Source organism: Dromaius novaehollandiae, chromosome 1 (assembly GCF_036370855.1).
Source record: "Dromaius novaehollandiae isolate bDroNov1 chromosome 1, bDroNov1.hap1, whole genome shotgun sequence".
Classification (NCBI taxonomy): domain Eukaryota; kingdom Metazoa; phylum Chordata; class Aves; order Casuariiformes; family Dromaiidae; genus Dromaius; species Dromaius novaehollandiae.
Genome location: NC_088098.1, coordinates 167,754,970 through 167,827,058, shown reverse-complemented (window position 1 = coordinate 167,827,058; position 72,089 = coordinate 167,754,970). Strand labels below are relative to the sequence as shown.

The window sequence follows — 72,089 nt, the reverse complement described above, 5'->3', positions numbered from 1 at the left end:
TGTCCTTTAATTGCCAGGGCTTTGTCCCACTGTAAACGTTCCTCAAGCCTGCACAGCAGCTTGTAGTCTGCACAGTCCTGTAAGAGAGAAATATAGCAATAGTATTTTCATCTGTGGGTGTAATTGTACAATGTCTGATAAAGCTCAAGAAAGTTTCTCTCCCCAAATATCATTCTGACAGCCTTAACAACATAATCACATTCATCATGGAAAAAGACAATGCAGGTCTTAGCATATCCAAGGCTGTTTGGCTTAAACATCCACCAGTCTTTTTTACCCTCAGACAGGATGATGACTTGTATATTAATATATAACAGATCCTCAAACAATGGAACCACACTTAGCGTGATCTTTCAGTGCACAGATCAGTCTAGTTTGTCCTGTAGCTATTGCACAGTTCTGCATCTGTCAGATCTCTCACCTCTATAAGCATGATAAGACTTCCAGCAAAGCAGAGATTGTTGGCACTGTAATTTAGATCAACTAAATAGCCCCATTTTCTTCTAAAAATTTTAGAATGAGGAATAGACTGCAGTATTCTGTGTATCCCACTCCCAACTGCTTTTACATTCATAATAGCCAGGAGGAAAGTCTGATCAAAAAAAAAAAAAAAACAAAAACCCTTTTACTTTGTACTAAGATTACTGATCCAGTTTAAAAATCTCACAGTGTTCACATTGCTTGAATTCGTACTGAGAGAATATAGAGTCATGCATGCTGATAGGTTTCAGATAGAGCTGAACATAATCACCAGCTTCAAACAGCTGGTGTGAATTATCAAAAATTTGATCTACAGTATGTACAAATATTTCATAAGCTTCATGTAGCAATACCCAGACTAAACTAATGAAATTGTATCCTTCTACATATTGCCTAGCCTTGAACCTCTGGTTCAGCTGGTCCCACTGCTTCACATGCTCTATCTAAGCCATGTATTGGGCTTCCTCCCCCACTTCCCTCCCCTCCCCTGTGGCATTTGAAGGTGAGGGTAAAGCTGAGCTTTCAAATGCCCCCTTGGGGTTTGGGTGTGCTGCCAGTGTCCCCTCCTGGGAGACGTTCACTTTCTGAGCCTATGGGGGAAGTTTTCTGCTTTTCGGAGATGTTGCATATCTGCTAAGTCCCCCCCAGGAAATGATTTTCTGCCCCATCAGGTTCAGAAAAGCAGTTTCTATTTGAGGGACCTTGAGTTAAGCATAATCCCTTGCCAACAAGACCCTTGTGCCACAAAATTTCTTTAATTTTACTAATTAAGAGCCTTTGTTGTAACAGTATTTTCTGTTTGGCAAGCATATGAACAACATCCCTGGAATTATCAGGCCAATCAACTCTTTGCTGAGCCCTGCTCTCTTCTTCAGAGTTTAGCTCTGCCCCTGCACATAGAAATAACTATGGACTTTCAGCTGTGAAAACATACTATGTCTCTTTCTGCTCCCCTTGCTCTTTCTGCAACAGATATGGTTTCTAAGAGCACATCTGAAGGCTGTACGCAAAAGACTAGGTCTTGCGGCTTCCACAGTAACCCTGGTGTAACATAAGTTTTGTTCACATCCCCAGTCTTCTGCTTCATACAGCATGTCTGCATCGCATAATGATATTTCAAGCAGTAAGCTCACTCACAGCCATGGGCAAAGGCAGACCCGGCCACCACCCACCATCTTCCATATCACAGTTGCCTTAATCTCCTGCTCCCAAATCCCCAACCCATCCATCATTTCTTCCAAAACACATGGTCTTTTGGGGGGAAACTCTTGGAGCTTTCCTCCTTGTCCCCACAGTGACATTGCTCCTATGCCTTTTTGGTTTTCTACTTTAGGAGGCAATGATGGCTGTGTCCTGCAGCACAGCACAAAGCCCAAAGGCTGCCCCAGTAATGCTGCATGGTCATCCTGGTGGTTTGGGCCGGGGTGACAGAGGCCTCTTGATCAGACTCCCAGAACTGGTCTCTTCTTTGTGTGGTGCAGGGATTCAGAGGCGGTTTCTTGTTTGGCCTCAAGGAGGGGTCCCTTGCCCCACAGACATGTTCAACCTTGTTCATGCTCCCCCACACCCTGCAGCACATGCCATCCCCTCTAAACTCAGCCCCACTCCCACCCCCACCCCCAGCATGTTAGGATTTGTTCAGGAGACTTGTGAAGTGGCGGTCCCGAGCTGTCTTTTCATTTAATTTCCTTTCCCTTCACACTGAAACAATCTTTTTATACCTACTACACATGCATTTTAACAAATATAATTTCCATTACTAATTTATATTATTATTTATATAAAGATATAGTTAATCTATATCTATATGTTTATAAATATATATATTTATACATACATATTGACAGGTTTGTATTTGTATATATACCAAATATATACAATTATATACATCACCTCTCTCTGTCTCTCTGTGTCTGTCTCTCTCTGTCTATACATATGAATACTTATGAGGGCTTCCTGGGCCTATGGAGGCAGCCAAGGAAGCACGGGGCATCCTGAGCTCACGTGAGCTATACCTGTGCGAAAATGGCAGCTGAGACCAAATGGCGGCCCCTGCTGGAGCAGGGGAGGTACTTCTGGGGCAAGGAGGAAGGCGTGGCCTCAGCTGCCACACAATCAGGTGGCATCGTGACATCACAAGGGGTGTGACAGTGCCAACCAAGGCAGCCCGGGGTGGGGTGGGGGGGAGCAGAAGGAGGCAGGGTCATGTGACCGCAGAAGGGGCAGGGCCTCTGACCCCAGGGGGCACGGGACTGGAAAAGTGAGGCGTATGGCAGGCACCTCTAACTTCTCAGGCTGCATGAAAGCTGTCCTTTAACTATGAGCAGACTACTTTTGATATTCTGTAGCTCCCCACTATCTAGAGTGTGCAGATGCTATACACAGTCTTTATCTGCTGTTAGATTAGATGCTTTTCATTTTGAAGATTGCTAACGTAAGGAATATAGGGATAAATAGGGAAAAAAAACCCTGCAGTTTTGTATAGTTTTTAGTTGAGCAAGAAATTAATTCTTTGCATCAAGAAAAATATAGCCTGAGATAAGGGTTTTTACCTACAAGAGGTTCAGCTTTGGAACCAGCTCAAAGCAAATGATTATTAATTAATTTTATTGAGAGTAAATATACAATTAGATGTACTATCTATGTCTTTCTGATTTGAAAAGTTCTCTTTACCTAAGATTTCACAGTATTTTGTTTTGTTGCATAGTACAAAGGTTTTATGTGAATAAAAAGGGGAATGATGATTTCCACCCTATTCAATAAAGTTCCCTACACTGAATGCATAGCGACTGCAGAGCCCAACTCTCAGATATTACAATGATGAGAGATACAAAGCCTCATTCCATTTCTAGAACTCTGTCCTGCTGTTCTGCTCCCCTGCCCTAATGAGAAATTGTGATTATATATTAATTCTAAAGAAAATTTATTGCATCTAAAAATTACCCTGCTTATTCTGCATCTTTGGGGGTAGATGGAACTATTTTACTCACGCAGCTGCCATGGTATTTTGCTTCCTTTCAGATATTAAGTGAAGAAAAAGAGCAACAACAGAGCCTTGAAGTTGACCTTGAAGCCGCTGAGTTCTAGACAGTCCAAATATTCAGTCCTTTTTACCCATCCCAAATATTCTCATCAACACCTTTTAAGAAAGACTTATTAAATACCTAACAAAAAGTAATTACAATATAGTTATATGGAAAGGCAGTTGCATTCTCATGTTTTGCCTTTTGTTAGGTAGCTGGCATTGCAATGACCTCAGCCAGCTCCCTCAGTACTCATGGGTGTATCCCATCATGGCCCGTGGGCTTGTGTATGTCCAGTTTGCTTAAGTGATACCTAACCCGATCTTCCTCCACCAAGGTTAAGTCTTCCTTTCTCCAGACTTTCTCCCTGGTCTCCTCTGTCACTAGGGCTCCTGCCCATACAACAGTGGTTCACATTTGTCCTAGTCTTCCTTCTGTTACTGATAGATTTATAGAAGACTTTCTTGTTTTCCTTGACATCCATCGCCAGATGGGCCTTGACCTTCCTAGGCCCATCCCTGCATATACAGACCACATTCCTATGTTCCTTCCAGGTTACCTGTCCCTTCTTCCACCCTCTGTATACTTCCTTCTTCTGTTTGAGTTTTGTCAGGAGCTCCTTGTTCATCCAGGCAGGTCTCCAGCCCCCTTTGCTTCACATCTTGCTCAATGGGATGGACTGCTCTTGAGCTTGGAGGACATGATCCTTGACTATCAACCAGCTTCCTTGGATCCCTCTTCCTTCTAGGACCCTATCCCATGGGATTCTTCCAAGCAGGTCCCTGAAGAGGCCAAAATCTGCCCTCCTCAAGTCCAGGATTTTGATCCAGGACCCTCTCAGGGTCCTTAACTCCACTGTATCATGGTCACTGCAGCCAAGGCTGCCCCCAACCTTCACGTGTCCAACCAGCCCTTTCTTGTTTTTAAGTACGAGCTCCAGCAGAGCACCTCTCCAAGCAGAAACAATATCCTTTACAGGCTATCTTGGGTGCAGCACAGCCAGCATTATAATTTTGTTATGCTGCTGCTTTTATTGACAGACATAAACATTTTCAACTACATAAACATTAAATAATCAAGATGTTATTTTCTTACAGCTAGGAGTAACTTCAGGAGACAGCAAAAACATATTGTTGATTATGTTAAATTTTTTAATTCCACAGAAAATGACACTCAAAATGCTGTTATGGACCAAAAGGGAACACACTGTGTACATATATATGGAATTAAGAAATTATTGTTAGTCTAATTCATATTTTAACAGTCTAATCAAAATTCATCAAGCAGTTATTGTCAGTCAAATTGTAATAATACTATCACTTGTAGTCTATAACAATGCATAAAAGCCTCACACAGTTAAAATTGTTATAGTTACACACACACACACAAAAAAAAACCACTACAAACCTTACTAATTTGTACCACTTTCTCTGGTGTTATGCAGTTCTTCCAGTAACCCTCTGCATCCTCAGGTGATGGCTTCAGGATACTGCAGGAAGGACAGAGGATAATTAAGACAAGTCATCAACATCCTGGATTCTTTGCAGGGAGAAGTTTGATGTTGATGGTGAGGATCCCCCATTCTTCCACACTCCTGTGGCTCACTGAATGTAAAAAATCTTTTTAAGTTTTCTCCATGTAGTCTACTTACATACTGTGTCTTGGTTCACACTGGAACCAATTGGAACATTTTGCTTTACAATTACTGAGTTTTTCTGTTCTTTGTGAACTCTAAAACTTGCTCTGTCTGATTCATCCGGTTGCACTCCCATAGTGGCCATTGACTGACTTTTGTGACTGGTATTTATAGTCTGAGTTCCTTGATATCACCTAGTTCTGCCATACTAAATTTTATCCTAGAGACAGTTCAATCTATGCAGAATAACTACTTGCTGTTCCTATAAACTAAACCTGAAATAAAATAGATTGAGGCAACAGTCACCAGATTGCTAGACAACCCTAATAAAACATGCAAAATTTAGCTAAGGCTAAGGGAATCCCTGATAAGTCGTGAGACCCTGCACTGTCAGGTCCATGAAAAGTCTGAGATCTTTTATTAGTTATGTGAAAAATCTTACTTGCTGGGCTGCACTCTGAGTATTTCAAAATAATTTTGGTAGGAAGAACAGATGAATAAGGATTATCCCAGGATTAATGTGGTAAAATGGTAGATAGGCTATGTTTGAGTTCTTTCAAAAAATTTTTAATTTGCCTAGATTGGTTCCTAACTGTCAGCATGTAGCTGAGGTACTTTGAGCAGTGCAATTTTCCTAGGTCACATGTTCAATAGACTAGTATAGGTGTGACTACGGCTAACATCGCTGCACAATTTTTAGACTAAATTATGCCTGACTGGCACAGAGTCTGAGCAGCGCTTGTCTGGACATAATGACACAGATATGAACACAGTCATCTACCTGACATGTTAGGGTGGGCTTCATCTGACAAAAAGTGAAAGTCTAAATCTGAGCTAATCACTTTAGCTTCATTTATAATCAGAGCGAGGTATGGGTGTTTTTAAGGCTATTCATCTCACCGAATATGGAGATCTACCTTTAGATAAGCCGAAATGTGCTTTTTAAATACCCATTTCTTTCTATCGGATATAAAAAGAGTTTAAGAAGACTACCTCATGAAGATGCTTACATTGCAGATACTGCAGATAAGTTATACCCTAAAATTGCTTGACAGCTCAAAGGTTAGATTTTTTCATCCCCAACACATGATAGCTATGCTAAATTCTCTGCTTAAATATATCTATCTCATCTCTGTGTATGCAAGTGTGCTCACCTCCAGAATACTGGCACCACTCATAGTGCACTGAGTCCTTTCTGTTGTGTTCTACTTGACACAATTATACACCTGTGGGTGGGAGGCCCATTTCACTATTAGTATTGTTAATATTTAAGTATGTTATTTTAAGCATTTAGTAGATGAAGGACGAGAACCCAAATTTTCTATTTTCCATACCACTAGGCTCAAGGGGCTAGTTTCCTTAGCTTTCTCTCCTCTTTCTGGCTCAGTGATAATTTAATTACTTCAAGCAAGTTGTAAAGGTATCCATTTATCCTCTTTTCATTGATATATTGTTGGCTCCCAAATCAATAAATATCCTTTGACCATAGCCCATATATTAGATGGAGAAATATTGATTTGTCCCTTATAAGACATGGGTTGAACTAGGCTTCTGCCTTTCCTTAACTGTCAAGAGTGAGGGTCTTTTGGATATGTTAAAAAACAGATATTTAAGTTCCAGACTGAAAACCTCACCTAGCTTCAGATGCCCAAAAGTCAGGAAGACTAGCAACAGCATAAGCTAAATGCCTGGGCTTCCTACAGAGTAACAGAGATATTTGAGAAAAGTACTTGCATGATAGTACCACCATAAAATGCTAGGAATTTAAGTTGTCTGAATTGCTCTCTGCATTTCTATTTTTATATAATAAATAGGCATTTTATAATTCTAATTTAGAACAGCCACTTCATAACTGTTAGGCATCTAAAGTTGGATAGGAAGAGTCAGTGGGAAAGATCACAGTGAATAACAGTTGGCCGTTCTGCCTGTTGTTACAGCTACTAGATGATTGCCTCCTACACACCACTAGAATCATAATCAGGATAAGCAGCAAATAACCTAATGCTGTTTGGATCTTATAATTCATTTTATTTAATTTTTTAAACTAAATTGCTCCATCATATCACAAATCTTGTATTTCTTTTTTCAGGATTTCCAGCCAAAATATGAACATTGTCCCTATCCAAAAAAAGGATTTTTTTATTTATTTTTTTTTTTAATAACATCAACCATCTATGTAACTATGTATAGTATCAATTTCTTTCCCCATTTCCTTTTCTCGGAGCACACAGGTCAGACACTGCTAGTGAAATCTTTGTTCACCGTTCGCCCTGTTCTTAAACTTCTCTATACCTTGTTGTGTTATTGTCTTTTTCATCTAAAGATACTGTCAACATAAACTGTACTACATAAAATATAATGTAGAACACTTTAAGATAAATGGAGTATGATAACAGTCCTGGAACTTTAAAGCATGCCACAGCTTTTAATAGCAGTGATTAGGCTTCTGTTTTGTGAAAAGGTCATATTTGCATCTTTGTGGTAATATATATTTGGATACATGCAGTATAAATTGTCTACAGTCAGATATTGAATCCCATCCTAGGGCTCAATTCTGTTTTCTAAACCTGGATAATTAGTGCCACTTCAGATGCCCTAAGGCATCTCGCTTAGCCTTTTAGATACCGTGGAATGGCAAAGCTCTCAAGTAGATACCACATATCTGTCATATAAACCAGTTCCACGTAGCTGTCTCATATAACCTGCAGCATCTAAGATGGCTTTTGGGAGCAATGTTTAAGTAGCTGAATTGAGCCCCCAGTATGTCACATAACATGCATGCTAAAATACTTACGTACTGAGATTCATGCTATAGTATCATTTATGTATTTTTCATGATGTATCATTTCTTGACAATTCCTTTGATTATAATGCAACAAAACACAAACATTGTTCTGACTAATCTTACCACTATTAAAAAAAAAAAAAAAAAAAAAAAACTTGCAAGACATTAGAGATTATCTGAAAGACGTGAATACCTCTCTTTTCTGGATTCTACAAATGTTATCTATCTATTCTTTGCTGTACAGTGGGTTTTAGCTTTCTTATTCATTTGCCCTCAGGGACAGGGCCTAGTAGATGACTTCACTGCAAACATAAAAGTAAAAGTAAGCCAGTTAAAAAGTACTCCCAGTTTTTCAAAAAATGGATTGCTTTGCAATTTTACTGACAACTATGCAAAACTCAGTGATCTTGGCTGAGTTAAAATTTAGATTTAGGGTTCTTAAAATATAAAGCTAGCAAACCTAGGGGAATGCAAATAAAAAAAAAAAAGACAGCATGCACGAAACCCCTATAAACTGAATTTCAGGCAGTGCTATTTGTAATATTCTGCTGAACACAAGATTTGCAACAGAATAATATGAAAGCAGCAAAGTATAACACAGCCACACACTCTGAGGAGATGACATAAATTAGTTTGAGAATGAAAAATAGAATTTAATCTTTGAAATGGGACAAGGACAAGACTTAAGTGAGGCAAAGTGTGTTACAGAAAGTAGGAGGAACATAATTGGTAAGAAGGAAATAAAAGGATCCAAATGTAAAACAGTTGAATATACTGAGATATCTGAGACCCTATGAGAAAAGATCAGAGAACAGGTAAAAAAAAAATATACATGTAATAATAACGAAAAATACTTTGAGAAATCCAAGAGTAAGTATTGCTAAAACTGAGAAAATTAACTGCTAAAGGGAAATAAGAAGGTTTTCCTCGCAAGAATTGAAAAATAAAGAAAAGTATTTCTACCTGGAACATTCTGCAGAAAAGAGAAAAGCTGCATTTTAGTTTACTTTTTATTTTTGAAATCCTATACTATTCCATGGAATCTGTCTGAAGGCAGTACTCAAGAGACTAACAAAACTCAGTTGCCTTGAGAAAAAGTACTTAATTAAAGGTCACATGTGTTTCTAGAAACTTGCACAAGAGGGAACTTTAGAGTGATTGGGACATAAGCTACAGAAGCTTGATGGATCAAGCATATGTTGCAACATGGGTCCGCTTACTTGGATCTGGTCTGCACTTGAAAAGGAAATCAGAGTCTGATTCCACAGTAGTCAACAGGCAGGTGAAATCAAGTATTACAGAGATCAATTATAACAGTTTTACATCAACACTTTAGGCACAGGTAGACGGACCATCAAATCAACCTTTCACTGTGGTGTTCTACATGCTACATCACATCTTTTTTTCCAGATATGTTCTTCTTACTCCTTTGTATTAGTTTCTTTCAATCTAACCTATCGTTTTCTATCAGTTTTTTGGGGGATTTTTGTTTGTTTGTTTGTTTATTTTTACCATCTGTTCCTTTTTTCCCCATTTCTCTTATATTCTTTCCTAAGAACAGGAAAGAAGAGTAAGATATATTCTATCCTAAGATTTTCCTCTGAAGCGTACCTGCCTCTTTCCATCACCTATAGAAATCTAGGTGATTAGCATATACAAAACAGCATGCACTGAATTTATCTTATCCAACTTTAGACTTTCATATAGACTTCTATATCAGAAACAGTCATTTAAAATCCATGTGTAATGAATGACTAGAAAGAAACAAGGACTTTGGAAACAGTCCATCTCTTCCCAATAGAGATACCAAAAGTAGGACAGAAAAATGACTAACTGAAGTATCTATTTCTTTCTGTTGACTGCGAAGTTAAGAAACATGAATCCCGCCCATCACTTCTGGACAGCCGAAGTCAGGCGAGATGAATTTGCCTGTGGAGCTATGGCCTCTCTGTATGGTCACCTGACACTGCAGGTGAGGCGGCACTGGGAGATCGCAGCAGCGAGCAGCAATACTGTTAAAACTGTACACAAACTTTCTAGCATCGACCCACTTTCTTGGTTGTGGTCACCCTGCCCATTTCTCTCTGGGCCCCAAGGCTAACGGCTGCCGTTGCCTTCCGAAGCCCCAGCCTGGGCCCTGCGAGCGTGGGAGAACCGGCTCCAACCAGCTCTGACTGGCTGCAACTGGCCCCAGCTTGGCTCGCAGCTCCAGCTGGCGTTGGGGGTGCCAAACAGCTGTTTGTCTTCTCAGTGTGGTCTCCTGTGCTGGACTTCGCATTCAGTGCCACAATAAATGGTCAATAAGTGCAAAGAAGAAATGTAATCTTCATTGGGTATGTCATGTTTTTCTGAGGCATATGTGTAAATCCATGCACATGTGTATCTGTGCATGTATGCCATGTAATGGCATTAAAATAATGATACAGATACTTGACTCTGAAGCAAACTGTACTGTGTTTTTGGGGGGAGGGCTTGGGAATTGAAGCTGGCATTAGTGAGTTCTTTTTTTACACACCTTCACTGCTGTACTATAATGTAATGTGACTGCTCCAGATTTGTATAGCACATGTCAAATAATAAATTAAATGTTTCTGCATCTATTAAAATGAGGGGATTGCTAATCCAGGGATAATAAGGTCTTGATCTTATTATTCCTTCCCAGCTAAAACTCCCATTGCATTCAACAGAAAAGTTACCAAAGTAAATGAAGGGTCAGGCCTTCATTTTTTACAGATATTCATAATTTTACCTGCTAATGAAATAGCTACAGGGGAGGGGAGCAAAAACCAAAAACGAAGCAAAAAAAAAGAGGTTTTAGAGGCATCAGAATCAGGAAAACTCAAGGTAATTATTCATCCTTATGAACTGCATATTAATTAGTCTACTAATATTTTTGTATTACTGCACAATTTATTCATTTTAAGTAATCCTGTCATTAAGTAGAAGAAAAAAAATCATTTATTTTACTTCATTACATTTTGGTTGTCAGGTGAAATGTATTAGTCATCTGGTCAGTAAGCCAAGTTCCATTTCATAAAAATAGCCATCTACTCTAACTTTACAGTAATCTTTGAGAAATATGTCACAAGGGACCATGTGCCCTATTTTTAGTAGGACAACTTTTTGTATTTGCTATCCTGAAGTCCCAGGAAACTTCTCTTCAACTGCTGCAAAGTCCTGTTTTTTATCCACCAAAATACATAGAGGTGTTAGCTCTTTTTCCTGTTTTTCCTGTTTTTCCTCTTTTTCCTCTTTTTCCTTTTTCTTTTTTTTTTTTTCCTTAAAGAGATTTATTTCAGTATCATCATGTAGAAAGTGTGAGTTTCTCATAGCAGGAACATGTCATAACATGGCAAATGACAACTCTGCGATTTGAATATAATTCTTTTATGAGGCAGTCTGGCCGTTGCAAAATCCTTAATCTGAACCCTTCACAATAAAGTATGGAGGAATAAAAGATTATGGCATGAATATTCTCTCACCTTCCTTTTCTCTGCCTGACACTCACTTGTGCAACAATGAGAAACAGCAGGTAAAGGACACTTAAGAGTGCTCTGTGCTCTATGCTTTTCATAGCTACACTTCAGAATATGGTTCCTGGGCTTTTTGTTTCGTTTTGTGGTTATTTTTCATTTGGGCAGAATGGATCAAAGCAAAATGTAGAAAATTTAATTTTTTTAACATTAAATTATTTTCAGAATGTGTTATTTTTTATTGCTATGAAAAAATGGGCACTTAATAATAAGCATAATTTATATTTGATAGCAAAAGCTCCATGTCCTGGACGATGGAAGAGTGAAGACGAGCTTCCATATGTTAGCGGTCCAGGGGAAACCCATTCACAGAGCTCTTCTGTTAATGTAGGCTGCTGAGTTTTGGCAGAGATGAGACCTGCTAACTTAGAGTAAGTCAGGCTAAAAAGATATAAACAAATCAAAGCATATGTGCACAACAGTAGGGAATTCTTGAGGTATTGCAATAACCATGTAAATAGAAGTAATGAAACTTTGGGGTGATAAGGAAAAGATACATGAAAAATGAAAGCTGCAGTTGAAATGTTGGAACAAAGTGATTATAACAGAAGAGTTACAGCTGTAAGGTTGGAGGAAAAAAGTAGTAAACATAAGAATGAGAAAGCTTATGGTAATGAGATGCGTCTAAATGTGTCTAAAATGGGATGCTAACTTAAGCTAAAATAAAATAATACTGATAATATGGAGTTGCAGTTATGACTATGGTGGCAAATTATGGGGTCCAGTCCATGAATGATTACCTGGTCCTTTCTGATACGATGTCACACAAGAGATCTGTTGATGTATTTAATAAGGTATCTAATATGTTAACTGGTCTTGTGTTGCTTGTTGAGTATCAAACTGATTAACATTTTCGCAGAATTCTAGTTGAATGAAAGTTTCAATGAGAAAAACGGCTTTTTAGCCTATATATGGCAATGAAGAAGAAAGACTTTTTTAAATTGTTTTTTAAGTTTCACAGAAACAGCTTACTTATATCTAGACATCTGTGATGAAAATGTCTGTATCTGAGCTAACTGGGTCTTTATAGTCAGTGGACAGATGGACATTTTATGACACAATTCATGATGTTTTCAGATGTCTTCTTCAGATGAGACGGGTCATGTTTTAAAACTGCTTATTTCTGTACATTTCTCTGTAAAATATACTTGGGATGATTAACTTACAGCAAGATGTCTAGTCTCTAGTTATTTACTTTCATATTGCTCCCCCCTCCTGAGTCATCATAAATGTATACAAACTCAGAGCCTGCTGGATAGCAAACTACAGTGAGAGATTTATTTATTTATTTATTTATCTAATGGTGGACAAGGACTCTTAGAATATTATAATACTGTTTCTTAACAGTAAAGATCTCACGCTGTCGAGAGAACTCTTAGATAAGAGGAATCTTTGCTAAAGCTGTAGACAAGAACAGCACAATTGAGATAATTCAAAAGAAACCTTACCAAATAGCTATTATGCAATGCTGAAATCAATTTATGTTGGTAAAAAGACAGAGCTTCAGAATAGCTCTAGACTGATTCTCCAGTGTTAAGACAATAGCTTCCATAGGTACACTTGAGGAATTTGGGACACATTTCTTACATGAAATTATGCAAAGTCTTTAAAAGATGTAGAAAATCAAAGTGGTGTTGTTACCAGATGTTTATCAATTGGATGATCACAGGGGTGGATGAGTAATTAATAGACTATTGGAGTAATTAATAGACTATTGTTATATTTAGTGTAATCATGGATGCAAGTGCCTAAAACATGGCATGTAAAGTCTAAAATAAACATGCATTCTTTCTAGTCAAAAGAATGTGTTTTGTATTTGCAGAGTGTAGTTCAAATCATCCTGCAGTAAACATCTAATAGAAGCCAGATGAACTACATTTTGTTCTTTTTATTGGCTCTGAAGGGATGCATTCAGAATTAGATTATACATTTTAGAATGCCATCTAAAGAACCTAGAGGTGTGCTAATATTTAGCTACAGTGTCACCATATTTTCCCAGGAACTGTTAGTAGCTATGTATTTGCCATGATTTTCTGAGTTTTTAAGAAAATCATACAGGTGGTATTATGGTATTGCATACCATTCCATCAGTATGTTCTGCTTAAACATTCCTATAAAGTTGTTAGCATGGCAACACTGGTTGTTTCCCATTGATTATCTTCCTTCTACCTGGTGTCTAAGATGCCTTTAATCTTCAGAGTTTCAATGTCAAGCAACAAGTTCACTTACCTTATACATTTTTAGTCTTCTGGCATTAGCATAGTAGCACTTAAACATTTTCCCTCTCTTCCACACTCAGTATTGCATGTGAATATCAACTTGGATGGTAGGCACTGTAATTTCCCTTCCCTTTCCCTCCTGGCCTTTTCAGAGGAAGATGAAAAATTAATTACATCTACCTCATAGGTCTGAGTGTGGTGATCTTCTTATCTTCAATGTCCCACAGAACGGAGGGAAACAGGTCACTTCTAAGTTACATACACTTCCTTTTATAACAAATTAAGCATTGTAATAAGGTAAGGTGATTCACACCTGAAGTGTCTCTCCTGTCCCCTCCACCCAGCGCAACCGGCTACAGTGAGCATACCAACATTTGATTATTTGAATCCATTCTCAGTATGGGTCCTACAGTTAAATGAAATTAATCCCAGTCCTTGTTTTAAAAATAGTAAATTTGTTTTGAATAGTTGGCCCAGTAGTTGTAATACCTCAAATTACTTAAAATTTGACTTGTTTTCTGAATATTTCCAAAGATGTAATGTAAAATGAGATACATTCCTGTTATGCCTGCAGGCTTCTTTTTAAATATTTATAGCATTTTCTTAAAAAAAAACAAAATTTATGGGATGGAAATAAATATATTTCTACACACACGTGCATATAATGCAGTTGTGTAATATCATATGTGTTTATGGGATCTAATAAAGATTTACTTAGTTTATTAAAATTGAAGTATCATTTACAAAAGATAAATCTTCATTTTAATTATGTTAATTCCTTTTTGCCTTTAGAAACAAAAATAATTTTACATGTGTGAGCTCAATAGCCTAAGAGTCTTCTTCCAATCCTGTGTCCTAATATGTATAATATGTGTCTAATATGTCTTGGGATAAATAAACAAAAAGGCTGCTTCTTTAAAAAAGACATTAGAGATAAAAGTTCTGAATATTTCTGAATGCAGTCCATGTAAAAATAATTTTGTTATAATATGTGCATGAGGAGAATTTTCATGCCATATAATTTTGGCCAAATGTGGATTTTTCAGCCTTCCAAGTAAAGCAGGAAGTAAATGAAAGATGGTGCTTACCCATTTTGTTGCACTTGTTACTCTGCAGAATTATATGCTTGGTGTGCTAGCCTGTGGCGTATTGTAATTGGATGCCAGCAGCATACAGAGGGTTAGGAGACACATCTCAGACTGTCCCAAACCTTTATGTTATGATTCAGCTTACTGTTTTTCTGTCTATCCTCTGTGCATTTGCATGGGTCTAATGTACTACTTTAAGGAGTACAGGAAAGGCAACTAGGAGAAAGATGCTTTTGAGCACCTAACAGTCTGAAGTGCTTATAAAGAGTAAAGAGACCATTTAAATGTACCATATTCCAAAGTAAAATTAAGGATTTTCTAATCAAAAAGCCTTTTAATGGGTGAAAACAATCATTAATTATCCAAAAAAAAAAAAGTTTAAATACTGGAACAAAGAACATGATTAAAAATAAATCAATATTATTAGGTGAACTCTTGAAAGAATACTTACTAAAACTTTATTGGCTAGCCTGATAATATGATGGAAAATTCTAGATGTCCTTAAAGGATAAGAATATATATGGCGTTTCAGTAACCACCTGGTACCTCAGATAGCACTTCTTAATGATACACTGTTGAGTGTTAACCACTGCAAAAACAAGACATTTTGGTGGGTTTTTTGGTTTATTTCTTTTTTCCCAGGGATGAGGTATGTGCACAATTGACAAGAATCTTATGTCTCCAATAAAAGAGCTTTTAATATTACATTTTGATAAACTGTTCTCTATACCCGTTTACTATTGTGCAGAAATTAGTGTCACAATTCTCTGAAAGCAGTTTTAGCATCAATTTTTTTTTTAAAAAAGAAAGTGTCCTACTTTTCACTTCTCTCATGTCTCACACATCTGCCTGGTTCAGAGGGGGGCCTTTGCAAACAGGAGATCGGGTCCTGTCACAGGACGGCAGACTTAGCTCCATTTCTTGGCTTAGACTGGCTCAGACAGAATGTCATATACTCTGTCAGTATAATGTAAGGGTGTTGCAGATTTTGGCTTATTTTGTTTCTATAGTTAACTTATTTTGGATACGAGTGAGCCTTTTTGTCTACCATCGTACCATATGGACTGGCATAGGCATATAATAAGTTATAAGGTGAAAGTATAGTTAACCCTAAGGATCAGAATATACATAATTCCCATGCTACACCAATGTGATGGAGGAAGTAAAAGGATACCTATACAGATACTAATAAATTAAAGACTGCCAAGGAGTTCCCAGGCTTTAGAATGCAACCATTTATCTGATTATATTCCTCAAAAGATCATAGAACATATTTAGCTTATGTCAACACGCATTTTCTCAAGCATCCTTCCAGGAACATTCAGGATTTAGCACAGGCTGGGGACTGCTGGGGCTCTGGGTATGCTGAATGTGTATGAAAGAATTTAGACTTGATAACAAGGACGACGTGTCCTTGGTAAACATAAGAACAAAGAAGTGCTCAGAAGTGAACAAGTGTAAGGAAGTGGTGAGTGCCAGAAGAAGGTTGAGAGAGAAGCACTCCAACGAATCAGAACAAACAGAGAGGCGCGTGGACAGTGCATGAAGATCGCTATCGACCAATAGAAAATGCTGCTTTTGCGCGTGCTGCGTGACTAAAGGCAAAATGTAGGTATAAAAGCTTAGCTAAAAAGGAGAATAAACGGAGCTTGATTCCACATCATATTGGTGTGATGTTTCTCTCCCTTCACTCTTCGGGCCGCGGCATCTGGTGACCCTGACGTGATACCGCCTCTGTGAGGACGAAAAAGCGGACGAGAGACGAAGAGTGAAAGATCCCGGCCGTCCGAGAGAGACGGGCAGCGCGCGGCGCTGGGAGGCCTCAGCTGACCGGTGAGTCAGGCGGATAAGTGATCCGGAGTGCGGGATGGGGAACGCTGTATCAGCGACTGAAAAGGCAGCCATAGATGGGCTGATTAAATTAGCAGAAAAAACGCAACATAAGCTACCTCGACCAGAACTTACTGATTTATTATTCTGGTGTAGACGAAGAGGCTTGATTACAGATACCTCACAGCTCTTTGATGATACTCACTGGAGAGGAGTAGGGGAAGAACTTTGGGAAAGCGTCCAGTCAGGTACAAGCGGGTCAGAACAGCTAGCTCAAACATACCGGACCGTGCGATTAATGTTACAAACTCTCAAGGCTGATGCCGCAGTAGCAGGTGCTATGCGAAATGTCATTTTAGCCGCTCAAGTAATAGAACAAGCGGATTCACCAGCGAAAGGAGACTCGGACAAAAAACCCTATGATCTCGTAGCAGGCGACTCGGAGCCTGAAGAGGAATTAGACATCAAATCTACAAAATCGGGGGGTTCAACTAGCTGGGAGGTGTTGAGTGACGGACCACCCCTTCCCCCTAAATCTTCTCGGCCTCCCGTGGCTGCACCTGTCTGGCATGGGAGAATGTTTAATGATTTAATTCCCCCTTATGTGCCTGACCAGCCCAGTGCTCCACCGGTCGCAGAGGTAATGGACATTGACCCCTCACAGATACCACTGCCCCCGGAAAATGATAGACGAGCGGAGGACCTCAGGAAACATGAACAGTTGATGCTAGAGGTCCTGGAGGAGATGAAACGAATAGGTGGGGGGGCATCTAAGTCCAGGCGGATGGAGCTATATGAACGCGCTTCTAAGACTATCAAGGACAGCCTGCAGGCCCTGGAAGGGTGGATTGATAAAAATCCCGGTGGTGCAGCACCTCCTGAGCTGTCGAGTTTTTCTAGCCCCCCAAAGGACCCGAATTTCGATCATGGTTCCCGATGGAGGGGAATAGTAACTAATGCTAATTTAGAAGGAGAATTTATGCTTACACTGTTGTTATCTGCCCCAGTGGCTGTGACTGAGAACAGATGTGAGTGGCGGGCGTTGGACTGGAATTTGGTGCAGAAGCTGCAAAATGCGGTTATGAGTTATGGCATAGACAATCCTTTAGTTAAGCGTCAAATACAAGCCTTGTTTAAATATCAAGAGTTAGTCCCCACGGATATTCGGGCCCTGATGGAAATGTTGCTCGGTCCAACCTCTTATACTTTTTTTTTGATGAAATGGCAAGAAATTTTAGAAAACTATCAATTAGATAACCTTGGTCTTCCTCAAGGGGATCCTTTACGTCTAGCAACTCTACAGCAATTGATGGGCTCGGGAGAATACCGGGACCCACAGAGACAGGCTGAAAAGTCGCATGCCTTCTTCCACCAGTCAGCCCGTGCATTAAGAAGAGAATTTGACATCTCAAAAGATCAGGCAAGAGCCATAGTAGCATCATGTCCGGACTGTGCTCGGGTAGCCCCCCTGCAGGCAGGAGGAGCAAATCCGCGTGGACTGCAGCCACGGCAAGTCTGGCAAACAGATATAACGGAGTTATCATCCTTTGGTCGCCTGAAGCAAGTGCACGTTACCGTAGATACCTGTAGCAAAGCAGTTTGGGCCACGGCAGCCCCCTCTACATCATTTAAATATGTAAAACAACATTGGCTAGCGACCTTCGCTATGCTAGGTCGACCTCAAGTCATTAAGACAGACAACGGCCCTTCGTATACAAGCAAGGCATGCAAGCAATTCCTGACTGAATGGGGAATTGAACATAAAACAGGCACCCCCTATAATAGTACAGGACAAGCCATAATTGAGCGCCGACATCAAGATGTAAAACGCCTAGCTGCCATTTTGAAAAAAGAGGGGGAATTTTCCCCCCAGAATGTTCTTATGAAAGTATGTCATGTCTTAAATTGGAAAAATGTAGTGGGGGAACATGGGGCCGAAGAGGTGCCCATGAGACATCACTTAGGAGATAACGTAGCTGACTTTTCAAAATTTTTTATCCCAGTAAGTATCTGGGACCCTGTAAAAGGGAATTGGGATGACTCGTATAAGTTGCTTACTTGGGGTCGAGGATATGTTTGTGTCGTTTCAGATGCAGAGCCACGGTGGGTTCCAGCCAAGTGGGTGAAGCCGAAACTGCAGAAAACCAAAGAACGGACGGAGGAAGGGGAGGCAGAACATCAAGCAACGGAAAATAACCAAGACCAAGCAGAATGAACTTTGTATTATTAATCAGCACTGATGTCCTAGGGGTCCAGGGGAACCCAACGCTTTTGCCAAAGCCGAGTAATGATCCTGGTAATATTTGGGTAACCATTGCAAATGTAACCAAACAACCAGCTTTTTGCCTAAGCTTAGGTAGTGTAAGAAGCCCCTTTCGCACCTGTTTGATCGGAGTGCCGGTATGGAATATAAACGAATTTAAAGGATACCTGAAAATAGCATATGACAATTATACCCACGTCAATCGGACATGTGGGCAACAGGGTACTGGAGTAAATACAAACCAAAAGCTGTCTGATGGCAGTGTACAATGTTGCCTTATATCAGCCTTAAACGAAAGTTTAACATCTCCCCCAGAAGAGCTAGACCTGTTTGGAAGTGTGAACGCTAGTAATGCTACTTTTGGCGGTGGTTGGTTGTCCTTCCTCCCGGGCGACAGCAATTTATTAAATACACCCAGTAGTAAGTGGGCCAATTTGAATTCAGTTTTGAACCCCTCAGAAATATTTGAGTATTTATATAGTAGCTGTAATGGGAGTAATATAACGACGCCTAAAGCCCTCCCACCAGGAATCTTTTTGATTTGTAGGGATCGTGCCTGGAATGGCATTCCAGCTTCTCCTCAAGGTGGACCTTGTTATTTAGGTAAATTGTCACTCTTTCATCCTAATATTTCCCTCCTCATGCGTTGGGCAAATAAAACCGAGAAGACTAGGCAAAAAAGATCTGAGCATGAGTTAAAGTGTGAAGAAGTTGGTGACCCGCAATTTTGGTCTAAAACTAAAAATTTTTTGTCATCCCTTTTTATCCCCGGGCTGGCAGCAGCGAAGTCACTAGCGCTTGCCAAACAAATAGCATGCTGGACAAGAAATGAATTAAATATAACTTCAGCTATTTTGGATATGTTATCGCAGGATATACAGAGTGTGAATCACGCGGTGCTACAGAATCGAGCAGCTATAGACTTCCTGTTATTAGCCCAGGGACATGGGTGTGATGAGTTTGAGGGTATGTGTTGTATGAACCTTTCTGATCATTCGGACTCGATTCACTCAAGAATTGAACAGATGCGAAAGGGTTTGCACGCACTAACGGAAGACACAGGAATGGAGGGGTGGCTGAGGGGCCTGGGAATCGGAGGATGGCTTCGCAGTCTGGTAATGATGTTTATGGGACCCTGTGTTTTGATCTTGGTTGTATTATTGACAGGACCCTGTATCTTGCGCTGTATTGTTAGCCGCTTACAAGCAATGAGCCATGCTGTTTTTGAAAAAAGAGGGGGAAATGCTGGGGCTCTGGGTATGCTGAATGTGTATGAAAGAATTTAGACTTGATAACAAGTATGCTGAATGTGTATGAAAGAATTTAGACTTGATAACAAGGACGACGTGTCCTTGGTAAACATAAGAACAAAGAAGTGCTCAGAAGTGAACAAGTGTAAGGAAGTGGTGAGTGCCAGAAGAAGGTTGAGAGAGAAGCACTCCAACGAATCAGAACAAACAGAGAGGCGCGTGGACAGTGCATGAAGATCGCTATCGACCAATAGAAAATGCTGCTTTTGCGCGTGCTGTGTGACTAAAGGCAAAATGTAGGTATAAAAGCTTAGCTAAAAAGGAGAATAAACGGAGCTTGATTCCACATCATATTGGTGTGATGTTTCTCTCCCTTCACTCTTCGGGCCGCGGCAGGGGACCATTCTTCACAGCATTGTTGCCATGTGGCTATCTTGTTTTGCAGAAGAAGAGAGTTTAATAGTTGAGTGTTTGAAATTTGATCTCAGAGTGGTCATAGGATGTGGCAAGAATTCATTATTATGGATGAAAATTAAGTGATTACTTTGAAAAACAACTAGTGGAGGCAATTCTTTTCCCCACATTTAGGATTGTGTTAGGGGCTGCTTAGATGAGTGGTTTGTTCCAGAAGAGTAGGGTTATGAGTGAAGCACTGCCTCCAGCAAGTTTTGCTCATGCTGCTGCTGCCACCCAGAAATTCCTGTCTGCAGTCAGTTGTTGTGATTTTATCACTATTCTCCTGATAAGACTCTCTCCTTTGGTAGCTGAAGGGAGAACAAGTGGGAACACGTAGGCAAAGCAGCGAGCCCTATAGGGACAATGCAGTGCAAATAAAAGGCAAGCTTCCCACTGCTTATGATAGTTTGAACCTCTCTTATGTGCAAGGGCTGTACGTTTCCCCTCATTCAATTTCAGTGGAAAAGAGAAGGTGCAGGAATTCATAAAGCCAGTGTAATTAACAGTAAAAGCAACATTAAATACCTACACTTGCAATGCCAAAGTGGCCCTGGCCATGTGTATTATCTGGTTGTTAGTACATGATTGTTCTCCCGCTTACAATACTGAATCTCCAAGGTGACAGTGTATGTGCATATGCTTGTGGGTGTATTACATTTTCCTTGCATCTAGTGTGATGAAAAGCAAACAATCTGTAAAGACAAACGCTTCTGTATTTTTTCATATGTGGGAAGAGAGTGAGTTGGAACTTCATGTTCTCTTGCTCAAATCTATGTAAATGGCAGTAAAATGCTTTCAGAATAGCTAAGAAAATAAATAAGTAAAGCAGAGGAAGGAACAAGAAGCAGAAACCACTTCTTTGGCCCTGTTTTGAGTCAGGCTTGGCATTCAGAGAAGATGCTGGGACAGCTGCTACAGGAAACCAGGCAGAAACAGTTAAAGTATTGTGTAAAAAGAAGAAAATGACTGCTACTGAAAAAAATGCAAAGTCGTAGCAGTTGCTAATATACATGGAAATGTGCCTGGCAGTAATTGCAGAATCAGGGACAGAATGCAGATGGCTAAATGGCAGTGACAGAGGCATCTTCTAACACTGCTCTCTAGGGCAAAAAATATTTTTGAGATTCTGGCCTTGTACCTATATTGTCCATGATGTTCATGTTCAGAGATTGCCACTGAGGCTTGAGTTAAACAGTAATGCTACTATTTATGATCAAATTTATATGAAATATGTAAATAGCACACCAATTAACTGTATAGCTAATATATAAATTGATATAAAATATTTATACAGTTTATAACTGTAAAATGTATAAAAGTTTATGTGTGTGGTCACACATATATATGCTTACACATACATAATCTTGGAAATAATGAATTTTAAGACACAAGTCTCTTTTCACAAATCTGGCTGTCATATGCATGTATTATGATATTATGCAAACCATAGGATAATCCTCGGCAAAACATGAAATTTCAGTCACTGATTAATCATTGATTCTATGTTTCTTGGGAAGATCAGGCCCTTAAGAATATATTTGAAAACCAGTGAAAGTAACTCACTTCAATAAACAATATTAATAAAATGGAATAAGAATGACCTTATGTTTGACAGTGGGTCTCATGGAAAGTTGTCAAATCAGTGAGTTTCCTCCAACCAAGCAAACACCTGTCTATCTTTAGCATCGTCACCTACACCTGAGCTGGTTACCTCAGGTTCAGTTTAGAGTTTATGGAGAGTAGTCACTGCCACAGTAGCTGAGCCTACAAGTTCCTGCTCCTTCCCTTTAGCTATATGAGAGAGCTGAGGATGACAGGTTCAGACATAGTCATCTACAGATTGCGTAGATGAATCTCAATCAAAAAGTCTTGAAGTCATTAACTAAAGAAACCTGATGTGTCCCGCTTTCAGATGTGTAGCCACACTGGAGGATACATTGCAAAAGAGGTAGCCAATAAGCACTTGTGGTAAAGGAGACCATTACTTAGAATATTCTAGAAGAAGGTTGAAACTGTGCAACTTAGTGCTTTGATGCAAAGTTTAAAATTACAGTGGGGATAAGACCTAAATATCTCCACAAGGTACATGAAATTCTTTCAAACACAAAGTGAATTAATTGTCAGACATATCCCAATTCATATAAATTAACATATCAATTAAAGATTATTTATCAAGAGAGTAAGGAAGTAAGGTCTTCACGACAGTCTGAGATTAAGAAACTCAGGTACAATACAAACTGCTGTACCATGTTGTATAACTGCACAGTGTAACATGGAGCAAAATGTAAAAGAGTAAATACGGTAAGAATCCACATTTCTAACACCACAGAAAAAGAGTAACATACTAACAAGATCCATAAAGGTCTACAGGGTCCAAGGGGGGACTTAGTTTGAAATCAGGCATATAAAATTCATCGAAATCTTTCAACTTTCATCTCTCTTAGAAGACTATCTCAGTAGACACTTCCAAAGGCACCTCATTTTTTCCCATTTTTTGTGGGGCATGGAGGGTAGGATTCAGTCACTTTAGCTATCTGAAAGTTAAACTTACAGATTAGGTGAAAGAGTTTCCTTGCATAGCCAGTAAAACCAGATGAGTACCTTCAGAGCATGATTCATTCCTAAAATGAGATTGAATGTTAGACGGCAAGCACTACGGGGCTGCACATGGAAGTCCTTTTTTATTGCATGTCTGTTGTAGGCCAGAGCACCATTGCCCAACTGGCTATATTCAAAGCCTACCTGTATATCATCTCCTTCATGTGATCAAGTTATTTGTTGTAAAATTTAAAATAACGTGGTGTTTCATAGTGAGACATAAACCGGCACCAAGATTTTCAGAAGATGACCTTTTATTCAGTCTGTCAGTGTACACACACACACACACACACACAAGCATTTACGTAACCATTCACATGTAAGTCATTCATTCCTAGTTACTCAGTTGCAGCAGTAACTGGGAGGCCAATCCCAACCATATGGCTAGAAGTGGAAGTTGTACTAGCATATCAGTTGTTTTTAGGTGTTGGAAAAGCTCCCTCATAATCTTTTGGTTTTGTTCACATTTCGTATAAATCCGAAGCCTTTGTTCACTCAGACCGGTAACTACTGCCCCCTTGAAATGTGATCTGAGTTACAGGCTTCTTGATGCATTACACGTGTTTATTTCTCCTTTCACCCTGTTTTGTCAGCACCCCTTCAGCTTATCAGTCAGAAGTAGGCTTGAAAAATCCCAGCTCTTTGGTTCTTCACCTTATTAGTCAGCCAGTGCCTGGAAAGCCTTCACATACAATTTTTCCAGTTCAGTATTATGGCTCAGCATGCACTTGGCACTTTTCTGTTCTTCAGCTTTTTATTCAGGTAACTATTTCTCATACTTAGGAAATATATTCATTCCCATAAGCTCTTTTCTCTTCTCCTTTCCTTTCCTTTCCTTTCCTTTCCTTTCCTTTCCTTTCCTTTCCTTTCCTTTCCTTTCCTTTCCTTTCCTTTTCTTTCCTTTCCTTTCCTTTCCCTTCCCTTCCCTTCCTTTCCCTTCCCTTTCCTCTTTTCTTTTTTCTTTTTTCTTTTCTTTTCTCTTCTCTTCTCTTCTCTTCTCTTCTCTTCTCTTCTCTTCTCTTCTCTTCTTTTCTTTTCTTTTCTTTTCTTTTCTTTTCTTTTCTTTTCTTTTCTTTTCTTTTCTTTTCTTTTCTTTTCTTTTCTTTTCTTTTCTTTTCTTTTCTTTTCTTTTCTTTTCTTTTCTCTCAGGTTACACCGCATTATATGGTAAAGGTAAGCTTATTTCCTAATTACCTATCACATGTCCAAAAGAAAGGCATCACCTGGCACATGACTGAGTCTGCCCTCATCATGAGACTGTATATAATTGTATCTGCTAGGTGTGTCACTCACTGCGAATTCAGCCACTTACAGTTCAGGCAGGGTGTCTGCCTTTTGATTTAAAAGAGGAGGAGACAGGCACTCAGGGAAAAGGTAGAGCATTTCTGATAATTTCTGTGTGCAATGTAGCTGCTTCATATGGAAGGGAGCATGTTCACAAAAACTGTCCAGCTGTTCTATTCTTAGAATATCCCGCAGTGCAAAGGCATATTGTGTGAATTTTGGGTTTAGATATCCAAGGGGATATAAAGTATTGAACCCTTGTCTTTTATTACTTCTGCTGAGGAAAGGAACAAATGAGAGACATTGTGTTAAGAAGAAATTCAGATTTTCATTCGAGTTTTCATAGGGCAGAGCAGAATGGCTTGAATAGGATAGTCTGCAAACAGAAGTTTATCACAGCAATGAGAACTTTTGTCCAGTCATGTATAGAGGGACTAATGAGGAGACAAAAATGACTTGACCTTAGACAATACCACTGTTTTCTCACTTTTTCTATCATCTTTTCAAATGTTCTTTCTACAGTATTTCCATTATTTTCTTCACTGTCAGAATGATTGTAAGAAAATTCTCTGACATACTGAGCTGCACCTCTGTGCTTTTGAAACTCTATTTTACATTTTTAGTTTTATGCTTTTGTTTTTAACATATACATACTAATATATATACTAATATTGTAACTGTGTATATATTCACATAAATTTGTAAGATTGTCTTATGATTTTGACAAAGTATTGATTTTACATTCCTCTCAATTTGAGAGAAGGATATATTAAGATAGACTTTGTCACTTATTTTGTTAGTCTACTCTAACTTGGCAATGACTGTGAAGCAAGCTAGTACATTTTTGCTCTAATAAATTCATATGTATGCACATATATATGTACACATGCCCAAACACTTATAGTATAAAAGCACATGAATGTACAGTAATACACATAGAGGATACATAAATATCTGGTCATAGATATAGACATATGAATAAAGAGAAACACAGATGTCTGTTTATAACACTGAGCTGTTCTTACTTTCATTTCATGTAGGCATTCATCTGAGCGAGTGCCTGTCTTTAGACATGTGAATAATGTTAAAGAATACGTTTAGAAAACTGTAGCCAAGATCCACAAAAGTACTTGGATTCCCAACTGTTAAGTAGGTACTCAAACTTGCAATGAAAACTATGAGTTAGTTAGGAACCTAAACATGAACAAGGAATGTCAATGTCTTTTTGGATCTTGATATGCAAGTTATCTATTTGCTTAAATACATTGCTCAGTCTGAACCTTAGTTATCTTACATAGGCAATACAATAACAAAATTTTTAAAAATGTGCATACCATTAATTACATGAATTAGTTTGGTTTTGGTTTATTTTTATTTGCTTGTGTGCTTGTTTTTATTATAGTTGTTTTCTTGTTTGTTTTTCTTGGGGTGCTATGGGGAAGTACTGTGTAAATCTTTTGTAGTAGCTAATCTCTAATATATACACATTGCTTTCTAAGGATTATGATTAGGTGACATGAAAAACGCTTTCTAATGTAGCTTTAAGAGATCTGAAGTTGTAATTCAGATAAGAGTTAGTATATGGCTATTTCATCTACCTAGTAGAGCCGTTAGGGTTTCCAGATAAAGTTCACAGTGCATACGTAAATACTCCATATTATGTTAAAATGTCATACATGGAAAACTTTGCTTATATATTGCTTAAACTGTATCATGTAAACCAACAGTGTGCCTCTGTAGATTGTGAGGTTGTGCCCCAAAACTGTATGTAATTCTAGTAATTTAGGGGTGTTAGACCATGCTCACCACAATCATCAACTAACAGAAATTGTGTTCAGCACAATTTCAATGGTTGAATAATCATGTTGTATGAAATGGAATTACAAATATTCTAAATGTTGCGAATAAGCAAAGCAGTAGCTGCAATATTAATTTCTTCATTTTAGTGGGTAACATAATGGTAAATACATATTGCATTTTATAATTAGTTATGAATAAAAAAGATTTTCAGTGTTTATATGACATTTAAGTGAATGAGCTGTGGGGTTTATATTGGTAAATCACTGTACAGGTATCAAGGAAAAGGGACTGAATTCATTGATATGCCTGAACCTATGAATTCTGAGAACTGAAGTATATATACAGTGGTCAAAAAAAAAAAAAAAAAAAGTTCTTTGCATTCTAATAGGTAAATACATGTCTAACTTTGGGGATTTTTTTTTTTTAAGAAGCATATATGTGCACGTAAGTTTTCATGCAATCATAACAAAAACAAAAGAAATTGATATATTCTGTTAAAATAAATGAATCCATTAGCATGTAAAGTTAGATAATGCTAAAATTTAAACATGTAAAATATCTCAGTGTTGACCATATTAATACACTCTAATGAAAATAATTTCCAGATTATTCTTTGGAAAAAAAAGATCATTAGAAGTCTGGCTTAAAAATGAAAAATAAAGGAGTCAAGGTTGACACTCTCAATGGAAATTTGTTCTTCTGCTCTTTTTACTGTGGCTAGCCACACTACTTACTTTTTACATTATTTTAGCATGATTTTCTTGGGAAATTTTCCAGCAGTGGTGCTATTTGCCTCCTCCCTTTCAAACTCATTGTCCAATTTTAACTTAGTTGATACAAAAGTAGTAATTTAAAAGATAAAGTAATTTCTACACGTTCTGTCAAAAGTGGCTGAGGAGAGTCGACAGAGGTAAATAGTGGCCTTACAGAGGAAAAGGATCAGTGTCCTCATAACAGTTGTTCGTATTCTGCTTATGCTAGAGGAGAGCTGGGGATACATGTAAGGGATATTATGGTGTGGATGTATGGGTTATAAATTCACAAGTATGTGAAAAATTATGTTTGATTAGCCTGAACAATAAAAAAGGAGCAAAATGTATGTGTATGGTCTCTGTTATCTCCTGATTATTAAGGCTTGTTTACCTATGTGTTTAACCCTTTCCTTTTTTCTTGTTTTTGTCTTTTATGCTGAATACTCTTTAACCAACTATCCTTACAAAACAGGTACCCTTGCAAATCATACGTCATTATATTTCAGATAACCTTACTTTCCACATATCCCTACCTCTTCCTTAGGATGAAAGCAGTAGCTCTTTAGACTACATGTATGTTGAATGTATGTTGAAAAATAACTTAAAAATTTCACAGAGATACATACACACACAGACATATATTTATACCTATATACCCCCCATACTTATGTGTATATATATGTGCACACAAAGGATATGGAACTCAACAAAAATATCAAATGTGAGCAGTGTCTCTGGACAGCAGCTGAGTATACAGTTTATTATCTGCAAAATGTTAACATTGTCAAAAAAATCATTGCCAGCTTAGGATCTTGACATCTACCTACTCTTTAATATATCCTCTATCATTACGACATAGACTTAAACAGGTGAAGATCTAAATGCTAATCGCTCAAAATTTCCCTGTACCCAAAGTTCAAACACAACTATTAAAAGGCCTGGGAAAATAATATACCGTCCATATAACCTTTTATTTGTGTCCCTTTTGTCAAAATCATTTGTATAAGAACTGTTAACAGATGCAAGTTTGGGAGAGGCGGATTGCATAATTTCTCACAGCTTCGTAAGACCAACACTGAAGCATTTGCAGAACAGCTAAATCAAACAGTGATCTACAACTGAATATTACTTGTTATGTGCAGTTCTCTAAACAAAGTGCACCTACTGAGGATGGTAGATATGTCATGACATATGTAGACGTTACTATGATTCAAACCAGAATGGATGTGGAGACTGATGTACTTCATAGATCAAATCATTCTTTGCTAAGGTTGCTAAGAAATACCCTGTTTAAATGAACAAATTACCCATTTTCTTTAGAAATGCAGAGCTGTCTGGGCTATAAGCTGCTAAGTGTCTGATACAGGAAAATGGTGAAACTGGACCTAAGAAAAAAGGTGAGTTTGAGATACGCGAAGTTACTTGAGAGATTACAGGCCTGGGAAGCATGAAACTCTTTGTGACAGGTAGGAGGAGAGTTGGCTTTCGGACATTTCAAATGGCACCAGAAGCATATGTTTAGTTAACTGAATCAAGCCATGGCAATTATCTTGAGTACCTTTTTATTGACTATAATGTCAGTGAATTAAATGTTAGGCATTAGGCATTTGGCTTACGTGGACACCTTCATATGAGTAAGTAGCAATCGGAAGTCTAGTCAGCTTCTTTAGTAACTCTGTTGTGAATTAGTCACAAATAAAAACTTCTTGGCAAAAGAAGTGAAACTCATGGACGCAGACAGTGCAAAAAGCTAAGTTTTTGTTTTAGTTTTTTGTTTTTGTTTTTTTATGCATGGTCGTGAAGAGCTGTTTCGGATTTTGCTCTTATTGGAACAATCCAGGTAACTTTCAGACAAGATTTACGCTTACCGATTGGCATTAATTCAGCCTCTGTTCTTTACTTCCCTTCCAGCTCAGCAGTAGTCATTAAAAGCCTTTATATCAATAGCCTTATTTAGACATCACCACATAATGCAAGTGTTCACTTCAGTAGAACACAGGGTATATGTCTCAGTTCAATATTAGCAAGGAAGAGATTAAGATGAATCATGTCAGACCCTTATTACCATGGATAGCTGCAACATCACTCTTTGTGTTAGTCTTGAAACATAGTGAAGTGTCTTGGAAAATAATACCCCTAGCTCAAAGACTTGGCTGAGTTTTGATTGCCAGGACATGTCTTAGGAAGGTATTCCAACTTTCATCCACTGAACAGCATATGTGTGCATACTAGCCCCCTCTTATGACCTCTGCCATATGTGGCAGGGCATTCATCACGTGGATGCCTGTGGTTCTGTCTGTTCCAGATGTATGTAATGACTTTTGCTGTGTACAAGTTCACCCTAAGGAATATGCTTTATCTCAGGCTGTTAGGGAATTTTGTTCTAAATTTGTGATGTTGGTTGCTGCTTCTTTAACAGATGTTACTAGGCTGTTACACAGTTGATGTTGCATATGGGATTAGCAAAAATCTGCAATGTCTCCTGTTGCTTCTTGAAGCTCTTGGCTTGTCAGGTCTCTAATCGCTTTCTCAAACTTGACATTAGTGTCAAGGTACAGACTTTCTTACAAGAAATGATCTGTGATGCCACAAACTATACAACCCTCTGTCATCTTAACCTGAAGTCTGCAAATGAAGGTGCCAAACTTTGCTAGAATTTAAAGCATGTGACAAAAATTTCCACTTACTCACTCTCTGTGTAAATCTGTCATATATGTAAAGAAGTAGAAGAAGAAATTAAAGGTTTTGAGAAATATCAAAAGGGGATAAATAAGAAGAAAAGAACTCACCAAGGGCAGCCATATACAATTTTTTTTTTTTAATTTGAGACTTTTGGATGAAGAATAATTTGATGTTTTCAGTCTGTGGCTCCATCAGATACAGAGAAGAGTCAATTTGCTATTCTTCTGGTTTGCTTCTGGCTTTGCTGAAACATTCACTTCTCAGAACCATCATTATCAGCCTTGCAAGTAAATTGTCTTGGAACTGATATCTCTGTTAAATAGAAGTTTGTGGCCATTGCTTTCTGCAGAGCTTTCTTCACAAATCATGTTAAACTTGTACTGATGAATTTCAGGGTTTTAATGATCCTACTTTGTCACAAGACTTACAATTATTGTATTGTTAAAATAACAACTAAGTGCACACCTCAGATCTGCAGTGTCCTTTTATTCATTTTCAGCAAACCAGCCCTATTAAGATGAGCATTTACTGAAAAAATGAAAGCATTCCAACTTCTTAACAACCCTTATATTTACACTTTAATAACAGTATGCATAAGCCGTATTACTTCAAAAGCCCCAGCTTATAGAGTTGTGCAATATTATTTCCTGTGTCATCATTGATGAGGGCAGGTGTATTGACTGAGGAAGCTTATCAAGAGCTAATTTTCTAATAAAGATTTTAATACACAATAAAAAAACTGTGAAGTTAGAAAATATGTAATCATTTCTCCTCTCCACTTATCTAAAATAAAGAATATACACTCATGTCATGATAATAGGGAACCACACACTGCAGTCTGTCAAGCAATGTATTTGTTCCACTACTACAAGGAAGAGAATATTTTGTCCTACTACTTCCTCAAGAGGCTGCCAGTCATGCAGAAGCAGACTAGAGAAAGTAAGTGAGCCTCTCCATAGCAAAGCAGCATGCCAAGTAGCTAAAACTGGAGAAGGAGGGCAGCCCCAGGCTGTCATCTTGATTCTTCATGTGGTTACAACCATCTACAGATTTCATCATATTAAAGTCTCACAGAAATGAAGGAAGAGTGCCTGCAGAAATGGGCTGGCCGTGGGAGATATTTGGGGGCATAAGAGATAAGGAGCTAGAGTTCTGTGGTAGGGGAGGTTGAAATAGATAAAGTAGGTGACTGCAGGTGTTGGAGAAGAAAACATGGAAATACAACCCTTTTTTCTCTCTGTAATTCTTTCTGTACACTTCCGCTCCCCAGGATGGGGGTTTAGCTGCCTGTGTCCCAGGGCTTCATGGCCCCATTATAGTATGGCCCTGCTGCGCAACCTGGGCTTGGGCTGCAGAGCAGCAGTGAGAAAGTCTGTGCAAAGATGAGAAAGTCAAAGTTACAGGCAGTGGTGGGACTGGTGAGACGGGATCATTTATAGCTCAGGGATCCACAAGAGAAAACACCAGCAAGGAGAGGTACAAACCTTGAAATTTAGGACAAAAGCCAGGGAGGCCAGGCAGGTGGGTCGGTCCCTTTGGGGATTGCTGGAGCTGGGTCGGGCTGTTGGTGTCAGGCACACCAACAGAGCCGGGGACAGATGGTGGCTGGGATATGCTGAGGACCTGCTGCAGGGAGCTGCAGGGGCCAACCCATCCGTTCCTGAGTGACATCCAGCAGCAAAGGCTCTTGAAGTGCCCCATAGGGGTGGTAAGCACAACAGTGATCAGCCGAATGGCTCACTAATCCTAGCTATCTTTTGTGCCTAGTAGCCAATTAATAATTGCTTTGCACTTGTAAGTTGTGTATGTCCTGTATATCCTATTTGCAGTCTCTGTAGCTGGCTTGTCCTGATCCAATGTCGGGAGGGTTTTGTTACGATCCCAAGGACGAGATTAAGACACTAAAACCGGTCAAATATCGTACAACCATTTAACTTTATTTTCCATGAAGTGGGGAGAAAAGGTGGGGAAAGGTGAAGGGGAGACGAAGGGAAGAGGGGAACAAGGGTAAGGGGAAAAGATAAAGTTGGAAAAGGAGAGAAGAAGCTAGCTACCACCACTCCGAGTCCGATGATGTTCTGCTGACTCCATTCGAATTACAGCTCAGGCTGGGTGCCTCCGAAGAGGGACCCCGAACAAAGAAATCCCTGGGCAATTATACTTTCCAATCTAAGCTCTCCACCCTTCACGCAGTAGTTTGGACCAATAGTAATATTTAGGTCTGGGGTCTCCTGCTCCTTATTGGGTCTCATCACTGTCCCTAGGTAGGTTGTTTACTGTTATGGTTTCTGCTGACAGATGTGTCTTCATTCTTCGGGTCCTGCCCTTATCTCTCAAGGCCCTGACAAACTAGTACTTCCCCAGCAGTGATAGTAGGTGTTATCTCCCAAGGTCCTGATGAAGGGGATATAATCTAGAGCCCGAGATAGTTCAGATTCCCCCACCCCCCCCAATCAGCATTTTTTCAGCAGCGAGAGGAGGCCCTGCTCCCCAGGGTCCCGGTGCCCAAGTAGGCCTCACTTCAAAGCCTTCACATCCTCCCTCCTGGAGTGCGAAGCACAGGAATGCAAACTGCTTGCAACTCCCTTATCATTCCAGTTTGAACCAGCTCTCAGGTCCCTTTTCTTACTGAACTAGGTAAAAGTTCATTTTCTTATCTAAGTGCAGCCTAAGGCTTCAGCAAATTTAGCTACTCATGCTAAGCAAGTTTTATAGAAGTTGTGCTAAGCGGCAATAATTTACAGTCCAGGTCCCAAAGTCTCTGCCCGATGGTGGCGTGGTTCAGTGCAGGCTTGGTGTGTCCTGGGTGGTTGCAGGGAGACCATTTTGGGGGTGGCAGCAACTTAGTCCTGTTTCCTCTGGGGACAGATGGCTTGTTTGGGGTTATGGTTTGCTTGCACCTTATGTACCAAGAAATGTTTAAGGCAAAAGTTCACTCATCTGTCCGCCACATGGCTAAAGATGCCTGAACAAACTGACCCAAAAGAGGGCATAATGGAAGGAAATGAAGCATACTGGTTTTTGTTTGGCTTGTGACATACCAGGTATTATGAAAACTGATATGCAAAAAGCTTCACTTAGCAAGTGAGGTTAATTGGAGGATCTTCTTTAGGAACTAAAAGCATTTTCAGAGGCTTATAGCTTGTTGACTTAACACTTTTCAAAAGCTATAATGAAACACACTTGGACTGGTTTCCAAAGACTCCTAAAACAAAGATTTTCTCAAAATTTCTGGTCTCTGATAGTACTGGTGACAACTGTGACAAACTTCAGGGAAGATGGAAGTGATGAAAGAATCGTCGTGCTGTGTCTTCCCTGGAGGGAAATGAGAAGATCTTTTGGAATTAATTTGTATTAGGTAAAGCCTAATGAAGTCCATTTGAATTTGGGTCTTTTGACTCATAATCAATTTGGAATTAACTTGACGAAGGAGAGAACTTGATAGAATGTCATTTGTTTAACAATCTTCAATCAGTTGATACCTGAAAATCAACACTCCACTTTGGAAGCTGGAAATAGAGATTACCCTTCTGTTCATAAACACAGAAGAAGTGAAACAACAGTGGATATATGTGGATTAAATTGTTATATACAAGTTGGATGGAATTCAGTTTGTCTATATGTAGCACTCTGTGTGTCTGGGCTCAGGTGTCTGGTGTCATTTGAGATACCCTAAGATAACCTGCCTGATCTCCAGAAATAAGTCCAGACAGATGTGGGTTTCCTGTATGTGCTTGTTCTACATCTGCTGGCCCTGTGTGGATGTGTCATATATCTCATGGCATGTCAAGTAACAATAACTCTAATGAACTCTAATTGGTAGGGTGAGATTGAGCTGCCTAAATGTAGGCATCCATTGTCATTTCAGAGAATCTAAACTATCTAAAACATCTACTCAGAGATAATAGACATGACACAGTGCTTATGTTAGACACATTTGCTTTTGGGACAAAAATTCTAGGCCAAACGACATACTTCAAGGCATCCTGAATGATACTAGACATCTGTGGTAAGGCAACTGAATCCAATGAAATCAATGGAGTCTAGAGTGCTACTGATTTCATCCTCAGGAAGAGGTAGGGATATGTGGAAAGTAAGGTTATCTGAAATATAGTGACATATGATTTGCAAGGGTACCTGTTTTGTAAGGATAGTTGGTTAAAGAATATTCAGCATAAAAGACAAAAACAAGAAAAAAGGAAAGGGTTACACATAGGTAAACAAGCCTTAATAATCAGGACATAACAGAGACCATAACAAATATCGAGGCTCTTGGCTCACTGACTGAAGGGCCATTGAAAGATCCACTCAAACATAGCCTTGGAGAAGCTTGGTGGAGGGGTATGTGTGAGTTTGATCTGATTTGAGACTGATTAACCAATGATTAAAAACAGGATCAGGCCATTTATATTGTTTACATTTACGTGAACACTCTTCGTGTTTGTGTGGTGCCCATAAAGTGGGTACTGCTCTCCCATCTGTGTTACCTTGCTGACAGTCAGCCATTTGTGTAGAAAATGTGTGTACCTGTTAGGGATTCATGCTCAGCTTCACTGAAGGCTGCACATGAGGAAGGGGAATAGTAGCCACATCACATCCAGCAGAATGAGAAGGAGAAATCGCCTGATTTTTACAGTCCTCCAAATACAACTCTGACAGACCAGGAAGGAGAATTCCCTGGGGTCCCAAAGTCTAATATATTTGTCCTGCCTTAATAGACTCTCTTCTTGACCACATACTGCAGTTTGCTTCTCAAATGTGAGATCCAACATGTGGCCAGAATGCAGAGCTGTGAGGTGAAAGGGCAGAAAACATCTCTGACATCTAGATCTATATCGCATCAGACATGTGGTCCAGAATACTCTATTTGAAAGCAACTAGTACAAAATGTTTTAGTAGCTCCATGGAAAAAGCTGGTTCTTATCTGCAATTAATAATTTGTTCATTCCAAAGTATAAGGATTTTATTTCTTTATAATTTTTTGCATACTCTATACGCTATATGCTCCATATACTATTATTTTTACATATATAATGTGGCCCCTAACTACATGGAAACCTGTAGTTTCTGCAGGCTAAATCTGAAAAAAAGCAGGATGGAAAACACATGCAAACATTTCATGGATTAGAGCAACATCTACCCTGAAAGAAGTCTTATTTATCCAGCCTCGGGAAGGAACTGGCATAAATTTGAGGAGAAAAAGATAGAAAATACAGCAAAGAAAGTAAGAAGAAATGTCAAATAATAGATTTGGGGAAATTCATGTACGCAATTAAAGATGACAGATACAATCAGTCATACTTAATATATACTGCTTCCTGCGTTAGGAAGAGAAAAAGTCAGAAAATCATTCCAGCTGCAGAAATATTGCTGATGTTTCTGAATCATGGCTATTGACATGACTTGTTGAGTTTCCCTCATCTGGGCTGGTTTTGGGCTTGCCTGGAACTTGTTCTGGCTTGTTAAGTTGCAACAGTAATTACCTAATGGCCAGATGACTATTGGATTTGTTCAAGTTCTGCTTAGCTTTGTACAACTGCGTGGTGCAAAGTCTGTTGTTTTAGTAATTTTGGTATATAACTGTAACTAATATATTGTAATAAGTATTCTATGTAGAGTAAACTCTCTGTGGCTGCAGGAAAAAAATTCAAGGTAGAGGAGTGCAAGAGCAGAATGGTAGCAGATGCTTTGAATGTATGAGTGGAGTACAGACCTCAAGGCTGGAAACAATTCACCTGTGATCAATCATTGCAAAGTGATCATTGAAAGAATTCAACTTCTGGAGGCTAGGTAAAACTGAGGTTTAGGGACAGCGAAGAGAACAAAGAACAAGTATCCCACATATATAAAACACACCATATATATTAAATCCAAATGTAAAATGGAATTGTAGACCAGTGAAGAAAGATCAAGGTGTAGATCATTTTAGAAAATGCACAAAAATAGCCCCAAGTGGACTCTTGAATGAGGAGGAAGAAACCCACACTAATTAACATCATACTCCTCCCAGGGAAGAGCTTGGGACGTGGAGGCTTCCCTTGGAGGCAACTCCCTTTCCTCCTCCGTTCTCACGGGAGATTGGCACCCTCAGAACTCAGCAGTGAAAAGGTGAGCATAACACCAGAGAAAACAGGCAAGATATTAAGATTTTTTTTAAAGTGATTTTTAACCAAATTAGACTTTTCTGCACTAATTAGGTATTTTTAACTGTGACTGATAGCATCATTTAACTGAACTAATAACTTTAACTCTTTGTTGAATTTTGATTAGATTATTAACATTTTAGTGAGAGTAACCATAAATTCTTGGATTCACCTATAATGTATAATGGCTTAACCCACAACTAGGTTTTGATTGTAATGCTTCCTTGTTCATGCCTCAATGTGATAAGGAGATGTACAGGCACATGAGCTGGAAGCATTTCTGTGTTCCATGGTACAAGCAAAGTCTCTGATGTGGCAAAATACTACTAACAGTTTTGCTACAGGATCTGAGCTGTAATTCTGAGATCACTGATTTGTTTGCAAAACTAAGAACCTTCATTTTTCCCTATCAATTAGTTTTCCCGGCAGCATTAGTTTGTTATAGTATTCTTCTTCAGTATGTGTTCTAAATCATCACACTGTCTTTCTGTGAAATTTTAAAATCAATTATGAAGTATGTGAGGTCTTTCAATGCGGGGGGGGGGGGGGAGGAAGGTAATTTCATGTCTTTCTTTTGTCATCCCTTTGTTCTCCAGGAGTTTTATCAAAGATGAGCATCAGAATTCATGTTTTGCAAACAGAAAAAGACATAAAATGCTCATTTCGTGAATGTGTTGCTGTCAGAGAACCGTGTAGGTGTTTCTGTATCAAGAACTCAAGCTGCTCTTATTGCATCTCTTGAAACCACCAGAGGCAGAACATGGTACCAGTGAACCAGTATATGGGTGCAGACCACAGTCACTGGGCCTTCATCTCTCCAGGACAAGAGAGACTGCAAGAAGGTTTATAAATTATCAGTGTATTACATTTTTGTAAAGCCTGCTCACACCTTTAATATTACTATTTCATCAGAAAATTGCAAATATATCTTTGGAGATATCTAAGGGTTTATTTCTTGTTTTCTTACTTACAAAATTTGTTTCAGACAATTAGTAATGTAATTTGAGTCAGTACTTCTTTCACCTCACATATCATCAGTGATGAAGTGAATACCAAAAGTGAACACCAGGAGCAAAATCAACATTTAAGAGAGGTCTCAGCTTCAGTATCCTGAATCAAAAATTTGAGTATGTTTAAAAACGTTAAGCAATATGTTAGAGATTACTCTGGCAAAATTTAAAAATTCAATTATTTGACATCATTTGAATACAATACAGAAAGTAAGCATTTTTGCTGTTGAGAACAAGAAATGGTTTGCAGAAGATGTGTTACTGTATGATCTAAAATTATTCCTATTGACTCTTAAGAGTTACAGATGTAACTGTGACCTGTGAAACTTGTTGTAACTATGAAGAAAGAGTCCAATTACTATATCTTTCAATCATTTCTTAATAGCAACAAAAATAACAGTTAAATGCCAAATGAAACAATTAATATAGTAAGAAGATTTGACAATAAGGTTTCAGTGTAACATAAATATATTATACCCTTCTTTTAACATTTAATATTTGCTTATGATTTTCCAGTATATAAAAGACAGCTATTTGCCACTCATTTGCTTCTTTCAGCTTTCAGTGGCTAAATTTTAGTATTAGATCTGCACTGACAAACTGAAAAATATTTGAAGTCAGATAGATTTGTGATGTGTTTCAAATAGATTTGTATCATGCATTCATAAATTACTGAAAAGCAGATTTTGTAAAAGTAAAAGCCTTGGAAATTGTATATTAAATATAAATTACATGGTCAGGAAAACAAACCACATCCTCAAAATTCCAGGAGGATTTGCAAATACAAAATGGAGGTAAGTCCATTTCTGATAAATAAATAATCGCATATCTGTTTCAGACAAAGTCATAAGATATAAAAATAAGTGGCCAAAGGAAAACAGCTTGTAATAGATATTGTAATGAATACCTGTTTCTGCACTGGTAAATTAAAGTGTAATATGCCTCTGATTTAGAAATGTCTTTTAATTAACCCTTGTTATTATCACTAGAAGATGATTAAAGAGGATTTTTTCCCTAATATTCATTATATACCAGGAAATAATGATAGCATAATGAGATCATGCACCTAGCACACTTTAGAGAAGAATAATACTATTCTTTCAGTTTGCTGCCTCTAGGAAGAACTACGAATCTGTGGCTATCGTGACTAAAGAAGCTGTATTAATTAATTACCCAGAGGAGAATGATATGTATAGAAAAGGACAAGCTTGCCACCAAGAAGTCTTGCTATGATTTTGTGTCAAAAGATATATAAGTCTTACTGCAACTTAGGGTAAAGCATCTTCAAATGACTTCATTTACCTACAGGTACCTCATTCAAGTCAGGAATCTCCATTGATTGTATTGCCTACATGCAGCTATCTAGCACTATTTCAAGCTCCATGATAAGATGGACCTCATCCTTCTCAGGAGAAGCTGTCTAACAAACAAAATGGCACTCCCCTAGTCCTTTCTAGAGTTGTGGTTTTGCTACATCATTTTTAAATCTTGCTTACCTTTCCTTAGCTTAATAAGAGATGGTCCATAAATTGTATCCTGTACAAACTCCTGCATAACATAAAAGTCTACTGAATAATTCAGTAACAGCTTGATGGTTACAGTAAGGGAATTACAATGTTGTTCTCTCATATATATACACACAATAAGAAAAAACACAGGGACAAGTTATTTAAAAAACAAGCACAAGCTTAAAATTTTATAGCTTCTTTTCCTGATCTTCATTGTAAAAGCTTGTGTTCTTTGTGATCTTCAGTTAGATTGTAGAGGATTGACTGGATTATGTAATACACGAAGTATCTTTCATCAAGATTCAGGCCAGGCAGGAGGGTCCCACTGATGATTGAAGTCTATTGTCTTTCACCTTGCTGATGTCTATAACTTTTAACATTTCGTTCTTCCCTCTCTGGATGGTTTTCTTAGTAATGGCAGGTAATGCAATTTTGACTGTTGTTGACAAAACAGGTTACAAACAGCTGTCTTTTGCACATTACCAAAAAAAAAAAAGAAAAAAAAAAAAAAAAAAAGGTTTTCCTTTCTTTCTGCCTCAGGAAATGCTTCATTGCCTTGAAATTCGATGCCCCCAAGCATTCTCGATCGTTATTGTGACTGTTGCTCCCATACTGGTCAGTTCTTGGACCTTAGGTTATGGCTGAAAAGTCCATCAAAAAATTGGCAAGATAAAACTTAGATTGGATATTCTTTCAATAATAATAACAATAATAATAAAGATGTTCTACTATAGGGGGATTGTCCTTCCCAGTAATATTACATTTTTGCTCACAAAAAAATGAACAGAAAGCCATAAAATCAGAAACAGAGAAAATGATCTTTTGTTTAAATGTTTAGTTACTTTAGTATGACAGTGTTTTCAAATACATTTATATAATTTTTACTAATGAAGACTCAGAGAATTAATATAAATTTATAATGGGTTCAGTGGCTTTGATCAGAAAATTCAAACTGCTTTTACATTTTATTGGAATACATTTTACTTTAAATGGAACCTTTAAAATTTTCTGAAACTGGCAAAGTTTTGGTCTAAAACTACATAAGAGCTATAATATGTCAGATAAGTCATGGTAAGACAGGATCTCTGGACATGGTTTCGATTATAGCTATTAAATAACAGCATCTGAGATTGGTGGCATCAGCAAAAATCAGGGACTAATCCATTAAAAATAACAAAATTACATGGATCTAAATTTTCAGGCTGAAATCCACCAATCCAAATTGAGTGAGGTGTGCATTAGTCATTGGTGACAATATTATTGGTCTTTTAGTCTGGTTTTTGGTTTTTGGTTTTTTTCTGTTTCCAAATGGTTTGTGTTTTGAATGAGGTATTCTGCTGACAATTTCAGTATGTTGTTTCCTGAGCTGATGGACCTTCACTAATACTTTGTATTTTTCAGCTATAACAAGCAATAAAATATTAGGTCATAGAAGTTGCCCAGCTGGCATATTCTTGTATTATCAAGACTAACTTGCTGCCATAAATAGGGTCAAAAATGGTCGGTAGCAGCAGTCTCAGATCACCATAAAACATTTACAGCAGCTGCTGTTAGGAACTGAAGTTGCTGTGCATGCTTTCATATTACTTCTAAAAAGACTACTTCTCAAATATCTGAAATGCCAATGCTGCTGGCAAATAAATTCCTCTCAGGTAAAAATAAAATAAAATAAAAGTTTTATTGTCATTATTGTTAGGAACTTTGGTGCAACTATAAAGACAATCTTCAGAAAAAGGACCCTTATTTTAGAAAGGTGACAGTAAATTAATGTTTCAAGACAGCTCCATGATCTTGCTTGGTGACTTTTAGAAGAATATGCATCAAGTTCTCAAAAAAACAAGAACTTTAGTCAGTGGGAGTATGTCAATAGATTTTTATTCAGAAAAGGTTTTACAGAAAGGATTATATAGGCATTATTTTGTTTTTCAAAATAATGACAATGTTAGCATTTTCTCAGTTACTGTTTCTGAATATTTTTTTTCTTTTTCCCTTTCCAGTCAATAACATTTTGATCAATTTATATAACCAAGGAGTTATCCTGATTTAGAGAAGACTTATCAAAGAAGACTTTTGTATATTACAAAAAACAGTGACTATAATCATAATTTGTCCTAACAGAGCATTTTTCAAGTCTACAAGGTCGTAGAAGATCATGGATGCCACTAGCTGGCACAGCTACAGAGAAATATGCAACAGCTTATCTCGTTGCATTAGGCATTCTGGACAAAATTCTATCTGGCATATGGTCCCAGCAATTCCCAGCTGGTGTATGGTCCATTGCACAGTCTACAGCAGTCCCTGGTGGGTTAGCACTGGGCAGCAAATCAAGGAGCTGCTTCTGGCTTTCCAACAGGCACGCAGCCCTGCTGAAACTCAGCTCATCAAAAGCTGTAGGAATAAAGCTAGAGAAGTTGAGTGGTAATGAGGAAGAAAAAATAGTTGTGTGAAAAGGCACAGAAAAATTCATGCTATCTAGCTGGGAGATTGACCTGTCCTTTACATTCAGAAAAGTCAGTCAATTCTTACGTAAGTATTAAGGGTAGCAGTGAAGAGTTGTAGAGTGCCTTACTTAGTGACATAAGCACTAACCTCGTTTTTTACCAGAGCTTTCTCATTTAAGACCTCAGCAAAGTGGATGAATTGCTGGGGGAGAGGAGGGAAGCACACAAACAGCTGCACTGATTGGGTAAAAATTATATTCTACCTGCATAACTAAAACTGACAGCATTATTCTGATTAAATGACAACTAAATATTGTATTTAAATTAAACACTGGAATGAAGAGGCATAAAAACCCTGGGAGAAAAATCCTTTTTGCTGAAGCTCACAGTAAAGCCTTAAGCATATAAAGGGGAGACCTGCACAGAGGAAAGCTGATACATGCCATGTAATCACATTTGCGTATTAACTGAAGATCTGGCCCTCTGTTGCCAAAGTCTGCTCACAGGTGTGAATGTTTCGATGGAGGATTCAGAGAGAATCGAACACAATTGGTTAGTTGCTCTTAAAAGCAAGTGTAGACAGACGTATTGTATTGTTTCCTACTCCACCATATTGATTTCTATGTTCATGCACTTCATGGGTAGCTATACTTTGTGGGTTTTTTTAGAGTTATAGATTATCTGTATTATATGGAAGATTTAAAGGATCTCCTTCATAATTTTGTGAACTATCTTTTGTGGACAAAGTGGAAGAAATAAAATCCCAAATGTAGAATTGCAAATAGTTACGTTAATATAGTTCATGTCTCTTTCACTTTGAAAGAAAATGTATCTCTCTGTGACTAGATGCATGCATTGGGATTCATACTTCATTTCTACATGGCTTTGTGTGATGGCAATACAACTCTTGCATTTCAGTTTTATCAGAAAAGTATAACTGAAGCCTTTTGCCTAACGGAATTCCCTCTTTATAGTTTTCTAAAAAAGTAATAGTCAAAAGGGGAAAAAGAAGTTCTTTGTGTCTGCTTCCATTTACAAATGTATGTCACTGAGGTATAAGCATTTATTCCTGTCCCACTGAAATAAGTGCCTTTTTTCTTATCATAATTTGGAATAGAAGATATCTAGTTGTCAATAGATTTTTATATAAAAAACACTATCACATTTTTAAAATCTGAGAATTGATTTTCTGGAAAGCAAATACAAAAGATAATAATATGACAAACTTCATAATTGGCAAACTTTATAATGAGAAAAACTTTATGACTGCACTAATTATTCATTAGTATTTACTGCATCTGTTACTATTACCTAAATTAATACTATATAATAATATTAGCTAAAGGAATTGTCAGATTGCATAAGACATAAAATCAAATTTTACATTACAAGCAGAAATATTTATTGCCAGAATTATGGATATGGAACACTGCATATAACTAGATGTGACATTCTACATGAAAAATATTTCAAATGAAGACAAAATATGAACAAAATAAATTCTGCAAAAAAGTGTCAACAACATTGTTTGAAGGATCTGAAAAGTTAATCTGGCTTCTCTTTTGGTAAGGGTTTTTTGTTTTTTTTGTTTTTTGGGTTTTTTTTACTAGCTACTTCAGATTTCAGCTTAGAAAAGGGAAGAACATTTTTCTTGTTTTCAGAATGGTTAGAGTAGCAAAGGTAAAAACTAGAGATACTCTGTTTGAAAGATTCTCCAACAGAAAATGGGTTGCTGACTGTTGATTATTTTGTTTTTACTTTTTTTAAGTCAAGCAGGCCACATCCCTTTTAATACATGCTGTTGTTCATAGATTAGTATCTGCAGTTCTGTCCTTTGCCTCCCTGAAGTACAGTGTCCATTGCCCTCACCCTGCCAAACTGTCTCCCCACTTCGGTTCATCCATCCACAGGCAAGGAATATTTTTCTTCTATTCAAAAATACAAAACAAATTCTGCCTTAGCAAATGAAAAAGTAGTGTTTTGCAAGCTTTCTCCAAAGGATGGAGCAAATATCCCTTATGATTTTAAAACCAGCATGTGGTTGATTAGCCCATCACATTTAAACATATGGAAGGAAAGTAGAAAACCAAAGATTATCCCTGCTCTGGCCTCACAAACAGTTGAGTAAGACAGAACTGCACCAGGAAAGCAGGCTTACTCACGTCCCTATGAGGGGATGTTAATATCAAATATTTCAAGAGCTTTGTTTTTGTTGTTTTTTCCCCTCTATCCAAGCAAATGTATATGTGATTTTACATATTTACAAAGGCTTGCAAAGGTCGTTGGGCTCTTTTTTGCTGTTTTTCCCTGAAGTAAACCCAGGTTTAACTTAATTACACACAAAATCTCTGCAATCTTCATTTCATTGTCAAATATTACTGCTTGTAGCATAGTAAAGTTGCTGTAGAAATGTAAACTTGTGAAATCCGATGGCACGTGAAGGCTCCACAAGCAATCTGGTACTAATTTTCTGCCTCCACAGGGAAAAAAAAAAAGTACTCCTCCTCTCCTTATATTATCAGCCATTTCAAATGCCTTGCTCTGTCTGAAAACAGCTACTTCTGTCATACGCTGTGGCCTTACAGGAGCCTGCAGCTGGAGGCGCTGAGTCGTGGGGCTGGTGAGTGGGTTGGGTCTGCAGGCTCCATCATTCGTGCCAGGGCTGCACGCACCCCGTGCTGTGGCCGGGGAAGCTGGGCTTCTTCAGGGAGGCCCTCGGATCGCTTTCATTGTCTTCATTCCTGGAAAAATGGAACTTAATTTGGGAAATAAAATCCAAGATGCTCTGAAGTCATTAGAGTTATGTTCTTGATTTCAGGGTAGCTATGATTAAGAGAGGAGAGCCCAGTCTATCCACCATTTACTTAACAGTAGAATGATATAGTAACTTTCTTGCGTAAGTGCTGAAATGGTACTGAGCTGGTGCATCTATCTGACCAGAAAATGCACCATAATAAAGTAAGAAATTAGAACTGTGCTGAAAGAGACCCAATTTGCTAACCAGAGTAGCCAGCTGGGACAACATGGAAATGCATTTCTCCTTATAGACAAGTGAAGCAGCCTTTTACTGTTTCAAAACAATGTACATCACAGGCGAAATTGTGTAATTTAGTCAAAATAAATTCTCTGGACAGTCATATGTGCTTACTTCTTTCTGATTGTATTTTAGGCTATACTTGAGATTCAGTTGGTATTCACTTCATATAGTAAGAAAATGGTCAGTTGGGTGTTTATTCTGGCTTAACTGTGGAGAAAAATGAGATAAAGAGTTATTCTCTTTATTTAAGAAACTTCACCAAAGTGTAATAAGAATAAATTCTCATCCTGAATAGCTCCAATGTGACTATTAGTATCAAAAATATCTGTCATCAGGAGGCACTGAAGCATTATTGGGGTCAACTAATTTTATAATATCAATATTTTACTCCTTATTTGAAATATTTTAGGCCGCTGTGCCACATGTAAATACTGAATGATGAAGAAGCAATCATTATTTGGACAGGAAATTAATATCACATTATTATTTAGTAGATTAGAAGACTTTATATAACTTGCAATTTATTTTTTGCTGAGTTTCTTATGGTACTGACTTGTGCAGCTGCAGTAAGCAATTCATTTTCTTCTTAGCCCAGGCCAACATGCAGTTTTTAGGGGTTTTGTTTATGTTGACAGGTCTTGAAAAGCAATTGCTTTGTCTTGGATTTTTTGCATTGCGTTTAGAACCTGAACACTCCCTGAAAGTAGCTTCACTGTGGATGTATGTCACAGATTGCATTTCTAACCATTCACATTATCACTGGATAAAATGATACTTTTCCATATCTGAGGACTAGTTTGTAACTCTTTGCAGTATATTTAGACTTTTGATCATATAGTTTATTTTCTGGCAGTTTAGCTATGTCTGCCTATCTTTTCCAAGATGTTCATTTAATCCCTTTTCTCTGAGTCTGGTGCTTTTATAGAGAGTGAATCTCTTAAATCCAACTGCTGGTTTTTGACAGTTTCAAATTGCTTGTCAGAAGAAACTATTTTATTCCTAGGTTGTATCTCTGTCAAGTTGCATTTTATAAGATGGTTCTGTCTTTCCATGATCGTGTTCAAAATAGTTAGGTTTTTAGATAAAAAAGTACTCACTTCTGTACTCCAGAGGTAATCATTTGCTTTCAATTAAACACTTGGTCTTTACGTAGAGTTCCGAAGAGATCCAGTGGCTTAAAACGAGGCATAATTATCAGAATTTTTACTTATTAATTGTTGCACATTTAGAACAGCAGCAGATTAGAATCTTGTATTTCCATTTGTACCTTTAAAAAAAAAATACAACTAACACTACTATCCTTCACGTGTTTTCTGATGCAATTCAGAAATATGGATCATACGCAAGTAAAGAGATTTAGTGCAACTTAATTATCCATCTAAGTAAATAATACGGACTGATATTTTCCATCTTATATATCTTAATTTTGTGTTGTAGGTGATTTATTGGTATATAGGAAAATGATCTGACATTTCGGGAACTGCTGCTTAACTTTAATCTCATTGAAATAAACTGAAATTTCAGTGTAAATAATAGTCAGGGGTATAAAGGACATTTAATAATCAGGGCACTTTTGCACACTAATCTCTTTCTACATTGCAAAATCAAACTTCAAGTCCTAAATTAGTAAATTTCGACCAAAATAAAGCAAAGCAACTGTAATACAACATGCTTGCTGCTTGCTTATATAAACATTAGCAATCAATAATTCTTCTTCAAATAGAGGCAAAAGCTAAGTATACTAACACTTTACAAGTAGTCTAAGTTTGTACACCAAAAGGTAAATAATTCCTCTTTTTTTTTTCCCCCATTATATTTCACGGCAACAAAGGTAGATGGCTGGAAAATCATTAGCATCCCTCAAAAATGATGGCCCCTCTAAACCAAATAGGTGAGAAGTAATTAAAATAAACTACTAATTTCAGATCAATGGTCTTATTATTTTAGTTTCCATTTCTGTTCATGATTCAGCTATGTTTTGGCCACATGTTGTCTGTATGCTATCTGCAACGTAATATCTGTTCGTTGTCTGGGCAGTGGACAGTTATTAAGCATCGACTTAATGAATAAAAAATAACCACAAATTAATAAGCTGCATTTTTGCCCCAAAATATCCCCCTTGCATACAAATTTTATTTAATGTATATAAAGAATAATTTCTCTCAGTGTTTATATAAACAAAGAATTGTATTTCTAGTTAAGCGGTCAGATTGCAGCCAAATAGGGCAGTCCAAGAGGCAACAAATATTTGCAAATACATGCTTTGTATTCTTTCGCCGTTTAAAGTCCTAGGCAAATTACTAAATGCTGTTTTCATGCTTATCAATGATTTTTTTTTTTTGCATAAGATATTATACTCTGATCATTTACAGTAATAATTTCTATAAGACATCTTATGTTAGATAAGAAATGATAGTTTCCAGTGAAGGTACTTTTCAAAGGTTCTATATATTGACAAAATTTCTTAATGACATGTAAAGTACCTTTACACTCTCCTAACAAAAGTGGTGTGCTGATTCTAGTGTACTGTTCTAGGATAAGACAAAACGGTTTAAAGGCTATGCTAAATCACTCTTCATATCAGTGGTCCCTTCTTCATTTGGTTGTGATCAGTTTTCTCAGGCTGGTTCATCTATCTCCCTGACAGAAACCAGGAAAGGGGGAAAGAAGCCCACAGAAAATTATTCCCTAATCTTAAACTTTCTTTTCCTTCATATATTAGCTGGCACTCCAACTTAGTCTAGAAAAGCCCAGCTGGCTCTTCAGGCATGTAAAGGGAGTTACATGATAGAGACTGACCACATTTAAACCCTAATCCTTATTAAGGAATAAGGTCTCTTAGTGCTCTGAGCATGAGCTGAAGGTGAAGCAGAGCTACTAAGGATAGGAAAGACATGTTCTTTATTCGTGAGTTTATCCTGAAATTCTACACATTCTGATCTGTAGAATCAAATATTGAAATTTTATTTGTTTATATTTCTCCAGATGGATTATCAATCTTTTTTCATTCTTAGGTAGTATGGCATAGAGTAGTTCCTGTACTATTGCTATTCCTCAGCTATTCTGTGATTCTGTGATTACATAATATACAGTACTGCTGAAAATAACCTTTTGCATGGGATGTATGTAACAAATTATTGTATATGTGTGGTTTTTTTTCCCCAGATCTAATACTCAGTGCCCCTTTCCTAACTTGTAAAGAGCAAAACAAGTATGTCTATGCAGCTGCAACTATACTGCTTAAAAAAAAAAAAAAAAAAAAAAAAAAAGACTCAGGGATTGGTGCCTAACTTTGGTGGTTAGTGGTGTGGACTGGTTCATGTTACATATAGAAAAGCATAAGAACTGTACTGGCTTTCAGAACATTTCATCTAATTTAGTTTGTTGTCCCTTCCAAGCTCAACAATTCTGTGATTCTGTATACATATATATTTTAAAAAAATAATAAATAATGATTACCTGATTTCCCTCACTTCCTTTGTCTTTGAAGATTTTTTATGCAGTAGTGCTCTCTTTTTAGTATTTATCATTTTCAGTAACAATTTCACTTTTGCAAAATGCTTTTTTTATAATCTGTCCCCAAAAAACATTTTTATAGAGAAATTTCCCTTAAACAAAACAGTTTGTCTCTGGAGACTGATCAGCTGGTCAATCAAAATCATTTATCCAAGTAGATATCTTTAATTTCACTGGTGCTCTTTCTGAACTTGAAACCTGTTCATCTTTAGCTGAAAGAACAAACTTTTACCTGGTGTCATCAAACTTTTCGGCATCTCCTTGTATGATCTCTAGAAAGGGTCAATATATTAAATTTAGAATCTTCACATATTTGAGGTTTATTCTTCCTAGTTTTTAAGTTAAAAGTTTACTAGTAAAGTAAGAATTTGTAATTTCACCTAAACTATTTATTCAATATGTGACATCAGACTGCCAAAATTTCACCTTTCATATTCCAGCATTCCTTTCTTCTACTTGGTACTGTCATAGTACTAAAGGAAGTGTTTGAGAAATTTCCACTGCTGTTTTGCGTAATGGTTATTTTCTTGAAGTGCTGAAGGCCGAGTTCACAATAACATGTAAGTAGTTGACAGCCAGCGCCTTTTATCGTCTCAAGCATTTGTATGAGTTGTTCATTTGCAGTGAAATGCGGTGGGAACCCACCAGGATTTAAAATAGCAGTTGTTTCTTTTTCAGTTATTTTTCAGCTGAGTCAATTCCTCAATCCATTTCACCACGTAGCCATTCAAATGCATGTGCCAGATTGGGCTGTACAGGCATCTAATAGCTTATAATGGTTTTAACTGATGCTTTAACTGTGATGTTTCTCTCAGAGCTCTAAACCTATTGTGTATTATTTGCAGAGACAGATGCAAATAAAATCTACAGGAGCTGTGGTTTGAATGTATACAATAAATATACACAGTTCTAGGCAGCATAAAAAATTTAGCCTCCAATTTAGTGCATATGTTGACCCTCACCTAAGCATGTCTCATTCTGTAAAGTTTAGAGGTGGAGAAAGAACTTCAGGAAATAGCTTTTTGAATATTTCTAAAGCAGCCAGACACAATAGAGAAAAGTATCATAGAGAACTCGCAAGGAAACTTATGATTCTATCTTATAGCATGACTTTAGCAGTTTGCAATATATGAGGCATTGAGCCATGCACTGAACAGTAACAAGATGAAATGTTGCATAGTAGATCATTCTGAATGAAAAGAGAGTCCTACAGGAAAAACTGCCTAAGCCTGTATCGTAATGTATAACCATAAGAGGGACAAAATGCAAGGTTACTCAAGCAGCTTTACTGCTGGTCCTGTGACACTTTTTGTTTTTGTGTACAATAAATTGTTTCCAAGGGTAGTACTAAGCAGTCATGATCTACCATATGTATTTTGACACCTCTCATTGCAATAACTGTGGGATACCTTCAGCATAGCTCTACATTGACTTCAGCAGAAGATACGGCTGATCAGGCCACACTTTACTGAAAATGCAAAACACAACAAAATCAAATCTCCATGGCAAATTAATGCCCTGTGAAACCCATAACAATGTAACTAATGATTATGAAAGGATGATTATAATTTAAATCACATTAACAATGTGTAATCTCTACAGTTTAAAAAGTAATTACAGCTTTAAGGTTGTAACTCAGTTGAACAGCTGTTGATATATTATTAAAATCGGACCTATTTACAAAATGTCTAAATGTAAATTACTAGGGGGTGTTGCTGTTGGTAGTGGTGAGTTTTTTAGTGTGAAGATGAAAGATAAGTAACAGAAACCTACACAAGGAGTATGGTGGAGGTTGAAACTGTTACAGTTGCTGTGTTTCTTTTTTGTGAATAATATCTTGCTTTCTAACTGATGTGAAAAAATAGCCAGTAGATTACAGGAAAAAAGGTTTCAGATATGTCTTTCCTTTCTGGGAAAGTCTGTGTGAACTCAGCATGGTTCAAATATTTGTGTATATTCCTGTATGTATCTCAGTAATCACTGAGCTAGAAGACAAATGAAAATATACACAGTTGGCTATTGTTGCTTCCAGGCTTTTGAAAGCACATAGAAGGATTAGGGAGAAACATTATGATCATTTTTTTTCTGTAAGTAGTCAGTTACTCAAATATTTCCCAGAACAAGACTTATAAATGTAAAATTTTAAGACTAATTGTAGACCAGTAAGAAAATATTTTGGGAGGTTTAAGCCCTATTCTGTGTTCAAATTAAATTCATGTTTAAAGGAACTTTGTTTAAGAGAGGATTCACTGTAAATACCATTGTCCAAAGCTACAAGGGCTAAGAAGTTTTAAAACTATATTTACTTGTTCTTTAAACAATTTTCACCCTCAAACACCAAATGTGCTTAAAGTTTTTGTTATTTAATTATCCCTTTAATTATAAGTTAATTGTAAACCATCTGATTATTGTAAGTGTGTAATCAATGAGATGACTCTTGTGACACAACTGATGTTCTTCTTGACTAAAATGGTTTTGATATGTTATAGAAAGTTAATTTTATAGAAATTAGTTATTAATGTTCAGAAGATAAAAATCCCTTCTTCCTTTAAACATGGAGTTTGTTTTTTTCAATGAGGAGAAGGGACTAAGAGGAAACAGATTTGAGAACTAACAGGCTGAGAACTAACTAAGGAAATACAACTATATAACTATGTGGTAAGGCTTTAAACATTTTATTTTATTTTATTTTATTTTATTTTATTTTATTTTATTTTATTTTATTTTATTTTATTTTATTTTATTTTATTTTATTTTAATTTTTTTAACTTAGTGGCTTCTTTCCTCAATTTCAAATTCCAATTTTTTAAGTGTTTCTTGCTGTGAGACTAACTATATTTTTGCTTCAGTTAATGAACTTCCTTTTAATAAAAACAATCTGATTTGGGATCTACTTAGTGTTGACTGGTGGCTCGCCATTGCTGAGAAAGCTGTGCTTTCAGGAAAAAGAGAAGGTGATAACTTAGCATGAAAATAGTTCTTTTTTTGAAAATAAGATAATATGAAAGAATTTTTGTAGGCAAAGGAAAAACAAAAATAAGAGAAATTCAAACATGTTACATTTGTCAATCAATCATCTCAGTCTCAGAGGTATTTATATGACTAAAAAGAATTTGCTCTTTTGAAATTATCTCATACAGTAATTCTGTTTATAAAATGATAAAATTTAATATCAAAATTAGACATCTCACTGTGTAGATTGACTTTCATAGTACAATAAAAGACTCGATCCAGAAGCCATTTACTGCAGATACTAAGTTGGCACTTTTTGCAATTTTTTAATATTAATCTAGAAATACAGACCCAATGAAATATCTCTCACTTCCATTAGTTGAAGTGAAAGAAAGCTGCTCAGTACCTTGCAAGACAATGAAGTAAAAAGTTCTTTTCAAGAAGAGTAGAACAGGGTGTTCATTCTAAAAAAAAATAAACTTAAAAAAAATCATTAATCATTAAATATATGATTGCACTTTTAACAACTCAGTCAAAATAGCTTTTACCTCCCTTTGGCCTGGTGTACTTCATGAAATTTTGTTTCTTTTTTTCTAGTCTTAAAACAGAATATTGATGAGATTAGAATCTCTTGGGCTTTGAATAAACAAACAGAGTTTATTGTCCTAAAGTTATGATTATTCACTGTTCTACCTTGTCAAAAACCTTTACACTGCAGAGTGATTCAACAAATATATATATATTCTTTTGATGATATGAAACTCTGAGGGAAAACTACAAAAGCATAATTTTGATCCTATTTCAGTTTGCCGGTTTGCGTTTTATTCAATAGTATTTGTAGTGTAACTTATCTTTAACCATTAAAGATCTTTATTTTACTATTTTTGAAGAGAAGAAAGAAAAAAAAATATGTATTTAAAATGATTTTAACTTTAAAACATTTATAAAACTAATCTGTCTTGTGCCCATTTGACAACTCTGGAAATAAACTGCAATTACTAAAAATGATGATAAATTTGGAAAATCTCTGTCAGAGTATGAAATCTTAGATTGTTTTTTAATGTCAGCATCAATGTAGAGTTTTTGCATGGCAAATCCATCAAACAAAATTAAATACTATCATTAGTATAATGGACATAATAGGAATTAATATTCAGACTGATTTATTATTTTTTGGAAGAAATTTCATAGCATATCTAGTTATTTGCCATTTTTGTGTTGTGTTCATGTTTGTGCACTACTATTCAGACAGAACAGTGATCTGCTGTGTATCGACTATCCTGGTATTATCTTTAAGGAACTGCGTTACTTGACCTTTTTCTTACCAGTTTGTGGTTTTTTTCCCATGAATACTCTGGAGGCTTGGAAAATGTTATTCTTGAAGAAAATAATTATCCAGACAGTTGACTTTAAAGCTTGATCTATTGAGTCTTTCTGGGTTGTTTTGTAAAATGCAGATTTGCTTGATGAAAAAGCTGAACCATTTTCACAGAATCACAGAATAGTTGGGGTTTTAGGGGACCTCTGGAGATCATCTGGTCAACCCTCTCGCTCAACCACTCTGGGCAACCTGCTCCAGTGTTTAACCACCCTCACAATAAATAAGTTTTTTCTTATGTTCAAGTGGAATTTCCCGTGTTTCAGTTTGTGCCCATTGCCTCTTGTGCTCTCACAGGGTACCACTGAGAAGATCCTGGCTTTGTCTTCTTTACCACCACCACCCTCATCTCATGCCTACAAACACTGATAAGATCCCTCCAAGCCCTCTCTTCTCCAGGCTGAACAGTCCCAGCTCTCTCGGCCTCTCCTCATGTGTCAGATGCTCCAAACTGTTAATCATCTTTGTGGCCTTTTGCTGGATTTGCTCCAGCATGTGGAAATCTCTCCTGCACTGGGGAGCCCAGAACTGGACCCAGCACTCCAGATGTGGCCTCACCAGGGCTGCGTAGAGGGGAAGGATCACCTGCTGGCAATACCCTGCCTAATGCAGCCCAGGATAATGTTGGCCCTCTTTGCTGGAAGAGCACCCTGCTGGCTCACGCTCAACTTTTCATCCCCTGGGGCCCCCAGATCCTTCTCTGCAAAGCTGCTTTCCACCAGGTGAGTCCCTAGTGTGTGCTGGTGCATGGGGTTACTTGTCTACAGGTGCAGGAGTTGGCACTTCCCTTTGTTGAACTTCATGAGCTTTCTGCTGCCCATTTCTCCAGCCTGTCGAGGTTCCTCTGAAAGGCAGCACAGCCCTCTGGACAGTCTTCTATCATCTGTGAAATTGCTGAGGGTGAATTTGGTCCCATTACTCAGGTCATTAATGAAGATGTTGAACATTCTTATGCACATACTTTATTTTTTGTCAGGTAAATGATTTAAAAATCTCACAGAATAATTCCTATATATAAATGAAATGAGAACAGATTGCCATATTCCCTGGCATGGCTCTCCTGCAGCTGTTTGCCTACCAGATTTTGAAAGGCAGTAGTGTCCTATCATTTTGGTCTCAGATACTGTCACTGAGCCCCCAGGCTGACCAGTGTCATAGCATAAGCAAAATTACCTACTTTTTTGCTTTCTCACTGGCTCTGTTTGGACTGCTCCAAGACAAAAGCTTGGTTGGAGAAATAGTTTACTTTAGGGTCTCATTTGAAAAAGTAGAAGGGAAAAGGCTGAACTGCATTTGGATCCCTTTGCACTATATAGTTCTGGAGATTCTGTAACAGCTCCCCCCACCTCGACATCCTACATCTCTGTACACCACTGAAGGCAAAACACACTGATATGCAGCACATAGTATAGGCTTCATGCCCTAGAATATGTTCTAGTTGGGAGCACCAGAAAAAAAAAAAAAAGGTAAATAAAAACACATACCTTATTTCATACAGTTTGAACTGGGGGGGAAAGAAAAAAGAAGGAAAAACATAATGACAGGAATTTAATCTTAGGGTTTTAGAATCTTATAGGACCCATGGAGTCCAGGAAAAATCCAGGCCCAAGAATTATGTAGTATGGGTGCCCTCAGTCTGCCCTAGAGGCGGTTTTCTCTAATGAGGGTAAGATAAACAGGGAAGACAGACAAAGGCTAGTTTATGACACTAGCCCTCAAAGTCAAGGATCACCCTTAGTCATCTTTCATTTAACGACATAGACATTTTCACAAGAGCCCTTCCTTCCAGTGAGTTATACTGTTGTTTTGTATTTGTGCTACTTGATAGGAGGAAAAAAATGTTTGGCATTTACAGTAAACTAGTGTTTCTGTGTAGGGAAGAATAGCGCAGAGTGGTGGGATGAAAGTTTAGCAAGTCTGAGCTAATCAGCAGTGCTGTCTTTAGTACATAATACTTTTCCTTTACTTTCTCCCTCTACAGAGATAGTTGACACTTTGCAGTTCACAGATAAAAGGATAAAAGATGCTCTGCCAATAAAGAGGAAGATAGGGATCACTGTATAGAAGCGGGTGGCATCCAGTTTGTTAAGATTTCATGGGCAATTATCTCATACTTGAAAGTCTTTGGAGAAACAATTATCATCAGGACTGGAAGAGCTGTTATTCAGGTACTTCTACAAGGGATATACTCCTGGTAAATAAACAAAAAATAATTCATGGCTTGAAGTGAATGAGCTTTCAAGCTGTTGTAAGACCATGTGAGGTGTCGCAGAAGGAAGGAAGCATTTCTTATGAATAATTCAGGAATTACTGGATCGCGGGACACAATTTATGGACATGGCATCAAGCAAAGTCTCTGATAGCTGCATTTTCCATTTTTTTTTTCAGAAATTGCAAGTGGGAGATTCTCGACCATAAGATCCATACAGGAAGTCTTAAATGCTTCTGAAGAATCCTACCTATCTGCCTATCACATTATCAGTCAGCTTGTTTAGCATTTTAGCAGGATTCTACAAATGCCTCTGTGTGAGTGCTTCTCTGTTCTGCCACAGTTGCAATATGCCACACTTCCCCAGGGAGTGCAGGTACACAGGGTACATTTACTTCACTGCATTTTTATCTCGCCTGACTTTAGCAGCTTTACAGTGATATCCCCCCCGAAGCATTTCTTTCATTTCCTTGTTACTGAGCCTTACTGAAACTGTAACAGGTGCATCTCATAAGGCCACTCCACTTGAGGAATGATGATACAGAAATTCAAAATAGACTGTTAGATTTACAGAGGGGAAAATAAATGCTAATTATTTTCTGAAGGTATCTTTCCAGTTGTGACCAAAAAAACCCACATTCTGCCTGGATGGAAAGCCTGCTGATAGACACCTCTAGCCCTTCTGCCAGTAGGGGGTATTTGAGATGACAGAAATCCTTTCCTTGCTGATTTGAGAATACCAGCATCTTCCAAGAAGCACTGGGACAGCTCAGTGGATACAAATAGTCAAACATAATTCCAAACTTCTTTGTTACAGCTGAGTGGAGAAAGAGGAAGTGAATACTTCAAAAGACTGAAGAATTTCCTGGAATTACTTTTGGCTGTAGCCAGCAATGTCATTTTACTTGCAGAGTGGCAGGGAGGCTGTGCTTCCAAAGTAAAAAAGCTAAGACATTCCTACGATGTGAAGACTCCCCCATATAAAGTGTTTGGGCAAGCTTCTCAAAATAGTGTGCAAGGATTATTTGTGAATGTATTTGCAAATAGGATGTTGCATGTTATTTATCAGTAATACTTTGTCAGCTCTCTGGGGGCTGGTTCACATTGCAGTATGGAAGCTACAGATAAGCCTCTGCACCTTTTCTGCTGCAAATATCCTTGGATATTCATTACCAAATGGAAACATCCTAAAAAGTGATATAGATGCTGTGAACAATTTTTTGAAAGTGCCAAAAAATCACAACTGTGTTTTTTCAGATTTAGAGAGACTTTTTGTTGATACTTTTATTTAATTATTTATTTTTAAAGCAGAATTCTCAATAGCATAATGGCTTGTCTAAGGATTTTCAGCCGAACAGCATTAAATGTGCATATTTTATTATAGTTTTTCATATTTCTATTGTTGATTCAGCCTTGTAATTCATTCACACAGTATTCATTAAATTACTGAAATATGGGAAAAATAGTCACTATATCGCTTAGAAATTAAATGAAATGTGACTTACTTTAAAGGTATTAAGATTGTAGATGGAATAGGTACTTGTAGTAGTTACTGTAAATTTATGCTGAAATGTCTTTTTTTTTAATTTAATACTTTGCTATGCCAAGCATCATTCAGTAAATATTTTCCATCTAAAACTAATGAAGTGGATATTAAAAATTAATAAAACATTTACATCACATCACATATATTTATTAAGGTTTTATAAATGCAATATTGAAGTGGTCATGGTTGCAGAAACTGCCAAAATTAATCATTAAAAGTGTTAGTTAATGATGGACTGAGATGTAGGATCTGACTAGTATCATTCACATCTCTGTCAATCTTATTCTATTTTTAGGTATATTTGCTTTTGTATTAAGTATCTTACATTCATATACAATAAACAGTGTCCTCGAACTACCAAGAGTTAAGACTGGAAGGAGACTGAAACTCCATAAAACCTTTTGGCAAAAATACGGGTGTTATTATGAAGAAGAAAGCAGTATACAGAAGTAGACTGATATTTTTTTTCTACATCTCTGAGAAGACCACAAATAACAGATTTTGAAACTGAAAATGAAATCATCTGAACAGAAATACTAAAACAGAGCATGTTCTTGTATGCTTGATGAACCAAAGAGCTGAACTTCATGTGTGTCCAGTTGAGTGTATATCCATTTCTTAAGAGTGCAATCAGCTTCTTATTTGGAGAGTGCTAATAACCACTTTTTCTATTACCATTATCATTGTATTTGAAAAATATAAATCATCCTCTCATCCCCACAGTCATTCCCTGCATCCTGTAATTAACTTTTGGGTAGTAAGCCAGCTTTAGAAACATATATTATCAGGAAACTTCAGGGATACAGCATATGTAGAGTGAGGCATTTAATGTTTTCTTCCAAGGATAGCTATTTGGAGAGGGACAATGCCATCTGCAGCAACAAGGAAGTATAAATAATACAGTCCTGCTTGTTGCCGCGTTTCTGCTAACACTTTGGTTCATGGAAATTAGAAGGTTTCTACTATCAGAATGAGATGTGAAGCTTTCTTCAAAAGGAGGGTAACCAAACAAGCAGGATTAAGATTGAGTTTGATAACTTGGTGAATTGCAGTTCAGTTCACTTGTTTGCCTACAGCGAAGATCTACACTCAATGACCCAAGATATCCCAAGTTATTAAAAATATCCTCTTGCATCTAAATTAATTTAAAAAAAAGAAAGAAAAAAGAAAAAAAGCTCTATTTCTTAAGGTCAAAAACCTAATGAAAAAAAATTATTGATTCATTTTTACACAACCAACTGCTTAGTATCATACAATCATGTAGGATCATTTGAGATGCCCTATGAATCCACACATTTGACGTCTATGTGTGAGCAACAGAACTGATCCTAGAATTACTCTCTTGAATGTAGGGACGGGATTCAGTTATATACAAGTAGATGCCCCATATCACTTCAAACATATCTGAGTATCCTGCTTAGCCTGCAGATGCCACGCTTGCTGCAGAGGGCTTTGGCAGTATTATGCATGCCAGACATATGTATCTGTCTTGAATACCCCAAGACAACTCATACGGCACTAGAATGTTAGACACTTACATGCAAACAATGAAGTTTTGGCCAACCTAGTTCTGAACAGAATCCCACCCCTAAAATTTGGAGGGTGGGCTGTATCCATGTAATAAAAGATCTATCATAAAGGCTTATAATAATTTGTGATTATGGTGGCCAAAGAAGGGATAAAACCATAGCTCTAGCCTTTCTCTGGGACTACTACTTCTAAGCCTCGTGCCAGGTAAATCTTTATTGGTTAACACCTCCGGATCAGTAAAAGGACCAACTTGAACTTATAAGGCTTTAGCAATTTGAAAAAAAAATCTTCGACAACATGAAAGTCTCAGCATCCTATTCTTCAAAACAAACTCAAAGTTCAGTCTTGTATAGCTTTGGAAGGTATAATTTCTAGAAATGGCTTTTCCCAGAAATTCTGGAAACATTGTGCTTTAAGAAAACACTGCAAAGATTGACAAGCATGGAATAACACAAAATTTCAGGCAAATTCATATCTTTGAATATTAATCATGTAAAGAAGAACTGGAAATGTTACCATACTAGGCTGTGAATTTTTTTAGTGGCAAACAGAAATGGCTCAAAACCTGTTTTATTTCACAAGACGAATGTTACTATTGTTTTCTATTGATAAAATCATCTTGCTCCTTAATTAAATGACAAAAATCTTATCTCTGTAATATTACAAAGAAAAAAAACCCAAAAACCCACATGGAGGGATTGATGTAGAGTGTAAAAATAAATGCAGTGCTGACAAAAGGAAAGTGGGATAGTAAGGTGGAGAATTTCTCATATCTGTCTGACTAGGCTGGTAACAGCTCTACAATAGACATTTTTTCTCATGAAGAAAAATATAATTTATAGTTTTGAAGATGTAAAAATAAAACAAAACAAAACTGGTTATCCGAGTGCCTCCTCATTGTGACAAAAAATATTCAGAGTCTGACATGGTTAATGTCATTGAAAGAAATTCTCAAAGTAAGGCTAGGTCACAAAATTATCTATTATTTAGTTATTTTCTTACAACAAAGTAACAGGGATAAAGATATCTCAGACCAACACAAGGACCTTAGTCATTTTGTTTCTGAGAATAACAAATCTATTTGCTGTATATACATTTTAAGTACGTTCCTGTGGGGAATGCTGAGGTTCTGATGAGAGCTTTTTTTGTTTAATCCATTTATTATTTCAAACTTCTTGAAAATTCTGCTGACATTTCCTTTCCATAATGTAACAAATGAATATGGAATAAATTAAGTATGTCAATCAAATATTTACTGGAATTAACTGGAATGAAAGACACCAGCTCTATTTCATATTGCTTTCTGAAAACAATGTGCCCAAAAGTTAAGCTTTGCATATAACAATTCATATCCCCTGACATTTATTTTTCAAATAAAAACCAAGGAAATAATCTTTTTTTTTCCTTGAAATAATTAGTGACAAATTAACAGAAATTATGCTGAGAAGCTATGGCTTGTGGTAATTATTAAAGAAAGATTAAAATTCCTATCACTGCCTGTTCATCTTTAGGGAGAAGGTCTGATATGCATCTAAGTTAAAGAATTAAGATTCCTGAAGGATTTCCACAGTGAAAGGGAAAGCAGAAAAAGGATATTTCTTAGTTTGTTTCATTCAGAACAATAGAAATTACTCTAAAAACAACTAATACAACTTGTTTGTATACATGTATTTTTATAAAGGCTGTGGAAAATGCTATAGGCTGAGTCTGAATGAGTTGTTCAAAATGAGGAACAATATAATAAAAGCCTGGCTTCTCTAAAGAAAGAGTAAGCTTCTTAGCTATTAGAGGAGTTCCGGAGAAAATAAGAAAGCAAGAGACAAATGGAGTAAAAAATCAGGGCATGTATTCTTTCTCAGAGCATAAGGAGTGAGAAACTCCTTAGTAGAGCTGAAATTCAAAGTTCATAAATCCCACTTTTTGCTTGAACCTATGAAGCCTTACTTACAGTTAGTTTATATACTTCATGTATATATATATATCTATATGTATGTATACACACACTATGTTATTTAATATATTTATATATTTATATTTTATAAATATATTTGATATATTTATATAAATATTATATATTTGTATATGTATGTATCTAAATTACATTCTCTGTGCATATGTGTGTGTGTGTGTATATATACATTATGCATATCTCATATTTTAGATTGGAGATTTTTAAGCTACTTAGAAACCAGGATTCTATTCAAAGAAATCAGCAAGTAATTGCTTTCTTATTTCTGTGAAATATTTGTATGTCCTACTGTGCTTGTGATGCAGAACTGTCCCATAGATACTTTCTCAAAATATAATTTCTGCCTATGTATTGCTCAAAAATGTTGGTTGTTTGTTCATTATGTTCATTAGTTCATTAGTTATCATATTATTAATCCTCAAATCCATAGTGTATGACCTCTGATATCTATTTTTATTCATAAAAAAGAGATGAGAAATCATATTTTTCATTCTAATTGTAACAAGGTAATGTGGACTTTTTTTGTATATATACTTCCCCAACTAGCTACAAGATTCTCACTCTCAGTGAGTTTTCTTGTAAAGAAGATGTCAGAGTAATTTGAAGCTTATTTCCTACAACTATGTCGAATGCTTTCTAAGTATTAAACTGTGATATACTTCTGCTGCTAGAATAGCAATGCAAAGCCTTTAGGATAGCATTAAGCTTATCTAACTTTCAAAGTCTACAATGAATTGAACAGAAATATGTAAGTGGCTGTTTCCTTCTTTTGATGATAAATGGAACATAGAGGTGGGATTCGTATCCCTAAACATGGGCATCTAGTCTCATTTTAAGTGCTGCATTTTAAGGATCTCCCACATAACCTTCAGCAAATACAAACACTTAAGTGCAAATAGTAAAAATGACAGCATCATAGTGAAGGTTAGTAACTAAACTCTGCAGGTGTGAAAATGACCAACAGCCAGAACACCTGAAACACTTGTTTTCACAAGATTTACAATGGAATTCAACATATCATCTGGTCTTTCTGTTCATCATTCTTTGCCTTAAGTTCCTTTTCCTGCACAAGGGCTTGCCATTTCTACACAAAGGAGTCTATGTCTTAGTATTCCATTGTGTTTATGTACACCTAAAGACTCAGAATTATTTACTGGGACTCAGCAGATTTGTCTTCACAGTGAAACAGGAAAAACAATTGGACATTTTTGTGAAAATATACTTTGGAATATAGTTTTCATCATATTCTGTAAGCAGATCTGATGCATATTAATTAAAGTAAATATTTTCAAATTCAGATTCTCAAATTCACGCACCCAAAGACAAGATCTTCAAGAATGGGTGTTGATTCTACCATCATATACTTGATTACATAAATACACCTGAATTTCATGAAGAGCTGAACATCTACCCCTCTCATCTGAGTTCTTGCTTTTGAAAACATAAGCTGCAGATATGTAGTCAGGCATTTTAGTGAATAGATGATGATGTTTCAGTCAGGAGATATGACTGTAACATGAAAAAGCACACAACAGACAGCATAAATCTATGTACAAGGCACCCTATACTGGCTGCCTTGCACAGTCTTTGCAGAAATTCGTGTACCATATCTCTGTGTCTTCTATCAATGTTCAACATTATTAGATTAAGGCTTTCATTCTGTTTTGTGCTGCAAGAGGCAATTCCCCAAATCAGTCAACTTTTATGGGTCACTTTTTGTCTTTTCCCCATTTTTTCTTGATATCATCTACTTAAGTTTTGAAGAGACTAGAGAATAATTGCATGGCATTATGTAGGTGATTTAGATAGTATACCATTACTAAGATATATCATTAAAATATTTTCTTTGAATGTTTGGTTTCTCTACACTCACTATTTCCATGTTGAGATTGGTATGAAGATAAGTGGTGAATAAGGGTGCAATTCTAAGGTTTTAACATAGGTGCCTACTGATATTTGGGATATTCTAGTACATCTGAGATATCTGCAAGATGTTGACAGGTATGGCATAGGACCTAATGGAGACACATGAACTTCCAGATTGACAGCTGAAGGTTGGGGAGAATAACCACTGCAATCTCAAGCAGCACTAGATAACCAGCTTTAGGCAGCAGAATCAAAGTCTAAATCTGGAGCAAAATAAAATTTAGTTTATGAATCTCCAAAAAAAAAGATCTAGTTCAAATCCCTTAATTCACATTTAGCTCCAACATAGGTAATATTTACAAACACATTCTTCAGACGACCAGTAGAACCACTAATAGTGGGAGTCAGATGCCTAGCATATTAAATAGGAGGCAATTAGAAGCCAGGTGTGATAATCTAGAGTATTTAAACTGTCATTAATCATCCGTGCTTAGAAAACTGAATTTCAAACAATTCTGCATTTTTCAAAGTCAGACTGCTTATATAATAGTTTCATCATTCAGAAGCTTAAAGTTCAATTCAGTTGCCTAAAAATAGGTACCTGCAATGCTCTAGGGCTAGCATTATGGCTAGCCTCCAGTCAGTGCTCGAGGAGGGCTCAGATGTCCAAAGATTTTGTGTTGCATCTGACAGCCCCCTGTACTTTTCTCAGGCATTCTCTATATTTTCAAATTACATTAGATTTCTATATTTAGGCAATTGAATCAAGACCCTAGTTTTGGGTTTTCTTTGTATTTTTGAAGCCCTAATTTTAGATATCAATCTAGAAAAAAAGAAAGGCTTTGGTATTTTACTGGTATCACCAGTAAATTTTGCTCAGTGATGGAATTCAGCTTTTCCCAAATAAGACATCCAAATAATGTTGCTCTCTCCAGGTTCCTAAGTCTCTCCAGGTAATATAGAAGAATTTTGATTCATGACTCCTAAATGACTTCTACATTACAGATGTCCCAATAAAGGCATATAAATCATAGTTTAATTATCTAAAATTATGCTACTATAATATTCAGAGGAATTTCTGTTTGATAGGGACAGTTTCTTAACTAATATGCTATTTGCAGTTCTCAATTTTGGTTGGTCAATCCTGATTCTAACCCCATATCATAGTTAACATGTATTAGCTGACTGAATACCCACAACATACAAGAAGGAAATCGAGGTTTTTTTCTTTTATTTAATAGCATCTCTGTAGAACTATTTGTCCAGGAGATAAATTTTCCAAGCCTGAGTCATCCTGATGAGGTTCATCCCCCCCATCTCCAAGAACACTGCTTTAGCTGTAAATATTTAAGAATGAATAGTGTACAACTGCAAGGAATGGTGCTTCAACTTTCATGCTGCTTCTTGGGTATGAATGACAAAATGCACAAATTTCATTGATTCAGAGACATTAAACAAAAGAAAACATGACTCTATAGCCTAATGGTGCTGGCCCTCTCCTGGAAACACAGAAGTCCTCGGTTTTGGTCTCTCATTCTATAACTTTTTTTCATCTTTTATAGTCCAGTGCAAAAGATACAAACAGCCTTTGGAACAAAGGCCAGAATTCCCTTGTTCTTAGCCAAGTGAATTATGTTACCTTCCACTTCATGAAGTTCACATTTTTGGCTGATTAGTAGCCTAATTTGAATGCAGGAGATTAAAAGCACTCTACTCCAAATTACTTTGTGTTCTTCCCAGGACTATTTTGCACTTATATTAAGCAGGCAATATATAGTGTTGCAGGAAGCAGTCTTTGCAGGACTATTTATGCACTCATGCTAAACAGTGGATATATAACAATCTAGAAAGCCTAGAAAGCAGTTTCCCATTTCATTAGTCTGGAGTCACACTCATACTTGTTTACTGTTTATCTAGCCCTGCAACCATAGCAGTCATGGCTGCGTATGGGGGGGGGGGGGGGGGGGAAGGAAGTTAGATGTTATCCTTGTAAAACAATCAGTAGAAAAAATGGGAAGAATGATTGATGAAAGAAATACTTTACTTGGATCTCCTCCAATCACTCCAGGATTGGATCACTCACTCACTCCAGGATTAGGAGAATCTAGATCTCCTACTTTCTACTTTGTTGGTGAATCCACAGACCATTATGCTATCCACATTTTTTTTTTGAATAGCAACAGCTATATTATTATATCTTTACCTTTAGAAGAGGTATTTTAATTTACCTCTGTATCTATATTAAGGGGAAGTTCTTATATTCCACAGGATGGCTGTTCAGGTAAGCCTCTCTATTCACTGTTTTTTATTTGCTAGTTCTTTGGTAATTCTCCATTCTGACTGTGGAATTTCTTGATCGTTTTTCAGAGATGCTCAGATCTCTGCTTTGACTATCTAAGGAGCCACAGTCCCTAATTTGATGTGCTGCCTTGTTGTAACTAGATATTTACTTTGGACATACTGAATATATTAGGTGTCTGTGTTGAATATATAATCTGGATCCCATTGCATAGATGCACAATTTCTGATACCAGCTGAAGCCAGTTTAAACAGGGCTGCTACGGTTCGGTCTCCTTCCTTCTGTTCCAGTTGGATGGTCCTGTCTTCTCCATCAATAATCTGATTAAATGAGAATAGCTATACATGTATCGGTGTAAATGTTATATATTTACACTTATGAAATTTTATTTATGTGTATATATATATATTTACAAAATATAAATATCAAAACATTTTTTTTCTGGACAAGTACAAGCATTGTACAAAGCCCGAGAGAAGAGACAGAGAATGTATCTAGAAGTGTGCTCCAAGGGAAGAAGGGAGGAAGGAAAGAACAACAACGAGCCAATCATGGACTAGTTTTGTTGCTCCTACTCTTGTTCCCACTTGAAGAATTTTACTGTATCTGAGAGAAAAATTTGATCTCAGAAATATCCTTCCCCAGCAACCCTTCCTCAGTATCACAGCTGCTAGAGTGCGATTCCTAGAGACCTAAGAGACTCCTAGAGGCTTAAATCAGCCTTTTCAATCCCGGAACTGGGAACATAATTACCCTGCTTTAATCTCTACTGCTTCTCTTTTGCATTTATTTATTTACTTATTAGTTAATTTACAGTCATTTTCTTCATTCCTACTGAGGCTGCTAGTATGTAACAGCTGGTGAAATTTGGATCTAACTCCATATTCTTGCATTTTTATCAGCTAGAGTAGTAGATCTAATGATTCATTAATCAGTCATACGCATCTAGAACAAGAAGTCTAGGATCTCGTTTGAACCATCATATTGTTTCCTTCTGTAAACTGTTCATCTACTAGGAAGTGGAAAGTGTAGGAATTTATATTATATTAAGACACTGTCTGTACACCCAAGTTTCTTGTGATTTGATTTCAGTATTCTTATATAGCATATAAATTCAAATCCCTATCCATATTGGTGTTTTTCTTTGTTTGTTTTTCTGCTTCCCTTAATCATACTGGACTTAACAAAGAAAGATTACCTCATGAAAGAACGATTACCTCATGGCCATTTTGCTTTTTACTTTGCTTTTTCATTGTACATAAATCAGCACTTAATGAAAGAAACATAATTCTTGAGCTGAAACAATATACTCTCAATATTGGCTTATTGCATAACTATTTTTAAAACTGCAAAAAAAATAGCAAACAAGAGCTACTGTAGATTTTTCTTCCACACTATTTTGCTGCAGTCATTACCACTGAATTTGTTTAAGAAGCAGCCCCATTTTGTCTTTTATTCTTAAAACTCTGGCAAATAATAATAAATAAATACTAAAATGAAAATTGTGTTCTCTGAACATTCCATACAGAGTAATCAAGCACATGATATATCATCATTATGACCATGTGTTTAAGAATAAGCTTAACATTCTTCTTCTCATACCAAATGAAAATATGGAAGCAAACAATAATGAATAATTTCTGTAAGGAAAAATAGATTAGTAGTTACCTTTAAACAATCTTGAAATTATTCTTGAATTTAAGAAATGGTATAAATTTATTTTCTGAATTGGACCACATTTTTAAGGGAAATTTTAAAAAATGTCGTTATACGATATAGTCACTAATATGAAACTTCAAATTATAATGAGGATCACTTCATTAACACAACTGTCATAAGCTAAAGCTCTAAGTTACATTTAACTAGTCCTGCAGAGTATTTGCAACCAAACAATAAAGTAAGGAGGCAGAAGCATGTTTCAGAAATAAGATGTACTTTTCATCTATTAACTTGAAGTTAATTTACGTCTCTAAAATTATCGATAACTGTCCCAATTTCTGAGGAATCTGAATAATCTGAATCTTTCTACTGTGTTTCTGGAGTGTTCTAAAAATACTTCTTGACCAGCCTACTAAAATGAGTACTTACTTAGTGGGAATAAATTACCTAACATATGCCTCTGGTAAAATTTCAGACCATACAGGGTATCAAAAATATCTGCATAGCACTAGCTGAGAACATACATAGAGACATATAGCCTCTAAACGGCATACAGAAGGTCAGCCCAGTAAGCTCAGATATTTTGAATGGCATTAGATGCTTATGTTTAGGCAGCAGACTCTCAATCTTGGTGGCCATTTTAGGGTGAGCTGAATAGCTCTCTGGATTGCCTGCTGGTACTTACTAGGTACACACCTATTATTCCCAGGGAATCATGTAGATATACTTCAGTGTTTTTTCTGTGAACAGACTCCCACTCTTGGGCTCTCTAGTTGCCTAAACATAAGTATATAGCACCATCTGAGATGCCTTCAGATACTCCACTGGGGCTCCAGCTACTACTGAAGCAGTGTACATTCTCCCATAGGTCCCATCTCATATCTCTCATGTCCAGCAGGATTTCTTAGACACCTTAAATCACAGAAGATATCTATGCTAAGGTGACTGAATTGTTCCCTTAGTTTCTACCTAAATCTCATTAACACCATGGTGCAGAACTGTTTCCGTTTTTTTGTTGTTGTTGTAAAACCTTAGTGACAAACAGGTATGCAGTTACTGATTTGAGGCACATTCAAAACTTTTGACAATTGAGACATTTGTGAGTCACAGTTCTGGGCTTTGCTGCACTTCCCCAGACAGACAATTTTCATAGCAAGGTTGTGGGTGTTTTCCTAAAAGCTTTTGGGTTTCAATTTGTTACTGAATTGTCAAAATTCCATGTAAGAAAAAAGAAAAAATATTTCCAGAAAACTTTACTCTGGTATTCTTCCCAAGTTCATACATTCTGATTCTGACCTAACACTTCATATATAGGTAGTCCTATTTTCTTCATGGACTCAGAGCAAAACATCTGGTCACAAACATTTGTCTTTCACAAATGCTTAAAAGAAATGTTCACAATAAAAACTGTATTTTCCAAAATGATCAGTCTTAAGTCAGTGAACTAAGTTCTAAAGAAAATTGTTAAGGTACCAATGTTAAAACATAGCAATTTGCCTTCTCGGTATGAATATTTCCCAAAATCTCAAAGTTTATCCTTCCTAAAGACAAACAAGCCAGTGCTACTAGTTACTGAAAATACGTTATACTCTAGAACAATGTACACTGACACAGACAAATGACTTATCCTGCTGTAAAGAAAGCCAGCCATCTGACAAATAGCCATTGTTCAAGCACATCAGAACAAACATTCAGAAATGTTAAGTATGTTTGAATGATGTTCTATGAAATTATACAAAATGGGCTATTGTGCCTTAAAGTATGTGGCTCAGCAACTGAGCTGAGCTTACTAAAATGTTGCATTCTGCTTCCGCACTGAACAAAAGACGAAAGGTCTGTGTGACCTTTTCAGGACTGTATGTCAGACTTTCAAATCAACAAGCCATTGCATTCCATCTGGAGAAATCTTTATAAATTATAAATTAACAGATGTGGCCTTCTAGATTTTATCAGAGTTTTTTTTTTTTTTAATACACAAAATCTTAACACAATTTAAAACAGTAAATAATGAACTGTTTAGTGTCAATAACATTTTAGAATACATATAAACACATTCAAATGTAATTATCAGGTAAAATGAAAAAGAAAAAAAGAAATACTGTAACACAATGAGGATTGAAAGATGTCAGCACAAACATAGGTAAAAAGTACTACAACTTAACCAAAGCATTTGAGAATTCTTTGATATGTGAAAGGCACCCTTCAAATACTACTGCAGAATGAAAAATAAAGGAAGAGTTTGAAGGAACTCATTAGAAAGGAAGAGGAAATGGTGATCAATCTTATTTTAACCAAAAATAAAAAGGATTAGCAAAGAATGCATGCCTACAGTAAAGTAACACACAATAGTATGAGTTAGGAGAGGAATGCTTGATAATGATACCTGTGAAGTGGCTAAAACGAGGGGAAAAAAAAAACAAAAAGCAGAACTATTTGAATCCTTTTTGCTACAACTGAAAGATAAATGCAGAAGAAACTTACAGCTGGACCCACCCAGAAAGCAATACAGGTTCTCAAAGTGTATAAATGTGGAATGTGGCTGTTTACAAAACTGTGTTCCTGGAAAAGAAAAGATTCAAATGCTACTTACTTCTTCAGGCAATTGCTTCCAGCTAGTTCCAATTTTTGACCTTGAGATTTCACCTCGCGTGGCTGGAGTTCCATTTCTGTTTACATCCAGAATTTCAGAATGCTGAGTGCTGAAAATGCTGCTCCCAAGCTTTAATTATTCAAAGAAATATGAGATCCATTCCCTTTTCTGAACAATTACTTCCTGAAATACCAGTATTTCTTCAGAGGCTTTTTTTAGTCCCTTCAGGCTAAAAGGTTAATAGTCTAATACCTACACTACTTATAGCAATTCTCTAACTTCAAACTTTTAAAGAAGAATTACAAAATCACAGAGGTTGGAAGGGACTTCTGGAAATCATTTGCTCCATTCCCTCTGCTCAGAGCAGGGTCAGCTAGAGCAGGTTGCTCAGGACCATGTTGAGCCATCTCCATCCCCAGGGATGGAGACTCCACAACCTCTCTGGGCAACCTGCTCCAGTGTTTAACCACCCTCACAATAAATAAGTTTTTTCTTATGTTCAAGTGGAATTTCCCGTGTTTCAGTTTGTGCCCATTGCCTCTTGTGCTCTCACAGGGTACCACTGAGAAGATCCTGGCTTTGTCTTCTTTACCACCACCACCCTCATCTCATGCCTACAAACACTGATAAGATCCCTCCAAGCCCTCTCTTCTCCAGGCTGAACAGTCCCAGCTCTCTCGGCCTCTCCTCATGTGTCAGATGCTCCAAACTGTTAATCATCTTTGTGGCCTTTTGCTGGATTTGCTCCAGCATGTGGAAATCTCTCCTGCACTGGGGAGCCCAGAACTGGACCCAGCACTCCAGATGTGGCCTCACCAGGGCTGCGTAGAGGGGAAGGATCACCTGCTGGCAATACCCTGCCTAATGCAGCCCAGGATAATGTTGGCCCTCTTTGCTGGAAGAGCACCCTGCTGGCTCACGCTCAACTTTTCATCCCCTGGGGCCCCCAGATCCTTCTCTGCAAAGCTGCTTTCCACCAGGTGAGTCCCTAGTGTGTGCTGGTGCATGGGGTTACTTGTCTACAGGTGCAGGAGTTGGCACTTCCCTTTGTTGAACTTCATGAGCTTTCTGCTGCCCATTTCTCCAGCCTGTCGAGGTTCCTCTGAAAGGCAGCACAGCCCTCTGGACAGTCTTCTATCATCTGTGAAGTTGCTGAGGGTGAATTTGGTCCCATTACTCAGGTCATTAATGAAGATTTTAAACTGTATTGGCCCCAGTATTGATCCCTGGGTGACACCACCACTGACTGGCCTCCGGCTGGACTTTGTGCCACTGATCACAACCCTTTAGGCCAGGCAGTTCAGTCAGTTTTCAGTCCACCTCACTGAGTGTTTATCTAGTCCAGACTTCATGCATTTGTCAATGAGGACATTATGGGTGACACTGTTGAAAGCCTCACTAGAGTCAAGGTAAACAACATCCTCTGTTCTCCCCTCATCTGCTGAGCCAGTCATCTCATTGTAGAAGGATAACAGGTTGATTGAGCATGATTTACCCTTCATAAATCCATGCTGGCTACTCCCAATTACTTTCTTGTCCTTCATCTGATTAGAAATGTTTTCCAGGATTTGCTTCCTCACTTCTCAGGGATCGAAATGAGACTGAGCAGCCTGTAATTCCCTACATCCCAGTTCTGGTCCTTCTCAAAGATAGGAATGACACTTGCTTTCTTCAAGTCCTTCATCTTCCCACCTGTGCTTCCTAAAGAGCCTGTATCCATCCACTGCGGCACTCCAGTCATGTGAGCTATCCCACCACATCTCTGATCCTAATGAGATCATAACCCTGCAAGTACTCTCGGACCTATAGTTCCTAATTCTTAATGTTCTCCATACTGCATATGTTAGTGTATGGGCACTTCAGAGAGGCACCCAGTTGTTTTCATTCCCTGGAAAATATAAGAGAGCATTCCCCATAATGCCATCCTTTTGGTATTTCCTTATTTGTGTGCACATGCTTGAGGTGGGCCCCATTCAGCCCTGTTTTGTAGAATACGAGGTTTCTCTTGACCCATCACCCTGCACCCTTTGATTGCCAATCCAGTCCACTACTTCCTCACCTGAATATGGGTCATCATCTCCCACCTGTGTCATTCCTAGTTTAAAGCTCTTGACACCAGGTTGAGGCAAGGATCCTCAACCAGCCTTGTTGGAAAAAATGCTTTTTCCCTGCTTGGTCAGGTGGATCCTATTTCTTTCCAGCAGTCCTTGATCCTCAAAGATGGCCCCATGGCTGTAAAATCCAAATCCCTGTTGTTGACACCACCTGTGCAAACAGTTTTTGACTCGCAGGATTTGTCCACTTGTTCTTAAGTCTCTCACCAGTGTCATTCTGGAGAAAACCACCTGGATCCCTATGCCCTCAACCTTCGCTTACAAGGCTGTGTAGTCATACTTGATACACTCCAGGTCTCCCCTGACAGTATCGTCGGTGAGGAAGAGCAGCAGAGGGTAATCATCCAAAAAGACGAAATATCACTGGAAGCATTTCTTGACTGTTAAAGTTCATGTCAGTATTTGACAGTCCTGCACATACCTGTTGAACTAGTTTTATGCAAGGAGTCAGATCTGTATTGAAAATATCTATTCAGCACTTTCTCTCCTTCTTAAGATCTTTCTGGGTTTGTTTTTTTTTTTTTTTTTTTCTGGTTAATAAAACAGCACATTACAGGTGTAAAGGGTTCTACAAAAACAATTCATTAAAGGAGAATTAAGCAACAGTAACCTTGAATAATAAACCCTACTCCATATGTTAACTTTGGCTTTAATCCATGAGAAAGTGTGAAGTCTACATAAAGTTATTTATCTTATATGGCCTATATTCCTTTTAGGGAAAAATGACCTTTTAATTAGAAGAAAGAAGAAGAAGAAGAAGAAGAAGAAGAAGTAATGTATACATTTATTTATCTCCCACAAAAATTCTGTTAACTTTTAAATTCAGCTTAGTTTAGCTCATTTCTTTTTAACAGTTAGTGTACTGAAACTCATTCTAAGCCTCTGACTCAAAACTGCTTGGTCTTCAAATGCCTTTATTATATATCACTGAATTGATAACTGCCTATAATAAATGTTAGAAGATAGTGCAGTAGAAATCACCTCTACCAAGCCCTGTCTATCATCTCAGAATTGTCCTGAGACATGTCTAAAAAGTCCACCACAATAACTGGATGGCAAAGAAAGGCCAGTGATTAACACATAAGCTTTTCTATGCCATTTATATATCTCTCTTGTCTGCTATAAGCAGACCTTAATGGCATTTGCAGACTAGGTAATGTGAATTGTACATAATGCTATCCCCTCCCATGGCTGTACTTAATTTTGTGGACTTGATCTTCTTCCAGTTCTGCCTAATAAAACTTTTCCTGCATAGATGGCAGCAGAGAAGAGGCATAATGGACAGAGGTTCCGCATCTAAAAATAAAGGAAATGATCAGTAACTGCTAACTTAATATGTATTAACCACCTAAAAGTCAGAAAACCCCAATGTACTAAGTACTGTGTTTAAAACAAGTTCTTTCACTTCTATAGGGGGGCTTCCCTGTTGCTGCAAGGTACTTTTATGCTTTGACTAAACAATGAAACAATGAAAATGAGAGGCTGGTGACTGACATTAGCAAGTGAGTTACACAAGCCCTTACTTTGATAAGAACATAGTAGCTTTAAATTTAAGAACAAACAATTCCATTTCAGCCATTTACATTAAGATTTCATTTATCTTTGAGAACACTCCAGGGGCCCTGACATGGTTTTCCTCTGGTCTTTTCTTTATAGTTACCTTGACCATGAGATGTTGCACTGATTAAAAATGTTTCTTTCTTGTTTTGTTAGGGTTTACACTGGGTAATTAGGGTATACATTGATCCACTGTTATTTGCAATATTAAATCACTTTGTTTCTTGGGCTCTTCTCATGAAAAGGTGTTAAACAAAACTAAACAAAACAAAAAGAACCCAAAAGATTCCACAGTTCTGAATGGTGAATTAGCAGAAACTCATTTAAGAAACAACCTCAGAAGAGAAGTAGGATCATTTTCTCCGTGCCTTTGCTTCTCTTAATAGTGCAGTACAGGTTTCCTGGGTTGGCTAGCGTCCTACTCATTTGTGAATTTTAACATAACTTATTACCCTTTATATTATATATTCCATTATGCCTCAGCTGCAGTACCTAGAGAGAATTTTATTTATCTCAAAATACGGCCAGAGGTCATGCTATCTGCCTTTTTCATGATAATTTATTGGCTAGAATACCAGTTAAGATTGGGGGAGATCTGGGTGTTAGGACTAAGAAGCTTGGAATCCAGGACCTAATTTCCAAGTTTGCTAGGCAAAAGCTGGTGGCAGCTGTGGTAATTCTTCCTTCACTGTTGTTGAAGTCAAATTATCATGAGATAAATATAAGATTTATGAGTCAGAAAAATGATATGAAAAAGTAGCCAATGACAAGGATAAAACGCTGTGGGAAGCTAAGGAATTACCCACATCTTCATCCTGTTTCAGAGGTTTGTCTACATACTGCGGGAGATAAACGGAGAGCACACCAATCAATATGATTAAATGCTGACACTTTACTGAGCCCGAATAGCGTCTTTTATATGCCTTAACCGTGATCACATGAATCAAACTATACAGTGATTGGTACATGTTCATTTAGCACGCACATCTGAACAGTATGTGATTGGATAGCATGTACTGTCCACGAGGAGGCAAAGAAACTCCCCTAAGCCCGTAAGTTCCTAACTGAACATCTAGGAGTTGTTTT

The 72,089-nt window shown here is 37.3% G+C and overlaps 1 long non-coding RNA gene across 2 annotated transcripts; it reads right to left on the bottom strand.

Moving 5' to 3' along the window:
- Positions 1 to 40,196: 40,196 nt before the first annotated feature.
- LOC112993725 (uncharacterized) lies at positions 40,197 to 67,444 on the bottom strand. Of its 2 annotated transcripts, XR_003261775.2 has the most exons (3): positions 67,333 to 67,444; positions 44,916 to 45,085; positions 40,197 to 44,025 (listed from the first exon to the last, which is right to left on the bottom strand). It is a non-coding gene; the product is annotated as an uncharacterized LOC112993725 (long non-coding RNA). The 2 variants fall into 2 exon arrangements; XR_010387188.1 differs by having other exon boundaries at positions 40,197 to 45,085.
- Positions 67,445 to 72,089: the final 4,645 nt, after the last annotated feature.